This window comes from Squalius cephalus, assembly GCF_949319135.1.
Source record: "Squalius cephalus genome assembly, chromosome: 1".
Taxonomy (NCBI): domain Eukaryota; kingdom Metazoa; phylum Chordata; class Actinopteri; order Cypriniformes; family Leuciscidae; genus Squalius; species Squalius cephalus.
Window position 1 is genome coordinate 45,673,777 of NC_137122.1, and position 52,464 is coordinate 45,726,240.

The 52,464-nt window shown below is 37.5% G+C and overlaps 1 protein-coding gene across 8 annotated transcripts; it reads right to left on the bottom strand.

Moving 5' to 3' along the window:
* Positions 1-3,540: 3,540 nt before the first annotated feature.
* Positions 3,541-52,206, bottom strand: maptb (microtubule-associated protein tau b). Of its 8 annotated transcripts, XM_079871520.1 has the most exons (13): positions 51,931-52,198; positions 50,072-50,169; positions 31,268-31,453; positions 27,784-27,807; positions 25,690-26,865; positions 23,757-23,791; positions 22,989-23,052; positions 21,449-21,499; positions 20,961-21,193; positions 17,877-17,958; positions 17,073-17,179; positions 6,175-6,314; positions 3,541-5,327 (listed from the first exon to the last, which is right to left on the bottom strand). In XM_079871520.1, exons 3-12 carry the CDS (start codon positions 31,434-31,436, stop codon positions 6,189-6,191), a joined length of 2,067 nt encoding a protein of 688 aa, XP_079727646.1. In that variant the 5' UTR covers positions 31,437-31,453; positions 50,072-50,169; positions 51,931-52,198; the 3' UTR covers positions 3,541-5,327; positions 6,175-6,188. The 8 variants fall into 8 exon arrangements, with proteins under 8 accessions (XP_079727646.1, XP_079727647.1, XP_079727644.1 ...); XM_079871521.1 differs by lacking the exon at positions 27,784-27,807 and having other exon boundaries at positions 51,931-52,206; XM_079871518.1 differs by lacking the exon at positions 27,784-27,807 and having other exon boundaries at positions 25,690-26,943.
* Positions 52,207-52,464: the final 258 nt, after the last annotated feature.

The following is a 52,464-nucleotide window of genomic DNA, read 5'->3' on the forward strand; positions in this document are numbered from 1 at the left end:
GCTTGCAGCTCCTTCCTGTTATTTTAACTAATATGAATGTAATAAAGTCTAATAGCGGACACCAGTTACTTAAAAATTTTATAAGTAGCTTCTCTGTATCTGTTGTCACACGAATCTAGCTATTGTAGCCATTTGTTCTTGTTTAAGGGATGTCATGTAAACCAGAAATCCTTAATATATTCCTTTTTTATCTCACTGGAGCATAACAGCATTCATAGTGTCAGAGAAATCTCTTCTTTTGAGGTTGTGTGGCAAATTGTAAGGGGACCATCAACGACTGTCCCATTTCCTGCTGAGAAACCCGCCGCCCCTTTCATTCTTTATCATTAATTATGGTTTTATGTCTCTCTCTGTGGGGGTCTGTGTACTTATCAGGCAAATGTACCATAAGGTTTGACTAGCTTTCAAAAGCCAATATTGTATCGTGTGAGTTATTTTCATACTTTGAATTTCCAATGTGGTGAATGAGGGTTGGGTGAGTCTGGTATATCCTTTAGCATGTAATAGTTTGTACAAAACAACAACAAAAAAAAGTTTATTTTGTACATACCTTGTTTGATTCTTTACTGTGTTTGATGTTCAGGCTGTAGCTGTCCTGATTGTCTAGGGAGAAGACACATGAGAATATTTAACACTTTCTTTATGCAGAGGCAACAAGAAAAAAAAAAAGTTTATGGATGATTGGCCGATCGGACAGACAGGCAACGTTTGTGCTTCTCAAATTAAAAGTGAATTATATTGTACTCAAATGTCTTCTGTCTTTCTGTCGTACTAGTGAAATGTTTTCATCAGGTTAATAAGAAGCAAGATTATTCATTACAGGTCTCTGCTTGGATCGCTAAGGATTTGGATTGGACTTTCCATTTTTTTTTTTTACGTATTTTTATAACGTTAAACTTAACCCAGATTCTGTTACAAATTTTTTCATATATTTTTTTAAGAATGTTCAAGGACAATGGAGACAGTTAGGTTACTCGTGTGCACTGTATTCCACAGATAGCTGGATAAAGGGCCACTCAAGTAAAACTATCAGAAACTGTAGAGAAGGAAGCTAAAGAACACTAATAAATGGGAGGGATAAAAGATTTATTTTTTTTTAATTACTGCAGAAAGTCAATGCACTTTAGCTTCACTGTTTAGCATGATTTAATCTAAAACAACATTTAGATGAAAATGATTTCAGATATTATTGTTGATTTGACTTTTCTGGAACAATTTTGGCAAAATTTGATCTTTGCCCCGTTCAGATAGGTAGTAGGTGTTGTACTTTCATGACTTCATGGACATTGCTGGACCGAGTGAACCGACTTTGAAGGTGCTCAATTGGAAAGGTACATCTAATTATTCATTATACTGACTCCTAGTGGCAATAATGCAGTATCAAGCAAAATCTGTAGCATTTAGTTACAAATAGCTTTAGAATGTATTCTATTCGTCATGAATGCGCTCCTCTCTGAGCTAATAATCGTCTAGTCACGTGAGGCTCAATGAGTTTAACCCCTTCGGACCCTGCGTCCACTGGATGGACATCACGTGTTTTGTGTGTGTGCAAACCTTGGTGCAGGGATGAAGTCGGAGCCCTCGAGATTTTTCTATAGGGGTTTTCCAATTTATTAGTAAAATAAAGCCTGTGGTGAACATAAATTATACACACCCATACTGAAAACAATTATTATTTTTGAAAAAGTATTTCTAATAATTACATGAGAGTAAACATCGGATCAACTTGGATGTTTAAGTCATTTCAACTTAGATTACATTAAACTATCTTTTAAAAAATTAGTTGGATCTTGTGTAACTTTAAAAAGTTAAACTTATTTTGATGAGTTAAAGCAATAAAAAAAAACAATGTCATGACTTATTGATCATGTATTTTTTACAGGGTGTGTATTTATGCATATGTATACACGTGTGTTTGGATTCATTTCTACAGTGAAGAGCAAATATCAAGTAGGTATTTAAAAAAAAAAAAAAAAAAAATCAGGTCTAAGAGGTTATAGTTTTCAAAAATGCTATTTTTATCTCTTTCCCGCCAGCATTTAAGTTGCAGCCACCGCCAGTGTTTCTGATGTTTCACAAAAATGTAATGGGCCCCTAGAATATTTTGTTGTATGAATATATAAACATGTAATATATTAAAAGAACAGCCTTTTTATTCTAGCTTCATGCATGAATGTGGGTAAGTTTCATTAAAACAAAGAGCTAAAAAAAATCACGTTTTTTCAAAGACTACAAAGTGCATAACCAATGCACCCTAACTCTTCCAGAAGATTCGTATTAGCGCCCCCTACCGTATAACAGTAAAAACACGGAAAGCCGGAAAAGTCTGTGGCAGGGAAAGAGTTAATAGGCTATGTTAATCTTTTTAATGAAGAAAAATGAAATTTCCTCCAGAGAAACCCGCCAACCCTTTCATCTCTCTGTGGGGGTCTGTACTTATCAGGCAAGTGTACAATATTTTGACCAGCTTTCAAAAGTCAGTATTGTATCGTGCGAGTTGGCAAGACAAAAAAGAAAAAATGACACACTACCTTTAAACATAGCTATCTAGTGTTCATAGCGCCTCACGTCCATTCAACAATTTTGAGGAAAAAGTAATACAGCCTTATTAAAAAAAAGAAAGAAGAAAGGGCACATAAAGCAGTTTAATACGGACTTTATTTCCAAATTCACGTTTACAGCAAGGAGTATCAGTGTAAACCAATTAATAAAACACATTACGATAAGGACAATCACAACTGTCAAGCTAGAATGAAGAACTGCGATGAGAAGAGCAGAGGCGGGAAATGAAACGGAGGAGAGAGAGAGAGAGAGGCCTCAGAACTGGTTAACAGATTACAGAACCGTTTGAAACACATCTAAAGGGTAGAATTACTAAGAAGGTCTTATCCTGTGCCATTTTTAAACATTTCATCTGATAAGTCTGTTCTTCAGCTTAACCCACACGTCTAAATGCTCAGGTTTATGTTCGCAGCATGCTGTAAAGAGGATGTAGTGTTGGGTTTACAGCAAACAAGCTTCTCACAGGGTCGTGTGGCACTAGGCAAGACTTTTACTTATATTGGATTCTGAATGCAAATTTTACCCTTATTTACCTATTTGTTTTGTTTTTTAAAAAATGCAAGATATACGTCTTAATGAGTAATGTAGTTTGAGGCAGCTCAATATGTCTTGTCAAATCAGTGCATTCACTTTCAAATGAGCATAAAGCTGCAATGCACCGCAGATATTAAATAAAAAGCTTAGTGTCAGATCATCTGAACGCATTCGTACATTTTACATCGTCCACACAACACTATTAGAAAAAAAGAGTGCAACATAAACCTGTATTTTAGCAGGTAGCTTTGTTCCTTTCATCTTCCTCCACTTTTTTTCTTTTTTTTTTTCTTTCTTTCCATGTTTTAAGACTAGTTAAACGCTCTTGAAGTCTAGTAAAGGTAGTTATCTAAACAGCTGGACAGGGATGTGGTGACTGTGGCTACTATATTCAAGACCATGGATGAAGTCTATTGCATGCTGGGAATGTGCAGCGTGTGAGCATTGAAGGCTTTAATACTGAGGGAAGCATGGCTATGTTTTAAATGTCCTGCATCGTATTTCAGACCAAATGAATCAGCTCTGTGCAGCTGTACATGACTGAATCTCTCTTAAACCAAAGAGAATCTTTAAAACATAGCCAGTTTTCTGAAATGTAGCTGATGGACACTGGGAGGCACTGTCAGCTGTCTGTTCTCAATGCCAGATTTCCTGTAATGAATGTTGTTACAGATATTTTATTGAGTGATTTGAAATCCTCTTGGTCCATTCACACATTCTTTGGAACAGCATTTTATACACAGAAGCTGAAATCCATCAATACAAAAGCATCGTTACCATACAGGGAGGATTAGCTCATGAAAAACCGAGTGATTCCAGTTAGATGGTGCTTGTGCAGGGCAAAACTACTTCAGAGCTCAACTATAAGGATGACATGGTTGTCTGTGGCTGGAATTTCAGGAATTGTCACTACATCTTATATTTAGTGTCATATCTTTTTTTATCATAATCATAGTCTTTTCTTTTCTTTTTTTGCCTTTGTAAGAAAAATTGTAAGAATAATGCAATGGTAGATAGAAAGTATCAGTTTTGCATTATAATACCATTGTTTTCCAACAAAAGTTGCATGTAAAACATCAATTATTTGCATTAAATGGTAAAAAAAAAAAAAAAAAGATCATCTCAAATTATCCTTATTGTTGAGCCCTGTACAACAGCTTTAGTTCAACGTTTTGTATGATTTTGTGTTGTTGACATTTGCTTTCTTTTCTGTCAAAAGAGTCACTAGAGGCCAAGCAAGACGATTTCCTTCAGCGATGCAACTTCCTGTGCATTCATCATCAGGACAGATAGGCCTGGAAAATATGCTGAGGTGAAGTATAGATGCAGTTTTGAAGAATAGGCAAAGTCCGGTACCAAAATTTCCAATTCATAATATAAGACTGATCTGAATAATTATGTCTTATTTTGCTTTTATAAAAGGAATTGAACAGCTTTGAATGACTGTAACATGCACTATAATGGCCTCTGACCGATTTTATTTAAATAATTATATAGCATGCCTTAAATTTGTGTCCTTTACAGCCAGATTGCCTCAAGTTTTACCTAAGAGCGTTTGAAATGTTCGCTTCCTGTCAAATTCACAGCCATTTTCATTAACCGCACCCTCCAAAACATGTAGCATGTTTGCCTTCCTTACTGCTGCGAGTGCATAAGTTATGTTAAAGAAAAACATTCACAATAAGGCAACGAAGCAAATACAACTTTGAAAGCAAATGTCATTGTTGTTTCTTTCAAAAAACGGGGCATTAAACGAAACAAATCGGGCTACTCAGTGCTGTAAATTACCATTTGGGTCAATACACCACCAGCTCCTTTCAAATTGTAATTTTTTTTTTTTTTTTGATGACACTAAGCCAATAACATCAATACCCGTCCCTCTGTGCCTAGAGGCAAAAATTATTTCACGAGCAGACAAGCCGCTGGGACAACCTTTAGTTAGGAGAAATCCGACAAGCACCTTATTTGAAAGGACTGAAGGAGGTACATTTTTAAATTGATTTGTCAATCGCCGCTCACAGGCCTTGTTTAGCGAGGGAGGCCGACACCTGATCAGCTAGCGTGGACAGTTGTGGGGAGTCGGTCATGTTGATGCTGCCGGAGGAAGACACATTGCTGAGGCGGCGGGGCGATCCGTCCGTGGAAATGTTGGGGGACTTATACACGATCTCAGCGCCGTGGTCGGTGCGCGCTTTGGCTTGCTCTCGGAAATTTAGCTTGTGGCTCTCAATCTGATGGGAGGAAGGGTAGAATTTGGATTAAGTAGGATGGATATGAACAATTAACAGTTTTTTTAAGATAAAGCATACATAAAATAAAGCTAAAGGTTATGTGAATTGTTTGGGGTCGGTAAAAAAAACTTTTATATTTGAATATATTTATTCATTTATTTGATCAAAAATACAGTAAAAACATTACAATTTAAGATAACTGTTTTCTATTTTAATCATTTATTAAAATGTTATTTATTCCTGTGATGGCAAAGCTGTCATTACTCCTGTCTTCAGAGTCATATGATCTGGTGATTTAGTGCTTAAAATACATTTATTATTAGGATTAGGATTCTTTGATCTTTAAAAACAAAAAAAGAGCATTTATGTGAAATAGAATTTTTTTGTAACATGACAAATATCTTTGTCACATTTGATCAATTTAATGTTTCCTTCCTGAATAAATGTATTCATTTCTTTAAAAGAAAAAAAACTTAAAAGAGAGAAAGGTCTTGTGTCTGTTAATTCATTTGCAGAGACCACTGAAACTGTAAGGCTGCCCTCTAGTGGGCCTCCTGTACATGGACAACTTGATGCAATATGGTAAGATGGGTCTTGTATAATTATTATATTTAATATAAACCTGCAGCACTAGTCTTCTTATAGGGATTAATATATGCCTTTTGCATCCATAACATGATAGGGTATCAGAAATTTACCAAAATATGGTGATTAAGAAGTAAATGCACAATTGAACTGAAACAATACAGTGCTCAAGAAATTATAACTAGCACAGAAGGACATAAAAGCCATGTAATGGTGACATGTCAGTTAAATTGACACTTCATAATTCTAGTAATATACTTACTGAAGCTCTCTGACTTAAACCAGACTGTTCCCTTCAGTGGAGGGAAGGTCAAAGGTCATGCCCACATCATTAGAGTGAACAGCGTCCCCATTAGAGGACTCTTTTGCAGCCTGCGGCTCTGCTTCCTTCCCCTTCTCACTCTACAGTTCACAGAGTTATGGGTAAACAAAACAAATTATTGAGAAGTTGGGTTGGGATGCAAATTATGAAATGAGGTTATGAAGGCAAAAAACACTCACACAAAAAAACAGGGAATGCTGGGAGAAGGGATGAAGCTGTCTTAAAGGATAACTGTCGCCAAAATGCAACCTAGGGTCTTTTTGTTAATCTACCCGAGGTGAACTTTCGTTTAAAAGTATAATTAGAATGGAAACTCCACTTTTAAGTTTGACCGTATTTTCGTTTTCGGTCAAATTGCCTTTTGAATGGGAGTGCTTGGGGCACTTCTATGACAGCATCAAAAATCGCTATTTTTAAAACGCTAAGAAGGCTCGACACAACATGAAACTTTGCTCGAAGTATCACCAGGGGCTCTGCATGAACTCGAGCATTGAGAACATTGTTTGTGTACACAGAGTTTAGTAAAAAGAAAGATTTTGAACAACTCACTCTAGCTGTGTCCGCCGGCATTTTGACAGACAAAAACAGTCGATCTCCGAATGCAACGTAACAGGGAGGAGAGTAAAGATGGAAAGCTCCTAAAGCTTAGTTCCATATAAATTCACGGATAATTTGTTTTGTCGTTAGTGAAAATCAATATTGACCTTGTATTTGAAAAAAGATCCTCATTTAAGAAGCAATCCTAAAATTCAGAGTCAGTTCATTCACATTCGGAGATCGACTATTTTTGACTATCAAAATGCCGGCGTACACAGCTACAGTGAGTTGTTCAAAATCTTTCTTTTTAGTAAACTCTGTGTACTCAAACAATGTTCTCAATGCTCAAGTTCATGTGCAGAGCCCCTGGTGATACTTCGAGCAAAGTTTCATGTTGTGTCGAGCCTTCTTAGTGTTTTAAAAATAGCGATTTTTGATGCTGTCATAGAAGTGCCCCAAGCACTCCCATTCAAGAGGCAATTTGACTCGAAAACGAAAATACAGTCAAACTTAAAAGTGGCGTTTCCATTCTAATTATACTTTAAAACTAAACTTCACCTCGGGTAGATTAACAAAAAGACCCTAGGTTGCATTTTGGCGACAGTTATCCTTTAATACTTATTATTACTTAAATATTTCCAAGTAAGAGTGCTGATCTGCCTTCCGTACAGTATGACATTGTTAAAGGGTTAGTTCACCCAAAAATGTCTGTAATTACTCACCCTCATGTTGTTCCAACCCCGTAAGACTTTCGTTCATCTTCGGAAAACAAATTAAGATATTTTTTATTAAATCTGAGAGCTGTCTCACTCCTCCATAGGCTTCTATGGGATCGAAACTTGACGGCCCAGAAAGTTAGTTAAGACAATGTTTAAAATAGTCCAAGTGACTACAGTGGCTCAACCTTAAGTTTATCAAGTGACGAGAATACTTTTTGTGCGCAAAAAAAACAAACAAAAATAACGACTTTATTCAGCTATTCATTTTCTTCTGTGTGGGACCTCTGAGTGAGTTCACGTAGTCTAACAGAGCAGCGCTTCTGGGTTGTACGTCACCACGGAGGCTCACTATTGGCCGACACTGACTCGTGTGTGATGCGTGTGACGTACAACTAGGGCTGTCACGATGTTAGATTTTTCACACCACGGTTATTGTGGCCAAAAGAATTCACGATATCGATATATCGCGATATCTATAGAATCTATGGGGATGGAGGGGGGTAGTTATCAGTCAAATTAATTTTTACTTTGTTTATATAGTTTTTCTTTTTTACCCAACAAACATAAGGATACTGATAAACACAAAGGCACATGCATTTTTACTTCTTGCATACTCAATCTATGGCAAATTTTTGTGAAGGAAGACAAGCATGTGAAGCTGTAGCGGAGATAGCGTGGGTCCATGGGTGCGGCCGCCCAGGGCCCCGTGCCAATTAGGGGCCCCTCAAACGCCACCGATCTTGCGTCACTGGACAGGAACGGGGCCCTCGCGTGACACATTGCACAGGGCCCTGGAAAAGTAACATATTGCCGACACATTAACTGTAATTATGAGCCCGAGTCCGATTTAGACCCAACCATGTTTAATACGTGGGCCGTTATAACCAGGGGCGGCGCCAGATAATTTTTTAACGTGTGCTAGATATATTATATATAAATACTTTAAATAAATTAGCAAAAATTGGCCACTTAATTTTTAATATTCAATTATTTTAATGATCACAATTAAAGTATTAATTTTATTAAATTGAACAAGCACACATTCGGCATCCAATCAAATATTATTAAAGATTTATTATTAATAATAATGTTATTTCAACACAATATCTCGTTATTTAGACATAATAACTATAACATAACTACAGGCCTATAGCTTTAGCGAGCATATTATCAAAGGTACTAGAAAGAATTCTGTTGGACAGATTAAATGAATTTATTAACACCACAGATAACCAATTTGGATTCAAAGCTAAACATGGCACTGACTTGTGTATATATGCTCTAAAGGAAATTGTGAACAAATATAGAGATAAAAACTCATCAGTTCTTATGTGTTTTATTGATGCTTCTAAAGCATTTGACCGTATAAATCATGGTAAATTGTTTAACAAATTAAGGCAAAGAGGGGTGCCTAAGTATATTGTGAGAATTTTGGCTTACTGGTATGCCCACCAGACTATGCAAGTGAAATGGGGCAATAGTGTCTCTGCTCTATTTGGAGTTGGCAATGGAGTCAGACAAGGAGGTATTTTGTCACCTGCTCTTTTTAATCTCTATATGGATGATCTGTCCAGGCAGCTAAGAACCTGTAATACTGGGTGCATGATTGGTAATTCAATAGTGAACCATATTATGTATGCAGATGACCTTGTGATTTTTAGTCCAAGTAGTGCCGGATTACAGCAGCTTCTTAAAATCTGTTCGGTATATGGTGTGGAACATGATATCAAATATAACGCCAATAAGAGTGTCGTCATGATCAGTAGAACTAAAGATGATAAATGTTTGAACTACCCTGATTTTAAATTGGCTAATAATAAGCTTAGTGTCTGTAATAAGGTGAAATACCTTGGTCATTTTATCACTGATAAAATGACAGATGATGAAGATATTTACAGGCAATGTCGCATGATGTATGCACAAGCCAATATTCTTTTACGTAAATTTAGGGCATGTACGGTTGGTGTGAAGATATCTCTGTTTAAAGCATATTGCACACCGTTCTATACTGCACACTTGTGGTCAAATTATAGAAAGGCAAGTCTTTTAAAATTGAAAGTGGCATATAACGACGCAATGAGAATGTTACTCACAAGACCAAGATGGTGTAGTGCAAGTGAGATGTTTGTGGTTGCAAGAGTAAGGACCTTTCATGCTGTTTTAAGAAACCTAATGTTTAAATTCATGTGCCGGCTTAATGGGTCACAAAATGAAATAATAATGGGCTTAACTAACATACGGCTAAGTACTATACGCTACCAATCCCGTATGTGGAAACACTGGTATAATTGTCTCCTGGTAGAACAATGATCTTCTTTTTAAATTGTTTTATTTATTTTATGTTATTTATATATATATATATATATATATATATATTTTTTTTTTTTTTTTTTTTTTTGTGTGTGTGTATGTAGGTATGTGTGTATGCATGTGTGTTTATGAGCTTGTACTTATGTATTGTTATGGTGAGATGTGGACCTTGAGTCTGTAATAAAGTTTTGATTGATTGATTGATTGATAATATGTGTGCCGAGTGTGCGTGCAACAAGCAAGATGTGTAAATCCGGTGACACGCGTGCACTGATTTTTATTAATAAACTAGTCTTTTCTGTCTGTGTCTGCTGCAAAGATGAAGTTGACGATCGCCATCTCCGTAGTGAACGCGCCTAGAGAGACATGCACCTCTTGGATTACATAATCAGAGAGTAGCCTATTTCTTTTCATTTTGAATTGTTTCGTTTAAAGACATTTAAAGCTTTATTTAGATATATTTTTCATGTCTGAGTTTCGGTTAATTTATGATGAAAAATTGGTTGATGAAAAATGTATTAAAATTAAGATACAATTTATACAAAACGAAATTCACTTTAAATAAAGGCTTTCTACAAAACTTAAAGGGCACCTATTATGCAAAATTCACTTTTACATGGTGTTTGAACATAAATGTGTGTTGGCAGTGTGTGAGCAAAACCACCCTAGAATGATAAAAATCCACCCAGTAGTTTTTTTACTATCTCAATAAATCATAAGCACTGTCTCAGAACACCCTGTTCTAGATTTTCCTCATTGTGACGTAGAAATGAGCTAAGCCCCACCGACGTGATTTGATTGACATCTGGTTTTGGCATAGACCCCGCCCTCGGTGATCTGCATCCTCCATTGTTTTCAACAACAGCCGGTAATGTCTCCTAAGAAGTGTGTTGTGGGATGTAAGAATGGACATACTAGTCTTCACTGACATCAGAGCCACTGAAAACGCAGCGGATGGATTTTATTTATGAAGAAAAGGCACCACTTAAACGTCCTAAATACGAGATTCATTTTCTGACTGACTGTTTAGTGAACGAGGGTCAAAGTTAATCCTAGAGTGTGGATCGTTTCAGTTCGCAATCCAACGTCACCTCCAGAAAAAGTAAGTGTATTTTATGATTTTTGAGCAAATAGTTATTTCAATCGATGTCAGCAAGTTCAACAACAAATGCGTCTAAAGCTATTTATTGTCGTCGTCATAGGATGTCTCAAACAACGTCAGACAGTTTTATGTCACGTAGGCATTTTTTTGCAGCATTTACAAATGTAAATAAATTAAGGTCTGCTCTATCTCCATAGACAGTAGGCTATATTAACGTCTATCTCCCTCCCCTTAAGAAATAAATTAAAAAAAATTCGTTTGTACTTCACAGTAGTGTGTGTGTGTGTGTGTGTGTAGTTTCAAAAAATTGCGCGAACATTATCACAGTTCGTGTGTGTGTTGCACATCCATAATGGCAAAAGGGACGCGATTAAAACTTTGTAAGTACAGAAATGTATCAAATAACCATTCCGAGACGTTTAGTCCATTCTCATTCGTGTTTATTCTGTGCCGGAGTCTCTTCATCATCTAGGTCCAGCAGCAGGGCGGGGATATGCAGCTCATTTACATTTAAAGTGGTACACGACAAAACAGCTCTTTTTAAAACAGGCCCCAAAAATGACATTTTCAAATGGTTATAATAAATTAACTGTGGCGTATTTTGTGCTGAAACTTCACAAATGCATTCTGGGGACACCCAAGACCAATATTACATCTTCTAAAAAGGGGCATAATAGGTGCCCTTTAATGAAGAAAATTAAGTTTAATCATGTCTGACCCATTAACAACATCATGTCTGACCGACTCCATGTCTCCCGATGCATCCTATCATGGTGTTCACTTTTCATAATCAACATAGATGAAAAAAAATAACATTATAATATTTGAACAAATATTAATCTAAATGCTCTATAGTAGGCCTACATACTCTCTATTTGTACAAATTGCTGCAAATTCAAGTTAATTCTCGAATTAATTTTCAAATTATTGAAAACAATAAACATACCACTTAAAAATATATAAATAAAATATATATACAGTTGTACTGCAGGCTACATTATTACATATGCATTCATCAGACGTTTTTTTTAATGGTTTTAATTTTAAAATGACTTGGGCTGAGTTTCCCGATAACATTGTCTCTTAGCGCGCTACGAAGACTCTTCCTAGGTATAACTTAACTGAAGGTATACCATAGGCGAGTCGGGTGTTCCCCAAACCATACCTTAAGAAGCTGCTTAAAGGTGCCCTAGAACGTAAAATTGAATTTATCTTGGCATAGTTAAATAACAAGAGTTCAGTACATGGACATGACATACAGTGAGTCTCAAACACCATAGTTTTCTCTTTCTTATTTAAATCTCGTTTTTGAAAAACACCCCTGAAAAACAGGCGAATCTCCACATAACACCGACTGTGATGCAACAGTTGGGATCATTAATATGTACGCCTCCAAAAATTTGCATATGCCAGCCCATGCTCAGTGCCAGGTGAAACTGCACAGCCGAATCATCAGAAGTTCTGCAGGTGAAGAAACAAGCAGGAGGAGGATCATAGGGAAAATGGCAGATCTATCTATAATCTATCTATAATCGGATACCGCTACAGTTTAATTCAAAGTTGTTAGTTGCTCTGCCCATTTCACCACGGACTGTTTTTCTAACCTGGAACAATATCAAGCAGCCAGGCATCTCTCGGCGTCTCAAACAGACGAAGGGGGCAATTTCAACTAACGTTATATTCCCGCAAGCGGTAAGTAGTGATTTTATTAACGATAATTTACACTGTGTTATCTAGATCCAGCGCGATATTGTTTTTTCCTCGAGAGACATCGTGGCTTGCAAACGAGCGAACGAAGCATGGCAGTTGCTCAGTGTTTGGATGTACAAATGAACACAAAAGTATTTTTTTAGTTCCTTCATCCGAGCCTCTGGAGAACCAGTGGGTTATGTGAATTTCTGATGTGTAATTGTTCGACAGATAATCTTTCTCTCAAAGTCGTTCAACACTGTTTATGCATCAGTAAATCGCGTTGCAGTGATAAGATCTTCATTCACGCGATCAACAGGCTGTCATCTGCTCAATGCTGGAATAAATCTAAATACTTAAAAAACTTCTCATGATTCGTTAATCCCGATAGCTGTAATAGTAAAAACGTATAAAAGCTGTAATAGTAAAAGTTTTCCAGATAGCTCTACATGTAATGCCAGATATTTCATATGCAAGCATGTCAGCCAATCACAGCAGTGGGCAACAACACTGAAGTCTCTCAGCAGACACGCCCCCTCAAACAGAGTGTTCAAATCAATGGATGAAATTAGGCTAGGAAATATGCCTTTTATTTCTAAATTATAACAAATTTTGATCTAAAAAACATACTAACATTATAAGGGCACCCCAGGAAACATTATAAAATAATAAAATAATCCATTCTACGGCACCTTTAAGATATACCTTCTTACGTGCGACGTTACCCGGTGCTGTCCGTGGCGAAGGTGCTGAATCGGTTGATATCGATGACTCGAGAATCAATTATCAATTATATATAATAGTTGAAATTGCATTTATTAGGACTCATGGGATATTATAAAAAAATAATCCAAACTGTAATAGCCTAGCCTACATATTTTAAAATTGTATATTGCTGCTGTGATAACCATTTCAATTTTTTACGTGCTTTCATCTCTTTCCCATTTTTGTTCGCTGAGGTGGAGCTGCGATGAAATCTTGTTCTTGTAAATAATTTCCAGCATTTCAGTAATAAAAGTGTACATCTTACGTACGGTGCTCGGCAGTGATAAAAAAAAATCTCTTCTTGTAAACTCTTGTAAAAGATGTGGATTCAGGCAGCAATTAAATTACCACAAAACCTGTTTGTCAAAAAACAAACATTTTTGCACGGGTTGAGTGAGAAAAAAACACTGATATTATGGATTCGGACGCCACTAAAATCACCGACTTACCCCGTAAATGTGTAAAATACCGGACGAGCCCACAAGAAACAATATTAGCGTCCGAACAGAACTTAACTGACAGTAGCATATGTTTTCGCTGGCATTTAAAAGCGCTCTTTTATTAAATTAATAATATAATATATATAATAATATAATTAAAATTCTAACAACAATCAGTGTAATGACAATTTTATTCTTTGCATGGAAACACTTGAATTAGCCTAATTGAACACTGTATGTGTGTATTAAAACTTCAGAATTATATTCGTATAGACCTGCAACAGTGATATTGGTGAAGCTAAGAGTGGTCCAGACCAGCCTTCCGAACATATGACTTACAGAAAGTATACTTAACTAAGAACGTTTCAGGAAAGGTACATTATAAGGTGTAACTTAAGAACGACGTAGTGTTAAGAAGGTTTCTGGAAACCCAGCCTTGGTAGCAGAGGGCCCCATGATGAAGCTCCGCCCCCACTGTACTGAGAGTCTAGCTCCGCCCCTGATGTGAAGTTTATCTGGTTTCAAACTAAAGCCAAACACTGTCTGAAGGTTTCCTGAAGAACTGAAAAGCTCTTAAACCTATTGCCAATAAAGTCATGCAGATAGCAGATTTGAACAAAAAAATCAAGTGCAAATACAAATACAAAAATAAGATGAGTAAAGAAAACGGGGTTCTTAATTTTAATAATCACCCTTTATTAAATATATGAACACAGAAACCCCGTTAACAGTTAATGTCACGTTTCCCATTCCATGACTAGTAAAATAATAGCCGCAACAACAACTCGAGGTATCGCACACCGGACGCGCACTTTCTCAGTTTATGGCCAGCAATATCATTATGTTTAAGGACATTATAGAATTGAGATAATGTCTCTACTATGTTATTATTATACTGTACAATTAAATACAATAGTTGCTGAGTCTGTGATCTGAACACTTTACTTCAGAGGCAGAGCGTCCGTTAACTGAATGAATTGAGAATATCACCTGAAAATCCGATAACATCAGCAATTTTCATTCAAGCAGCTGATTTCTGTAAATAAATGTAAAATTAAATGTACAGTATATTGCAGCACAGGGTGAAATCATTTAGGATGATTTGAGACAAATATAATGTCAATTTAATTTAAAACTATGTAAATGGCGCTCTGTGTCGCGGCAGGATTTTGAACACGGTCCTGAGCCGTTGCTGGGTGCCGCGGAAGCCGGTGTGTACGTTAGCCTACACTCATACAGAATGTGTTCGAATTTTAAAGTCGTGGCGCTGCGCTATTCGTCCGGTGTGCGACCACCTTTAAGGTGCTGTTTTCTTTGAAGCCAAAGAACTCTGTTCTTATTACTGGTGAGCTTACTTTTTTCGGGTGTGGACAGAGTGTTTCACTCTAGCTCCGCGGGCGCGTACGAGCTCTGCGTTGTCTTCTTATTTGACAGGTGTCCGCGGGTGCGATACTGCCATCTGAGAGGTCAACCAGGTACTGGCGCTGGAGTATTTACGTGTCATGTTATCATAAGAGTCCTATTCATTTTAAACATTGTGGTTATCGCCAATACCGGTATATTGTCACACTCAAAATTAACACGATGTCGATATTTCATACTTTGAATATCACGATTATCGTCAACACCGGTATATTGCAACACCCCTACGTACAACACAGAAGCGCTGCGCTGTTACACTACGTGAACTCACTCAGAGGCCCACACAGAAGAAAATTAATAGTTGAATAAAATCGTTATTTTGGCGTTTTTTTGCACACAAAAAGTATTCTCGTTGCTTGATAAACTTATGAAACTTAATTTTTGGGTGAACTAACCCTTTAAATTTTAGGGGATTTGGTGAATGTCTTTGTGAATTCTCTTTGAGTCATGAAAAAGTTTAATCTGAGATCAGTTCCATGATTTTATATAGGCTTATTAACTTGGTACTTTATTTCGATGGTCCACTTTAGACATTCTACTAACTATAAGTAACTTTGCAACTCCATGTCAACTAACTCTCATTAGAGTATTAGTAGACTCACTGCTTTATATCTGCTAACTCTTTATTGTGATGCTCCTCCAACAAACATTCAACTGAATATAATTAACTTTGCATATATAAGTACATATCAACTTATTCTTAACCTGAACCCTGACCTACTGTAACAGTCTACTAATACTCTAATGAGAGTTAGTTGACATGTAGTTGCAAAGTTACTTATAGTTAGTAGAATGTCTAAAGTGGACCATCGAAATTATAACCATTAACTTTTATCTGCTAGAAATAGTTCTTAGATCAGCACTCCTAAACGATTCCTGAATGTGAACACATGAAAGCAGCACTCAGCCAGCAGTTTTAGGTTATGTGTGATAAAAACAGACACAGAAGCAGAAAATTACTGCAGGGAAAAATAGTTAGCACTAAGAAAGGGAGCATTAGAAAGTGTAGTGATCTTGAAAATTACTGAAAATATGTTCAGTAGAGAGAGAAGATGAAGGAGAGCAAGATGCCCAGATGCTTTTTTATCACTCAGTAGATCCTGTGCTGTACTTTTAATCATCTTGATTCATTGATTATGTAAATATATATGTAATTCATTAGCACCTATATTAATGGAATCGACACCTTTTATAGGCTTTGTTTTTGTGTTGTGATGACTAAATTAATTCAGATTTAATACGTTTTCATAAAGCTGCAACTATTTTCAATTAAGGAGTAGTTCATCATTTACTCACTGTCATATCATATGATTTTCTCTCTTTGGAACACACTGCTTTTGAAGCCCAACAGGCCCCATTCATTTTCATTAATGGAGTAGAGCAGCCAGAACATTCGGATAAATGTCTCCTTTTGTGTTCCACAGAAGACAAAGTCATGCAGGTTTGGAATAACGTGAGGCAAGTAAATGATGACAGAAACATTTAAATAGATAATGGACCATGGGGTAATAAATAACAGTTGCTCTAGATTAGGTGTCCAATTAAAAACAGTAAATCTAAAAGGCAACTCAAAGAAGTTGGTAAAAATCTGTGCAAAAGAAGTACATTGAAGTCTGCCAAGCAGGAGGAAGCATGCTGATCATAGCAAGATCTAACATGAAGGAGATCTTCAACTGAGTAGTGCAGATAAAAGAATAGATAAGTCAAACTGCATCATGAAACATTGTCTTTGTGCATTGTAATATTTTTGTGAATTAATTCTGCATCTATATTACAAATAATTAAACACATTATTGCACATTTGTGACTCCTTTGAGACTTGTGGTGTTGTGCTTAATAAAGTCAAGAACATACCCTTCTCTGTCCACCCCGAGGAACATGTCCAATGTTCTCCAGAGATCCAACCTTTGACTGGGCTTTGAAATCCAACTTCTCAGATTTGATCTCCACATTTCCACCTCCTAAAATACAGATAAAAGTGTAAAACATTTGTAGGAATCTTGGAAAAAATTTAATAAATAATGCTATCAGTCAAATAGAAATTAAAAAGAAATTATATTATTTTATAGTATTATATACAGTGATAAAGGCTATGTCGATTGGCATTGCATTGGCAAGATGTCTTGAAGAACACAGATAAACCATAATATTGTCGCACGGTGTGTAAATTCTCTCTATGTTTAATAAGTCAAAATGTCTCTATCTGTGTTTATTCTGCTACGTCGATCACTGGATATCTTTGTCCACATTATGGATTTCCTGGATCGTCCTACGTTTTATTACTCTTATGGGTCTCACTTGTGGACTTTCTGCGCCCTCCAATGTCGAGTATGATTGACACATAATTACATGTGAGAATTTAGCGCTCCAATAATGCTCACATCGTCCTATTTTGGGTACAAATAGAAAAATATACTGCTCTCTAAAGATATTTGAAGAAAACATACAATAATCCATAAGTTTTTATCTGAATGAGCACACTTTTGGACTAAAAGCCCAGAGGGATGTAAAACACAGAAAGGCGTCAGCAGTTAACATGAAATATAAATACCCATATATTGCGACACAACCGTAATTAACACTATAGTGATATTTTATTTTTTAAATATCATGGTTGTCGTCAATATCACAACAGCCCTAATCTGACTGAAATCTTACCCGGTTTGTGACGAATGTTGTCCTTGGAGCCGCACTTTGCTTGGACGTTGCTTAGGTCGATCTTTTTGTGCACTATCTGAACCTGAAGCACAAGGAACAGATAAGAGTCAGTCATCAACCAGAGGGAATGAATTGCATGCTCAGGCACCTGAGGAGCAGATGATCTGGAGTAGGAAAATGGCCATTAATCACAACAGCAGGGTTCCACTGATAGGCCACCACAAAATGTGGTGATTACTATCTATCTGAATACGTCATAGAGGGCATTTACACTTGGTCTTTTCATGATCAGATGTAAAAATGTGTAAATACCTTCTCAAATAAGATTCAAAACAGAGAAAATTTCCCCTGTCCCAGATCCTGAGTCAGAAAAGAGATTCACTCAATATATGCATCACTCATAGAGTTACAGAGGGAAGAGAATGCAAAAACATCTGATTTACTAAGACAAAATTCAGATATAACTACATTTACATCTGAAGGCAATACCAGTGCTTGTAAGGCAAGAAAACAAAATTTTTGGTCAAATGATCCTGAGAATGAAAAAAGAAAAGAAAAAAATCGCACATCCAAGGATGAAATTATCTAGTCTGGATAGAGTCATTAAGTGTGAGCAGAAATGAGGGATTTGAATATGCTTTGCCAGCACTGTAATAATAACGCACATGCTCAGATTCAAGCAGTCAAGTGAAGATCCATATCCCTTGGAGTTTATTCTGCATATCTGACTACCTGAGACCCCTAACAATCTTCACCATGCATGCAAACTGCACAGCAGCACATCTGCAATGCAGCAACACTAGTCAGCAATCCAGGTGCATCACATGGAGGAACCAAGAAGAACCAAATGCATTGCCTGTGAAGGAATGCTGCAGGCCCTGAACTAGCTAAACCTTCATGAAACTCTGATGGCTTTAGCTATGAATCTGTTCACATTGTAATGTGAATGTTTAGGCTTGGTAGTACATTTTAAAAATAGTATTTTGTCTAATCTCTTAATCTAATTTATTCTTACAGTTTAAAAATAGAAACAATCAACACTGTCTTTTTGACTGTGTGGGTGTTTGGAAGAATACTTGACTTGATGGAGAGCTACTTAAAAGCTTTGACTGGGTAATGGGTATTTGTGTCAGGGTTTCATTCGTTACAAGAGTTGAATATTGACATTGAGTGTACAGAACTGTCTTTGAGAGATTAACATACTTTAAACTGTTAGAAATATACAGCAGTCATTGTCAAAGCTTGAGGTGTTTAAATTGCTAATTTTTGATCATTTCAAAACAGATCAAGTAGAATATCTTATGTAACTTAAACAGCAATGGAGCGATACCCTGAGGGAACTGTTCCAATGCACAAATCATTTTACAGGATATGTCATGTACATTTTGTTTGTGGAGGGGCCTATTTTCAATCAGAAACACAGCTGAAATATAATGCTATATTTGGTTGTTCTTCTCTTTATCATTTTCTACATTATTTTACAACTATATCTAGTGTTAACTGCTTCTAACTACAGTATTTGTCTGAGCGAGTTCTAACCCTACCAGTTACTCGCATTACCACCTCCAGGAATATGTTTGATATTGTCTTTGGATCCACATCTAGACTGAACATTAAACAAGTCAATCTTCTTATGAACAATATCCACATGGAAAAGGACAAGGAGAGTCAAGGGCTATGCCGGTAATCTTGACAACCACACCACCGCGGTGGCCGAGTAGCACCGGCGGTGGTCCACCAAAACAGTTTTTTGTATGTGAATGCTGTTTTACATGAATATTATGACACGAGTGAAGCACAAAGCTTTGTTTACAAAATAAATAAATAGGTTAGCAATTAAATGTTACATTGCAGCCATGGAAACATTTGGATTCATGACGAATGAGAGAGTTGTGCGTGTGCCCATAAATGTAAGCTTTTTAGTCTGTTTTGCGATCTGGTCACCCGATTATCAGATTATTCCACTGGACATGGAATCTCCTGTTTCTTTTCCCAAATCTTCACTCACGTCTCACCCATTTTCTAAGGGGATTATAAACGTTTCTTACTTTGGTTCGCTTTTAAGCAGGCCTATTATATCCACATTCTTTACTGTGGTAAAGTTGAAAAACACTGTAGGAAAGATAGCCTATATTTTTACTTGCACGTCAAATTCTTTTTAACACAGTTTGTGCTAGTTATTAGACATGGTAAGGCACGACAAGTTTATTTGTAAAGCACGTTTCACGCACGCGGTTGATTTTAGTTTCACTTTCTCTGGCAGCACAAAATTAAACATCGCATAAATGTCTTGCCCTTGTGGAAGATAAAATTCGCTCTTCAGACCTTTTACAACAAGTAGAAAACATGAATATATTAGAAAAGAGAATGACTGTCTCTTTCCTGCTCGTGTCCCATATCCCTCTCATAGCGCAGAGCGGTAGGCTATATCACGCGTTTTTGTGTGGAAATATAAAACAAATATTTTTAAAATATTTAACTTTATTATATTATATTATATATAAGTTAATATTATTTACTGTTATTTATTTCAATGCTTTACAGACTTTAGTGTGTTGTTTCATTGACGGAAGCGCTCAAATAAACACGCATGGCTTTTACGAAATGGATGTTTGAGCCTTGTTTATTATTATTTTATTTCAAAATGTATTTAATTGAGGTGTATAGGCCTCTCTCTCTCTCTCTCTCTTATATATATATATATATATATATATATATATATATATATATGTATGTATATACTATATACCTGGTGCTTTGAACTGAACTGCAGATCCCAGGTTCTGCAAAGGGGTTTGTTCTACTGTTAAAGACAGTTTTCTTTTCTGGTGACGTTCTTCCATTTTACAACCAACTTTCCCCAACATGGATAAGCTTGATTATTGGATTTTCTGTCAAGTATCTTCCAGAATCCAAATATCAATTAAACATCTCCACTCAAATATCTATGATGATTGGCCTACTTTCACTTCAGTCTTTTAACTACGCACTAAATCCCAACCAGCTGGTTTTGTTTTCAGACCTTCTAGACGTTTGATTTTACCAGTTGAAAAACATGTTGTCAAACATGCATGACAGAATTACCTTCCCGCCTCCAGGTTGGTGTTTAATGTTCTCAGTGGAGCCGATCTTGGACTTGATGTTCTTCAGGTCAGGCATAGGTGCAACAGGAGCGATCGGGGCACGAGATCTCAATGAACCAGGTGATTTGGGAGGGGTGCGTACCACCGCTACTTTCTTCACCTGCTGTCCAGGGGTGGAGGACCGACTGGCCGGGCTGCTGCAACCACTACGGTCTGGGGTTTTAGGTGAGTCAGCTGACGGTGAAAAACAACAAAAGACCAGAATATTTTCTTCTGTTTTTGCTCTTCTGATTTTCTTTTTACTCTGTAGTTAATTAGCTTAAAGGAAAAGTTTTCACCTTCCAGCCTTTCTTTTGCATGTTAATATGTAACAGCTTTCATTACGTTTTGTGTAGTTTTATTATTTCAGCAGTGTAGATTTTTGGCAGGACCAACAGTATTTTACCGTAAAACTTTTGATTGGCTCCCGCACAAAAGAGGCTTTTTTACCTCTTTCAATGGACCCTGGTCCTGTCTTTCGCTGCTCCATCCGTGAAGCAGCTGTATTTCACAAATCAAAGTGGTACAAATCAGTCACGCAAATTCCCTATAAATAGAGAATCATTCCCTTGGGGGTTTCCAACCCATTTCTAATAGGCAAATATTCTGTACTTCTTGAACACTAGTTAAAGGGTTAGTTCTGTGGTCATTTACTCTCTTATGTTGTTCCAAACCTGTATTAGTTTCTTTTTAGTTTTTTTATCTGTTGAACACAAAAGAAGATATTTTGAAGAATGTTGGTAACCAGACAGTTGATGTAGCCGTTGAATTCCATAGTAGGAAAAAAATACTATGAAAGTCAATGGTTACCGTCAACAGTCTGGTTACCAACATTCTTTCAAATATATTTTTTTGTGTTCAGCAGAAGAAAGAAACTCAAGGGTGAGTAAATGAGGACAGAATTTCCCTTTAAAGGAGAACTCCGGTCAATTTTAACATTGAGCTCATTTTTTTGTACATTTGGAGTGCTGTCAATACAGAGAACAACGACAAACATCGGTGTTGCCTACACCGTGTTATCCTCTTTTTAAAATTTGCACCCTGTTGACTTCAATGGGGCAAGTTTTAAACCTGCTTTTAGCCTCTTAACATCCTTGATGTGTAATTACAAGTGCACAGGTCATGTGAGTGATTCCTTCAGAGTGAACACGGGTCAATCTGACTGCAGTAGATGTGAAAGAAATGGATAAAAATGATGTTATTTAAGCCAGCGCACATACCTGTATTTACATCCTGTTTTCGGTCGAAGTCCAAAGTAATCGATTGTCGAGTTCACGCGCATGATCATAGGTAACTAAACCAATGCGCGTGAACTCGACAATCGATTACTTTGGACTTCGACCGAAAACAGGATGTAAATACAGGTATGAGCGCTGGCTAAATAAATATCATTTTTATCCATTTCTTTCACATCTACTGCAGTCAGATTCACTCGTGTTCACTCTGAAGGAATCACTCACATGACCTGTGCACTTGTAATTACACATCAAGGATGTTAAGAGGCTAAAAGCAGGTTTAAAACTTGCCCCATTGAAGTCAACAGGGTGCAAATTTTAAAAAGAGGATAACACGGTGTAGGCAACACAGATTTTTGTCGTTGTTCTCTGTATTGACAGCACTCCAAATGTACAAAAAAATGATAGGAAGGTGAGCTGACTTTTGCAGTTTACCATGCAGTGAATACACTGAACCACATATACTTGCTTATGAATTTATAATTAGTGCACTTTTGTTTGCATACAGCGATACTGAATGTGGATTGAGTTTATGCTATGGGAGAATGTATTAAAAAAGCTAAATTTGTTATAAATTGTGAAGACTACATTGCCTGAAAGTGCTTGGCTCACATAATAACATTTTTGTTTCCCTCTCAAACTGTCAGAAAGGGAAATTAAATGTTGAGTCACCAAGTACAGTATCCTTCCTTTTCATGGTACTAAATAAAGATTATTGTGGGGACCTTGAAAAGATGCATCTAAAAATCACTTACCAGGCATTTTAGTGCCAACTCCTTGGGGTTTGGCACCCACTGTCTTCGTCTTGGCATCTCCAGCCTAAATATGGACAATTAAAGCAAGAATCAGCTAATAGTATATCTCTTACTTTTTAGAATTATATCACAATTCAAATGCAATAATACACCAAACCATGACAGTAAAATACATTTATTAACTTCTCCTTCTGCTCTAGTAATAAGGATGTTGACGTTGTAAAGTATCTCAGGTGCTGTAAACTGAATCGCCTTCATGTTCATAAACAACCCAACTGACATAGGCTTTTTCTTGCAGAACAAAAGCTCCTGGACTGTTGGGTGTTTTTACAGATTTTGCGGAGCCTGGACTGCTAAAGCAGCACGGTGGAGTTGAGGAGGCTGAGGGCTTTTTGCTGGGGATGCCTGAGACTGAAGACCCTCTTTGGGGGGCAGAAGTCAGTCTAGCTTTTGCATGCAGGGTTGTGGCGGGTATCTTATGTTTTTTGTTTGAGAGGGTGATAGAGATTTAAAAAAAAATAAAAAAAAAATAAAACAAGGGTAAAAAGCAATCGGTAAATTAACTTTAAAAACATGCTAAAATGCGTTTAAAAATAAAACAAAAACACCAAATAAAATGCTAAACTAAAATTGAAGATGATTTAGTTTTTAGAAATGCAAATGAAATTAAGTGTAAACACAAATTAACTTATGAAACAGTGACTCCTCTCAGTAGTGATGTATTTTAACTATTCAGACGAACCATAATATCACCCGTGACAACAGTACCTTTTTTTCAGGAGTTGCCCCAACTCCAGCCTTGGCTGTAAGAAAGGAAGGAACAGTAAGTGCAAGCTCATACATTGATGGTTTTAGTTGCCTGAAATCAAGACTTACATTTATCAAGATGTCGATCTACTTGATTCAAAGAAGGAAAGTTGTTGTTGTGTTTTTACATCAGTACTAAATGTGATACTAAATGTAAAGGTGATCAGATGTGATGTTGAGAGTCCTGTTCCCAGAAGCACAGATTCCTGTTTCAGTTTTTATGTTTGTTTATGATAAACATTCAGAAACAAACATTTATTACAAAATGAAAATTCTGTCATTGTTTACTCACCCTCATGTTGTTCCCAACCTGAAAAAGTTTATTTCTTCTGTAAAACAGGGAAGTACATTCCAAGTTTTCTAAAGCCATTCTAGAACTTTATAGAAACAGACCAAAATATAATTCAAATCTCACATTCTTGGTGGAGTTCATGTGGGAATAATTTTAGTTTTGATCTCTGATTCCTATTTTAAATTAACTGATGAATCCAGTCCACAGAAAAAAATGTAATGATTCATTCATAATGTGAACTTGTCTGGTTCTTGATTTCAGCTCTCACAATTATCTGTTTGCTATGGTTAAACAGTCCATTGGAGATGTGAAGATATTCCTTGAACAGTCACATGGGTTTGGTATAACAGGAGGGTGAGGAAAATGATGACAAAATTACAAGGACCTTTTTGGCATCAGTTGATTTGTACAGGACCTTGTTTTATTATTTTAACCTTGTACAGGGAAACAACAGTAGATTTTCTTTTCTTGGAGAAAATGGGTGTGCTTGCAAGGCAGCAAAAGAGTAGTGTTAAAGTTTTAGCTTAGGGTTTAAGTTATGAAGCTGTCTAAATAAAATGCACAATCAGAGCTGTCATTGTTGTTGACATGATAATGAATGCACATCTTATTTTCTTTTGCCTTTGCACAACACAAATCAACACATAAATTGACACCTTCTTCACAATTTCTCAATCTGATTAAATAACCATTAGTATACAAGTTTATGCAAGTGATGATCAGTTGCAATTCAGAATGCAAATATTAAAATGTCATCATAATATTTAAGAAAAAATATATATATTATTTTGTCTTATTTCTTTATTAATCTCTTACATTTTATGTATTTACTTGTTTATTTATTGGTTTATTTCTAAATTAACAAAGTTTAAAAAAAAGGAAGATGGCTAAAATGAAGACAAAAATTGTGAGAAGTGCAGAATGATTCATGAATATCAATATAGTGTTGCCTTGCATGCACCAAACTTAGATTGTTGAGTGCCAAAAGATTGCCTTAAGATGGTTTGCAACAATAAATGTTTCACATTTTTGAGCTTGTCTGATATTTTTGTAGGAGATGTCCGCACAGCTGTGGGAGACATTTAGAGGACGTTTGTCTTGAACCCAGCAGCAAATGCTGATCTTCTCCTTTCAGTATGTGTTATAGTCAACCCCATCAGCATGGGCCTCTGGGTCCAATTGGTTGTTTAATAAAATGGACATCTTGGAAAGGAGTAGGCCCACAAAGGTAATGCACAGTTCTGTGAGTGATACATTCAACACACATCATGCACAGGTGACATGCAATACAGAGGGACAGGTGAAAACTGTGCCAGCAATAACAGTCAATCAATGCAGTTAGTCACAGACAAAAGCGGAATAACACTGACCACACACAGAGAGGGAATGAGAAGAGATAGACACACAGGGCATAAAGGATCAAGAGAGAGAGAGAGATTTTGTGGCTACAAGCAGCCCATTTCTTCAACCGAACACGTTCTTTACATTGTGTGCGCTTATAAGAAAGGGTGCTGCGTAGTTCTAATCTACTATAAAAAAGAAAAGGAAAGGAGAAATAAAAAGATTTGTGTGGGGTTTGGAGGAACAGAACGGAAAACAGACCTTTGGATGGGACACTTGCTTTTCTGGCCGGAGCAGCATCTTTAGAGGGGGTTTTCTGAAGTTTAGGAGCAGATTTGGGGGAAGGAGTGGCAGCGGCTGTAGTGACTGGTTTCTTAGTTTTTTTGGCAGGAGCTTCTTTGACAGGATCTGCTTTGCTTGGTGCTTTTGTGGGCATTACTTGGGCACTGGGCTTAACAGCATCTTTAGTTTTGGCACCATCAGGTTCAGGTTTGGCAATAGATTGTGGTGAGGCAACAGACTGGACCATATCAATGCGATCATTATTGCTCGTCTCCAAATATGTCTCCTGCTTGATCTCTTTTACTTCTTTAGGTTCTCTATGTTCCTCTGCCTTAGGCTCCATCTTGGGTGCATCTTCTTCTTGGGAAACAGGAGGAATGGTGGTCTCATCTTCTTCATGTTCTGGTTCTGGCAACTCTACTTCCTCTTCTTCTTCCCGAGCATCCGTTTGGAAGTCTGTAAGAGATGATTCCTCTTGGGTAGGGTCGGCGGTAGCACTGGGAGAAAGAGGTGAGCCTGGATCCACCCTGCATGAGTCGGGGCTCTTGCTTTCCGGCGGCGTTTTGTCAGAGCTGCACTCCCAGCCCACAGAACCACTTTGATGACTGGGATCCTGAGGTTCTGTGTAGTCAAACGATAGGCCACGTTTTTTAGCTTCCTCTGGGGTCATGGGAAGATGAGTAGGGATTTCATGTTCATTGTAGTCTTTCTGGGTTGTCAAGTCTGGGGTCACAGAACTGTGCACCAAGGAAACTCCTGTTTCTTCCTCTTCTGTGTCACTATCCTCCTCTTTGTCCTCTTCTTTACCCTCTTTCATGTTGATAGCACTTATAGGTGCTTCTTCCACTCCGAAAGAACCAGAAAATCTCTCAGACTTTTCTTTTTCATTCTCTTCTTTCTCCTCCTCCTCAGAACCACTGGGACTATGATGGTCGGAGATCTTATCCGATGGACTCCTTATCACCTGACTGTCAAAGCCTGTGATTCCTGAACCCAAACCATCAGCAAGGGTTGTTGGCAATGGATGTTGGGACATTGGTGATTCCCGTGGGCTGACAGAGCTCTCTCTTTCCCCATTCTCCTGCTCTCCATCCCCATCCACTGATGCCGCACTGCTCCGGCCACTCTCTGGCGGACTTCCGGGTGTTAACTCTTCTGATGACGTGGAAGGCAGAATGATAGGAACAGCCACAGATAACACTGTAGAATTAGCAACACTCAACCACCCTCTCTCTACAGTCAACATTAGAAGCAGAGAAAGAAAAGGAATCAAGGAACTGAAAGGAACTAAAAGCACAGAACCACATAAGGAGCCCGAACACAACACAAAAGACAAGTTTCTGTTTTCATGACAAAAGTTAAACAGTCCAAAAATCTGATTTTACACACTAAACTTTAAGTTAAAGGCACTTTTACACAATGCTTGCTAATCTAAATTAGCGAGCAGTAGGTTGCAACATGGATTGTACCAAAAAAAATGGGTAACTATATAGTTGGCAAAATGAGGGGTCAATTAGGCTGAAGGGGTTATGGGATCAGTTCTTATAAAAGTGCCTCTTCACTCACTCAATCACAACAAAAACAATCAAAACCAAAAGCATAAATATCAACTGGCCAATCAGACCACAATATTCACAATGACCCACAACATCTCTGTGAGCTTCAGTGTGTAAAGCATTGATGACTGGTAGCAAAATGGCCAATGAAGCAATGAATCAGTGAATTGTCGATTTGCAAGTATCATTTAATACACTGATGGAAACTTTTGCATCTGATCTGAGCAGTAAAAAGCATTGTGCTGTGAATGCATTTAAATACCTTTTAATGCATTCAATTATAGCTGTATTTGAAAGCCTCATTATTTTCAGACTTTTCATTTTCTCAGATACAGTGATGCAATATAGAGCCAATATAAACAGATTTATTTAGAAAGAATATAGAAGTGGTTTCCATTGAGATCTCATATGCAGTGAAAGAATGCATCTGTGGTGGTCATGAGCACATTGTTTGCATGTAAATCCACTGAACTTTTTTACACTGCAGGTGGATAAGGGTGTGGAGAGCCCACCATACCTTCTCCAGCTCCTGCTGTCCCTCCTGAACAGTCAAAATTGTGAAATCACATGGAAGCAAGTTAAAAGAACAGATGAGATATGAAGAACATTAACAGCAGCACTGGGATTCTTTTGTCCAGTTCGGTAGGTTTCCGATTACAAGAAACTCGACAAATATATTGTCTTCTAAACATGCTGAATTGTGAATTGAAGTGGCTGGCAGACAAGCACAATGCTTATCAACCTATAAATCACAGGAAACAACAGCAAAATGTTTTCATTCATTTAAAATGAGTCTATCATATGAAATAAATGGGGGAGAGTCTACATTATATATGACTTGATAGACATTTGATCTCTCTGGCAGTTCAAAAGAAGCATGTTAAGTGAACTTTGTGGCAATTAAAGTTGCAGACCCATTTCAGCAGTACTGCAAACATCAGCAACATGTTCTCTAACCTGAAATATTCATCTGATGGCTAATGGTAGTCTAATCCATTTACATCACTCCCAACTTCATAGAACCATAGCATACAACATACGTGATGCTATCTTAATGCCTTTGTCTCAACTAGACAGCTATTTCTCTGACAAGATCGATGAGTTTTTGGCCTTGGGAGATAAATGATAAATGAAGTCCATTTACTCAGACCTTGAACTTTTGTGAGGTAATTATGTCCTACGTAATGGCAGAAGAAGGTCTTATTGTTTTTCTTGGGACTATTTGGCCAAATGGCATTTTTCTGTAATTCATCTGTAATTTTAACTTTAAAGTCAAACATTGCAATTAAGGAAATTTGAAGCAAATATAGTGTACTATGAAATGCACATATTATGTCTCTCTTTTGTGAGAAGTACTGTTATGTGAGTCCTCCAAATAAACTCAGATGTGTGAAGAACATGCGAACACATCTGTATCGTGAAGTACAGTGCTCTGATTTCACTTTTTTAATATTCACAATTTTAAATATGTTTGGCTGTTACAAGTTGGGTGCCTTAAAACAGCAAATGGCAGTGAAGTGTTTACAACAGAAATATATTAGCACTTCCCAAATGTACAATATTAACAACAATAATTAGAGCTAAAATTACTTACGGTTTAATAATTATTATTATTCCATCCTATATCATGCCCAGGTCATGGCATCAGACAGGTACATGCATCTAAGCCATTAGCGGTTTGAGCGCTTTTCTTATTTACTCATTTAACAAATGGATGTTCTGGGCACTACAATTTAGTGTAGTAGTCGCCCTGCCCAGAACTGACATTATTCTCTTATGCAAAGAGGAAGGGTGAAGTAGACCTGCCTAATTGCTCTTTGACAAATATTCTGGGCTTTTACTGGCCTTGAATCCTTTAAAGAGTTAGTTGTGTTGCTTGGGAACATTACTTCCTGTTGCAGCTGCATTTTACAGCCTTGAAGGCATGCAATTAGCTTTCAGTGAATTTTTTTTTTTTTTTTTTTTTTTTTTTGCTGTGCTGCTTTACATCAGCAAATCACAACATCAGCAAAAAATCAACTCAACTAAGTTTCCAAAAAGCTTCTAAAAGCATAGCAAGGTCATTCCTGAGAGGATCCAGATTTATTGCTGGTCCAAAAAGGCAATGGAATTGTCACTGTTCTGTTGGCAATGCTAATAAGCACTGCTTTTTGGAAAAGCAAAAGCAAGGCATAAATTCTTATGTTAGTGTCAAGGTTCCCACTGTTTTTCCATTACTTTTCCTGTTGTTCATTATGATTACATATGATGTACGTCAGATGCATGTCAGTCTCTAAAAAGACCAAAAAAAAAAAAATGGCCTGAGATTTGAATGTGGCTCAATGGAGGATTTAGCTTTCTGAGCCTCCATTCATGGCATAACCACAGAAATGTATTTTTACTATAGCTAATATCTGTGACATTTGAAGTTTTATTATATGTCCATACCATTTTCAAGCATAGAAATAACTTTCAAATTCTCAGAATTTTCCCAGGTTTTCCATGACTGTGGGAACCTTATAATGCATGGTTCTGCCTGGAAGGGCACTCCATTAGAAATAAAAGCATAGTGAATGGGGAAAAGCAGTAGATGTGGATGATAAATGGCTAAATTTGTATCTAGCACTCTCATTTGTCCACTGTTGAAGGGGAAATATGAGAGGCTGACTTTTATCACCAAAAAAAACATTCATGTGCCAGTTATTAAATTAATAATTTAAATAACAATTATGCAGAATTATTATTATTTTTTTATTAGTACAATATAGTAGTATTTTCAATCTCCTTACGCTCTTCTAGTCTTCTAGGGAAAGAATGACCTTGATGCATCTTAGTATGCTCTTGAGACGAGAGCTATAACTGCAAAAACATATTTTGTAAGGGGCAAACCAACTCTCTAAAAGTCAGTGTTATGTTGTTTTCCAAACTTTATTTTACCGAATTTGTCATTTTTGAAGACATTCTGCTTCACTGACTTCTGCCAGCACAATTGAGCTGGAATTTTAGGTTGCTGGTTGATAAGAAGGTTTCGTTTGTGTTCTGTGAGGGAGCCTGGGGCTTGCTGAAAGCTTGTCAGTTGTGCCAGAACAATCCAAAGCAGGTAAGACAGACTACCCTTTTTTTTATAAACTATGACCTATTTCCTCACATCTGAGCCTCATCAAACTATACATCATAAACTATACATCATAAGAAACATAGAAAGAACTAATCTACGACCAATGTTATATGCACAAATTTATTTGTAAAAAACTATTGTGAACAGACTTCAGGCAGGACACATGTCTTATAGAAGCTATTTGTAGATTAACTTTGTTTTCCAACATTTGAAGACATCTCATCATTTATCCATGTCTTCCATAGTTATCTGATGGTGGCATGGTTTTACACATTTTTAACAAATACATTTCCTTGATTTTTCCATGACTTTTTCAGTCATTCATGATTACAGGATTTTTAAAAATGTATATTTTTAATCATGGCAAAAGCATACACAGAGCATTTTTTGCCAGCAAAATACTTGAGCTTAGCTAGATTATATATTTCTACAATTTTTCCATGTATTTTTAAGATTTTATTTTTCTGACTTTTCCCAGGTCTAGAAATCACATTATTTTTTGTCAGGTTTTCCATTGACAGACTCTGGTTGGTATTCCTTAAAATTGAACACAATCACAGTCTCAATGTAAACTGTCTCTCTAAAGTTGTGATTGTGATCTTTATCATCATTCAACAAATGGAAAATAAAGTCCAACAAATAAATTCTACATGACATTTTGCAATTGACCTGAATGAATGAATATCTTCACAGACATTTGAAACCAACACATTGCTGAGTGGTGTCACTGTCAGCATGTGTCGGGTTTCTCAATATGAGACGAGACATAAGTGAGAAACACACTGTCATGAGTATCACTCAGCTCTTCTGTGCTTTGTGGGGGGAAAAGGGGATTTTCAGACTTTCAGCTTTTTCCTTCTATATAGTACAGTAACTACAGTATTTCTTCCCTCTTTATACAGACCTTTCACTGGACCGTCACCTGGTCCCATATGTGCTGCTGTCCCGTTCTTCATGTCTCGTTGATGTCCGTCATTGATGGTCATGTTGGCCACACCAGATGCTATGTTGTTCCCAGGAGAGTGCTGAGAGTCACCCACCTGTCCAGAATTCATGTGGTCCTGATGGTCCATTTTGAGATGATTTCAGTCTGTAGAGTTAAAACAGAAAAATAAGCATCAGGAGGTTAATGTGTCAAAGAGACAAATGTGCTGCATTGCCTTTTAACCCCCAATATATTATTAGTAGTATGAATGTACATAGACTTGCACAGACGTATATACAGGGGTTGGACAATGAAACTGAAACACTGGCCAATACGCCCATATATGCGCAGCCTGGTGGTTTTACATTCCATCAGTAAGAGCAGTGTTTGAAGGTTGAATTAGCAGAGCAATAGCACAAGACTGTTGTGTTCCCAAAGCATAAAGGTGGATCAGTGATGGTTTGGGCTGCAGTATCATGGCATTCCCTACTGAACTTGATGGGCACGCCACTGCCAAGGATTACTGAACCATTCTGTAGGACCACGTGCACCTAATGGTTTAAACATTGTACCCTGAAGGGGGTGCCATGTATCAGCATGATAATGCACCGATACACACAGCAAGTTGAACATCTCCCATGGCCTGCACAGTCACCAGATCTAAATATATTTCAGCCTCTTATTTTGGATTTTGGAGGAGCAAGTCAGAAAAGCTTTTCCTCCACCAGCATCACATAGTGACATGGCCAATGTTCTGGAAGAGGAATGGCTTAAAATCCCTCTGGCCACTGTGCAGGACTTGTATCTGTCATTCCCAAGACAAATAGATGCTGATTGGCAGCAAAAGGAGGCCCTACACCATAGTAATACATTATTGTGGTTATGGTTGCGCAGTATACCGATACAGGGAAAATAACCGTATATATTTTATTTAAAGTCATATGATATCATGATTTTCGGTACTTGATACGCTGCTGTTCCGAAGTTCACCGCTAGGTAACAGTGTGCTACCCAAACTGCAATGAAACCGTCAAATGTGGCAAAATGGATAAAGCAGGTGAATCTCCCTCAACACACCCAAAACTAATTAATAAAAAGGGCAGTAGAAGTGAAATTTGGAATTATTTTGCGTACAAAACTGTTGAAAAGATGAAACAGACTTTACCACACCAGTCTGCAAGCTTGGCTTGAGAGGCAACACATCAAACCTTGCCAAGCATCTGTCGCTTACCCATCCTGACGTGTACAAGGAGTTAGGAGATCAAAAGGTGAGTGCATCATTGAAACTATCTAATTTAGACTTTTATTTACTTTTAACACTAATCAACGCACATACATAAGAGCGTATCGTATGAATAACATGAAAGCTCCAGCTCATGCATTTTATTTCTCAATTGTTTGTTCACTTAACCGACTTGGTTTATGTGAATACTCACCAAGACAGACATTTTGACAAATTTGTGTGTATTTGACCTTTTAAACACAAGCGGAACTCAATTTGTAATGCGGAAGCTCTTTGAGAGGTGGCTTTATTTGTGCGCACTGTGATTATGAGGGCAAAGAAAACCATCTCTTAAACATCTCTCAAATCTCTAAAGCAAAACCTGCAGAAATTAGTAAAATTATGCTCAATACTTGCAATCCTGCGCAGAAATTCAGACCCTGTATGGTATCGATTTAATATCGATACTACGGTATTTGATTGTGGTACCGTACCGAAGCGAAAATTGTGGTATCGGACCAACACTAATGTGGTCTAAAACCAGATGTTTCAGTTTCATTGTCCAACCCCTGTAGTTGTTAGTTAGTTAATTGTTAGTTAGTAACCTCTATTTAACTACGATAAACTAATGTTTTAGTTAGTTGCTCAGGTAGGAGCGAAGAAAACAACTTGATACAGTATATCATACAAAAGCTTACATAGATTTACTGTATGAGTTAGCTGGTAGGTTGGTTTGTTGTTAGTAACCTTTAACTATGATAAAACTATGATGTTAGTTAGTTAGTCAGGCAGTTAGTTTGTTAGTTAGGCGGGGAAATGTTCACAGACGTGACAGATGGTTGGTTAAATGAATGAGGGATTGATGACACTGGGATTTCCTTTCCTCTTAAAGCATACCCAGAGAAAAGAGTATCCTGTTATTTTACTTATGGTCACTGATGTGCTGTGTCGTGTGTATGAGTGTGTGCTTCCTGTTACAACTAAGAATGTGGTTTTCCTTTTAGCAGTTCTGCTTTATACTTTGAACAAAGTAGATTAAACTTATGTAGTCCCAGCAGAGCTATTTGTAAATCCACACTCGAGACAGTAAAGTGAACACTCTCATCCATCTCCTTCACACAGGACGCCTATAAACATGAATTTTATTATTGTTGAAATGGAATAGATGGCTTACATGCAACATTGTCACATCCCATAAATCCTTTTTGTCAGTGACCCACGTGTATGTAATAAGACACCAGAATGATTTGCTTGTGCTCTGAGATCACACAGCAAGGTCATCTGGATGTGGGGGTCATAATGAAAACCAAGTTGTTTTAGGCAAGAAGTGCTGTGTAGAGCTGAAAAAGTGACAAAGCTGCAGGGTGGATTTACATTTGTCAATTACATCATCTTTAAAGTCAGCAGTGACCAGCAGGAAGGAACAGCACCAGAAGCCAAAATGGCTTTTTAAAGGGACAGTTCATCCAAAAATCTAAAATCTGTTTTCATTTGTAAACCCATATGACTAAGTACGAGTGGAGTAATTTATGTTTTTGTGGCCTTTTTACACTTGGAAGCTTTGGTTCCCATTTGTTGTAAATGCATGGCAAAGAATATGGAAAACAGTTGTCAAATTTACACCTTTCATGTTCCACAGATTCATATGGGTTTGGAACAACATTCATATTTTAGTTGAACTATTCCCTTATGCTTTGAACCTGAAGGTGTTTTGTCCCCAGGCCAGTAGGGATGTGCCCAAAGCCGAAATTGGAAATCGGAAAGGCACGGAAAATGAAAAAGGAATAGATAGTAAGGAGAGGTGACTGACCTGACGATGTTAGAGGATTTGGTACGCAACAGATCCTGACCGTCATTGACAAATATCTTATCTTGTAAAATGCCTGGTCAGTACCACCGCTCGCTAACAGAGTACGCGTGATCATGAATTAGAAAGTGAAAGTAAAATACGAGTGTACATTCAAAAGCGATTACAATACCCTGCATATCGATGGCATAAAAGCAGCCCACAAATCATATACAATACAATTACCAAACGAGGGGTGTAACGATACCCCCATGCTTGCACTCTGTCACTGACTAGATATATTTAAAATAATGTAGGCCACTTTTTACAGGTAACATAAGACATTTGGCATTATCAGGACCCACAAGTATTCCTGCATTGCATTATTATACACTATATTCAACACTATATAGTAAATATATATATATATAGTCTGTAAACTTGAATTTTTTCCCACAGTAATTTTTTTATTTTAGGTGACCTATACACAAAACAGATTGTCACTATCCACGATACATATTGTTGCATTTTTGTATTGCGATATATTGTGACACGATATATTGTTACACCCCTATACCCAACTATATAAATAAAAAAATATGTTTTTTATATATTTCCATCACCATGTCCTTTTAGGAAAGCCGTTTTATTTCCTTTCCGAACATAGAATTCGGCTTCGGGCACATCCCTAGTCCCAGTACCATGACTGTACAAGTGTGTTGAAGATTGGGAAACATCTCTCTCAAAGTAATCCCACAGTGGGAATCTGCCACCTTCATAATAAACTCACACAAGCTGGGTTTCCCTGAGGCAGCAGTGGTGCAAATTCAAGCCTGACTCCCACAGGGTCATCATGCATTATTCAGAACGGGCTGTGATATCAGTAAACAGAGCTTAGAAACCATCTGCAACCACAGTCAATCCAGAACTAGGTAAGCAGTGGAAACCTACGCTACATCAATAGGCACTGATGTATTTACTAAAAAATGTTTGTTGCAAAACACAAACTGGGGAGAAACAGCTGAAATGATCAAAAATGGAAAAAATAAAGGATAGCCCAGCAGCTGGTCCTCAGCAGATGGTGTGTTTAGGATATTGGTATTATGATCAGATGTCTAATTTGGTCCATGCAGGATATTATAAATTATTTATCCTGCTTATTTTTTTTTTTAAATTTGTGTGCCTAGGTAATCTTTCATCAACAATATTATTGTCCTCTCCCCCTCACAATAACATATCTTCTCTGATGACAACCCCTCCCTTTCAGCAACCTGTCATTCACACAATTGCAGCAGTTAGCAAACAAAAACTATCCAATCAGTTCCTCATAGACAAAATCAAGTCCTGCCCTACATTTTTTTTCATTCAAGAAGCTGTTTCACTAGGTTATATGCCACAATAGAGGAGAAAAGATGATTGCAACATCTGTTTCATGCTGACTTTACAAGTTCATTGTGGTTACATGACATCACTATCGCCAAAAGCCTTGTTTTTACATCATTCCACATGATTTTCTATGAATAAAGAATTAAAATTTGTCTGTTCCTCACACCCAACTGAAACAGGCCTATAGCAAACTTGGGACCATATGAATTATTTATTATTTTCATGGTACTCTTAAGAGCAGTGTGAACATTTTTTAAATTGTCTCCTTTTGTGATTCACAGAAGAAAGAAAATCCTGCAAGTTTAGAATGACTCACAAGGGTGAGTAAAACTTTACAAAAATGCTTGTTTTATGTTGAACTTTGCTGTAAATGTCTTGAAGCTTCACTTGCAATGCCATGCTGGTCAACCAGGTTTTGGAGGGAAACAAAAAGGCGGTGCAGCTTCACCAACTTAACCATCACCAAATGGCCATCAACTAGGATAAAATATCCTGAGAGAGCACTTGCTGGTCTGGACAGCAGGAAAGTGTGTTTACTTGATGTGTGTTATTCAGTGTTTGCTAGAAGGCTATGAACCCATGGTTATAAAAAGCATGTCAATTTCCATCAAGTCAACACTTGATCTTATCCATAGGGAATCAACTTTGGAAAGTGGGCACCAGATGGGGCTGAAGAACAAGACAGATTGATGACGTCAACCAAAAAGAAAGTCATTTTGTTGCCGGAGAAAGGTATTACATCTTGATAAAAGATTGCAAAGACAGACATTTTCTTTCTGTTGAATTACATGGACAATGAATAACATATTAAGACCAGGAATGTGTATTAAGAAAGTAAACAGCGCAATTTGAGACTTCATGTTGTTTTCTCTTTTCAGAAGCAGGCCTTTGTCAATTTGCTGGCCGAGTTTTGAGCTCATGCAGTTTGGTCTCCTCTGGCTTTAAGTCAGATTTGCAGCAGTCGCTGTTCACGGTGCTTAGCGGGTGCACTTGATCTGAATGATTGTGATCCCTCCTGGGCAGTGCAGGCAGAATGTCAATGCCCCTTTAAGAGGCCTACGACTTTCTGCCAAATGATGGATGTCTCTCTCTGGTTGAGGGGTTGGCACAGAGCAGAAAGGGCAACGCTGAAATGAGCTGGATGGTAAAGGTGGATTTATTAAGGGTAGACTTGGGAATGCGGGGGGCTCTTAAAAGACAACACATGGCTGGCTACATGTGGCTGATCTGAGTAGGGGGTGGCTCGTACTGAAGTGGGCAGGGGTGAGGCGGAGAATTGTAATGTGAGTTGGCCAGCAGCCAGGGACTGGCAATTCTCACCTCATCAATATTCAGGACACATTACTGCAGAAAGCATGAGAGAATGAGAGAGCAAAAAAGAGAGGATGAAAGGGAAACAAAGACTGAGAGAAAAAAATGGGGGGGGGGGTATTATTGCAAGTTTATTATATTAAAATATACTATTATTATTTATATAAACTTAAATTGTAATAAAATATATGAAAATTAAAATATATTATTTTCATTTGTTTTTATTTTTTTTTATTTATTGTAAAAAATAAATGTTTCATGAAAAATTTGTTTTCTGCCACATATTTTATACTAATTTTATTCTCTATATTTTATACACAAATCTGAATTATTGACCAGCCGGCGAAAGAAAACGTATTGCTGAGCCCTGCTACCCTTTCAACCCCACAGTAAACAGCAAGCAGAAGAAAGCAAGGGATGAGGAAGACAAAACAGAGAGGGAATGTGTGAGGGTTTCTGAGCTGAAAGGACAAGAGCGAGTAGGCGAAAAAGGAGAGAGAAACAAAGACGAAACAAGCAGGAGGAAAGAATTCAACGAGCAAGAAAAAGAGAGGGAGGAGGACAGAGAAAGAGAGCACTTCAGGGATGAAAGGATAATGGAACTGCAGGCAAGAGGAAAGAAAGAGTGACAGACACACACAGACAGAGCCTGCAACTGTATGATACAGCAGATTTCTAGAGGGACTTTCACTGATTTTGCCACAGTGCAATGGGCTGCCATCACATCTAGAGGACTAGAGAATCGTGGGTATTTTCACTGCACTGAGCCCTGTCCTCTCTCATCAGATCACATGTTATTTTGCCTGAGCACACTGTGCTAAATGATCCTGCAGCACGACAGATCTGAAAGGTTTCTTGAGGTCGTGTTCATCGACAAACTGTATCCATGTAGCCACTAGACACACTCACTGACCGTCTGATGACCTTCTGAGTTTGGTTAGCTCTAATCTGATAACGATGAATGATAGCTCTAAACGGACATGGCAATAGTATAAAAAATAGATGGGGGGGGGGGTATTTCAATTATTTAAAAGATTTTAAAAAAAAAAGATTTCGCAAAAACAAAAACTTGTGTTCGCTTGCAAAGCTTTTGTGATGGAAATAGTATATGGTTGGAGGGAAAACTATATTTGAGTGCTTTTGCAAGCAAAAGTTTCTCAGGGGAACACTTTCATTTTGTGAGAGAAAGAAAATGTTTTCTCAGGGGACAGCGATACTTTTGTGGGAGACCACAGAGTGAATACAACTCCCCCCCCCCCCCCCCCCCCCCCCCCCCCCCCCCCCCCCAATCACATATTTTTCCCATCTCCATGTAGATTGGCTGACTTACATTACACAAGTACAATGTCGTAACTCGCTCCTTAATTACCATAGTACGATGCATCGTTGAAGAAATCAACTAGCCCTAAAATCGTTTTGTCGCAAATTTGTCATTCAACCACGTTAGTTAATGATGTCACACAGGTGGTGGAGTAATAACTTTTTTTTTCCAGATTCAATCATAGGCTTGTTCTTGTGTACTAGAGCACTTACGCACACTCATCAAAAATCCTGATTTAAATCTCTTGAGTAACTAAAAGAGGTAAATGACATTTGTATACATTTGAAATTAAATATACAGATTGTACTAAATGTCAGCTGGCTTATTTTGCTCAAGGTAATCATTTATTAGATTTTTAATAAAGTACCCATGTCAAAGAAACAAGAAACTATGCTTCTAAACGCAGGTCAAGAGCTGTCATTCCAACCACACAACGTTGCGATGCTGTTTGTAGTGCTGGGCGGTATGACCAAAAATCCATATCATGGTATTTTTCTAAATTATACCAGTTTCACGGTATCTGACGGTATTTAGTTTTTTTCAAGCATGACTGGGTGTTAACCATATTTTCTACTGATTGAGAGAGGAAATACTGAATTCGGTATGAACCCCTATACCGCCCAGCACTAGCTGTTTGCGAATGTTTGTTGGAACTATGGTTTCGGGAAACCCGACTCGTTGAATTATGCTGATAACGATGCATCTTGAGACCATAGTTGGCTAACAATGCTTTTGGGAAACTCACCCCAGGTTGATACAAGAGGTGAATCTGAGGATGAAATAATCACTGGATATGCCAATATTTTATTGGAAGACCTTTTTTCACATTGGTGGTATAGCCTAGTCAATATTATTCTTATAATGTAATGTGTGATATATATATATTGGCAGCCTTTTCAAATAAGACAGTTGTTTTCTTTTAAAGCTGTACATACTGTAGTTGGACAAGTTTAACACTGTCTTCTTATGATCGAGTGCTAATATGAGGCATAAATGTGACCCTGGATCACAAAACCAGTCATAAGTCGCATGGGTATATTTGTGGCAATAGACAACAATACATTGTATGGGTCAAAATTATCGATTTTTCTTTTATGGCAAAAATCATTAGGATATTAAGTAAAGATCATGTTCCATGAAGATATTTTGTAAATTTCCTACCGTAAATATATAAAACATTTATTTTTGTGAGTGAATGCAGCACAATCGGCAACATAAATGGAGAACTTTAAAGGCGATTTCCTCAATGTTTTGATTTTTTTTTTGCACCCTCAGATTCCAGATTTTCAAATAGCTGTATCTCGACCAAATATTGTCCCATCCTAACAAACCATACATCAATGGAAAGATTATTTACTCAGCTTTCAGATGATGTATAAATCTCAATTTTAAAAAAATTGACCCATGTGACTGGTTTTGTGGTCCAGGGTCACAAATCGTGACAGCATCATATATGGAAGAACCAGTGACCAATTTTCAATATGGCATGGCATTGATCCAGTGACGCGTATTAAACGTGACGCAATGTAACCTGTCAGTGGTCCTGGTGAGTAGGATTGGCCGTTTTTCTGCTAAACTGACTCGACTTTTGCTCATTCAATTGGAAAAATGGCCATCTGTCAAACCCCGCACACCAGATACCAGGAGTTAGGGGTGTGTTTGTGCCTCAACTTGATGGCATGGCGATCCATAACCTTGTGTAATCTCATGTATGTCTGTTTCTATATTTAGGCCCTGTCAGTAAATGTACAGCCCTTAGCAAAGGCAGAAAATGAGGCAAACGTCCTGCTGGCCTAGAGAATGTGTGAAGAAACTGCAGACGTTTACAGATCCCAGCTGATACAATAAAAGGAGAAATCAATAGAGTGGCCATCTTCAAAAACTATATTAAACAACAAACAGAAGAAAACCTGGTGAGATATGAACATCAATAATGCTTTCAAAGACGTTTCTTGCTTCTACGGCAACCAATCCAGCAAGTCAATATGGTGAATACGCAATAAGTCCTGCCATTCAGCAGGTTCAGTCATGGACTAAAGACTCAATTGAAAACCTTAGAGAGAGAGATTGGAATCTGTTTTTTAATGATTTTAATTGTTGCAATGACGATCATGAGTCTTTGAATGACACGATTACCAGTTAGGCTACATTAAATTTTTGTACAGAGGCGGTGGTACAAACAAAAAATGTTAGAATATTCCCAAACAACAAACCCTGGATTAACAAATATCTTAAACAATCTTTAAAAAAAGAAAAAAATTGCTTTTTTTTACGAGGTAAAATAATTAAATAAAGAAATTAAATGTAAGATAAAGGAGGCACAAATACAGTATAAAGGTAAAGTTGAAAATGAATTTAAAACCGGTAATGTCAGAGACGCATGGAGAGGATTAAATACAATGAAGGGCACACAACAGAAACGGGTAGAACTGTTTGATGATGACCCCCATAGCTATGTAAATAATTTAAATGCTTTTTACTCACAATTTAATAATAATGCAGGTGTTGAGTATAATGTTACTCTGACAGAATCTGAACCTATGAGTATAGAGGTAGGGGAGGTTATCAAAGTGCTCCGCAGAATTAAACCAAATAAGGCTACCGGGCCAGATGGCCTTAAGGGTTCTGTTCTAAAAGAGTGTGCAGGACAACTTGGGCATGTACTGTATGTACTAGGCTGTTTCAGGTCTTTTTAGATGATGGTTCTGTGCCAGTAGCATGGAAAAACACTACTGTTATCCCAGTACCTAAAACATCTTATGCCAGAGCTCCTAAAGACCTTCACCCAATTGCCCTTACATCTGTTCTGTGCAAGTGCATGGAGCGTATATTATGCAAGGAACTTTAAGCACAAATTAATGGCTCTGAAGATCCATTGCAATTTGCTTACATGCCCAATCAGAGCACAGTGGATGCCTCCTTGACCTTGCTTCATAAGGCCTAGCACCATTTAGATAAAACAAATGCTCATGTCAGAATGCTTTATGTGGATTTTACATCAGCATTCAATACTGTACAGCCGCAAATCTTAAAATAAAGATTGCGAGATTTAGGTGTACGTAGCTGGCTAATTTTATGGACTGAGACATTTTTAAGTAATAGGCCCCAACGAGTCTGTGTTAATGGAATCTCATCTGATTGTATAGCCTTAAATTCAGAGTTACCACAGGGGATGTGTATTATCCCCATTGCTTTTCTCTGTTTATACTAACAAACTTCAATGTAACAGGGATGATCTCACTTTGATAAAATAAACATATGACTTGGTTTTAATGTCTTGCCAAACAGACAGAAATTGTTCAACCTATTTTGAGTGTATTAAAAGTCTTTTACAATGGTTTGACAACAGTCATCTACAATTAAACATTGATAAGACAAAGGAATTATGCTGAGGGAATCAAATTAGGGAAGGTACAGCTGGCCTCCCATATGAACAAGTTATTATAAAAGGTATAAAGATAACGCAAGTTTCAAATTTTAAATATCTAGGTACAATTATTGATGACAAACTCCCATTCCAGGAAAATGTGTACCATACACATAAGAAAACAAGACGTTTAGGTCTACTCAGGAAGTTAAGAAATTTCGGCATTGATAGGAGGATCCTAACTTTTGTTTACAGATCGATGATCTAAAGTATAATATCATTTCATGGTATGGCAATTTAACAATGAGACAGAAGAATAAATTAATATGAGTAATTAAAGAAGCAAATAAGATTACCGACCAAAAACAGAGGACATTGCAAGAGCTGTTGTCACATTTTATGGAGAAAAAGGCGATAGCAGTATATTCAGACCAGACTCATCCCCTCCACCCCTGCTTTGAGGCACTTCCTTCGGGGCGTAGGCTGCGGATACCGTTTGCTAAAAAGAACATTTATAAAAGATCATTTGTTCCATTGGCGGTGACTTTTTAAAGGGCACCTATTATGCCCCTTTTTAGAAGATGTAATATTGGTCTTGGGTGTCCCCAGAATGCATTTGTGAAGTTTCAGCACAAAATACGCCACAGTTAATTTATTATAACCATTTGAAAATGTCATTTTTGGGGCCTGTTTTAAAAAGAGCTGTTTTGTGTGTACCACTTTAAATGTAAATGAGCTGCATATCCCCGCCCTGCTGCTGGACCTAGATGATGAAGAGAGTCCGGCACAGAATAAACACGAATGAGAATGGACTAAACGTATCGGAATGGTTATTTGATACATTTATGTACTTACAAAGTTTTAATCGCGTCCCTTTTGCCATTATGGATGTGCAACACACACACACACACACACACACACACGAACTGTGATAACGTTCGCGCAATTTTTTTAAACTACACACACACACACTACTGTGAAGTACAAACGAATTTTTTATTTATTTCTTAAGGGGAGGGAGATAGACGTTTATATAGCCTACTGTCTATGGAGATAGAGCAGACCTTAATTTATTTACATTTGTAAATGCTGCAAAAAATGCCTACGTGACATAAAACTGTCTGACGTTGTTTGTTGAGACATCCTATGACGACGACAATAAATAGCTTTAGACGCATTTGTTGTTGAACTTGCTGACATCGATTGAAATGACTATTTGCTCAAAAATCATAAAATACACTTACTTTTTCTGGAGGTGACGTTGGATCGCGAACTGTAGGCAACGATCCACACTCTAGGATTAACTTTGACCCTCGTTCACTAAACAGTCAGTCAGAAAATGAATCTCGTATTTAGGAAGTTTAAGTGGTGCCTTTTCTTCATAAATAAAATCCATCCGCTGCGTTTTCAGTGGCTCTGATGTCAGTGAAGACTAGTATGTCCATTCTTACATCCCACAACACACTTCTTAGGAGACATTACCGGCTGTTGTTGAAAACAATGGAGGATGCAGATCACCGAGGGCGGGGTCTATGCCAAAACCAGATGTCAATCAAATCACGTCGGCGGGGCTTAGCTCATTTCTACGTCACAATGAGGAAAATCTAGAACAGGGTGTTCTGAGACAGTGCTTATGATTTATTGAGATAGTAAAAAAACTACTGGGTGGATTTTTATCATTCTAGGGTGGTTTTGCTCACACACTGCCAACACACATTTATGTTCAAACACCATGTAAAAGTGAATTTTGCATAATAGGTGCCCTTTAAAATCAAATTTTCAATTGAGGTGGTTACTATAGGTGTATGAACATGTGTATGCATAAGCATGTGTGCATGTATTTATGCAGATACATATTGTATCATGCCTGCCCCATGTGTTTTATTATTATGTGGTATACAATGTGGTTGTACAGTGTTGTCTGATGTATCTGTTTTTTATGCCAGTGTTAAAGATGAATTTCTGTCCAGTAAATCTGAACGGATTCAAACAAACAAACAAAGATAAATTCATCATAATTTCCCTAGGTTGGTCCCTCAGAAGGTTTATAATCCATGTACCAGCTTTTCTAGCACTAAGAATCTGGATTTTTTCTGCGTAATAAAGGTTAATGTCTTAATAAGAGGATTAGCCTACTATGTTAGCCCCTTGTGGCTATCAATTTGTAGTCTCCCATTACCAGCCTATATCCAAGCCACTAATACATTGAGGTTTTCCTTAAGGTCAACATAAAATCAAAGCTTTACCCTGTATCATTTCTTTCCTAATAAACATTCCTGGTTTTATTGTGAACTGTTAATCTGGTCATGTTATTCCAAAGGAAAAACCCTTGTAATCTTTTAAAATATAATATCTTGCCTGCCCTGAAGATTTTATGGACTGACGTCCCAAAGCTCTCTTATTTTTCATATCCTTCCCAACAACCTGTCATATAGAGATCACTCATCACTATCCAATCAAGTCTTAATAATAAATTCATAGGGATGCACAATATGTTTGATTTCATTTTACTGCTTTACCGCCATCTAGCAATCACTTAAATGGATACTCTACACAAAAATCTGTCAGGTTTACATCATAATAGCCTAGTTGTTAAGTTCAGGTTAACAGACTGAAGACAAATGGACTATGACTGTCTAGAGTCTAGACGTTGGTGTTATTCCTTAGACCAGTGAATGTGCTTAAATCCACTCACTATGCTAGTTTACTCTGAACGCAGCTCCATATTGGAAGGTCATTGCCCTGTAACTAAAATACTAGCTTGTTTATCATTCATCCCCTTTAACAGCCCAGATAGGCTCTGAGGGTTAAATTAACCAGACTGTCCTCTCCAGCTCAGCATTTCTGTTCTGTTCACTAAATTTACAGGTCTCTCTCTCAGAGTGTTTCAGGCAGACCAATTACGTAAGTGCCCTGTGCGCAGTGTAATTGAAGTGCCCAGGAGATGGTTCTGGAATGCCTCTGCAACAATGCAGTAGCAAAAAAAACAAAGACTGAAGTTAAGGCGACTCAAATGAAACTACTTCCTCAGCATGAAATTGTTGAGCATTTTTACAAGTTGTAGAGAAGTAAATTTTGTGTTTGTGCTTTGGTTGTTGGTCTCTGCTAGCTTCTCTGTCCGTACACAGTTGAGTGCCTCTCTGCCTCTGACCTAGTTTTGTCCATCTCAGCTCGCAGCGCAGATTGCAGCATCACTTCAGAAGTGTGCAGCCATCTCTCCATCTCATGTCTCCACCCTTTAGTCTGTCTCTTTCTCATTTTCTTTCTGTCTCTCTGTCTGTTCCCGCAGAGCTCCAGCACTGTTTCAGCGGGATTAGTGAGGATAATGGATGCATGTCTCCACGTGTCCAAGTGCATGGCAGGTGCGGACTAATCAAGAAAATGTTTAGTATTGCCTCAAGTAATGTAGCATGCTTGCACCAAGCAGCAAGATCAACTGGTAAGTTAATTCTAGTGGTTAAGAGTTTATCACTGTCCCACCCCAAAATCATGCTAATGTGTTTAAAGGAATAGATCACTTAAAAATTAAAATTCTGTCATTAAATGTAATTTCAAACCTGTAAGAGGTTTGTTTCTTCTGTGAAACACAATAGGGGATCTGGCCATTCTTTTTAAAATAATCAAAGTAAATGGGGACTCTCGAGCTACAGAACTGCAGCACCATAAACGTATCAAAAAAGTGGTCCAGACAACTCTTGAACTATATTCCATGTCTTCTTAAGTCAAATGATAGCTTTGTGTGAGAAAAATGGTTATTCACTATTCATTTTCTCTCCAGTGAACTGATATCCAGTGGGAATGGATGATTGAGTTAGTGAGAACTAGATCTGTCCGATTCTTGACCAAATTAATTGAATTACTGAATTTAAAACAATGATTTGTTCACAAATTGTATATCGGTGTCTAACGAACACACCAAGGCTATGGCACAATGAATAATGACTAATTAATAAATAATTAAAAGTTGGTATGTTACTTAGATACTCAGTACAAAAATGGTGTAGAAATTACTTTGAAACAGTTTTCACTCAGATTTTGCTTGTCACAAATAATTACTAAGAAACGGTAAGTATGAAATGAAATTTTAAAGAAGACTGAAATGATGTATTATATACATAATCCAACAATCTTTGTTTTATTTACAACAACAAAAAAGATATTATTATTTTTACAGTGCAGAGTGCAGTTTATGTCTTGAAGATCTGGAATATAGTGCATGAGTCATGATGCTTTTTTGGTGATTCTGGATCTTGATCCGTAACTCACTTTGTGTAACAAAGTAGCCAATATATTCTTCAAAGATTTACATTTCAAGTTCCACAGAAGGTAGAAAGTCATAAAGGTTTGAAATGACATGAGGGTGAGTAGATTATGGGAATTAAAATTTTTGTGTGAACTATCCCTTTAAGAGAAGCATCATACAAGATTTAGCAGATTCTACCAGAGAAAAAGTGCACAGAACGATATTATTAGGACTAATAAAGTCATTCTCAAAGAGAATGTAAATAACATGTATCACTACAAGAATGCATTAAACCTTATTTCTGCATAAACAGAGCTGTGGTGATCACACCCGCTCAAACAGCAGAGATGTCCTTGATCTAACCGAAAGACATAACCTTCCCATCTGCCATGTGGTTTCTGGACCCGCAGCCCAGACTCTCCTCAAGAGTTCAGATCACACCTCACTGAACTGAATCTGGACATTAAATTAACCGACTGGCAGAGCAGTCAGTGTGTGTTTGTGTGTGCCGACTCTGGCCGAATTGAAATAATGGTCATGCTGCCAGACGAAATTGCTCCCGATAACAGCATGATCCACTTAGCATAAGAAAATATTCAGTCCCCAGAAAGGACGGTTGGCATTTACGTGAACATGTGTCGTACAGATGCTGGCATGAAGAGGAAAATGTCAATCTGATGATATACATCCAGCAACAAAATGTGTGCGGATGCAGATAGCTGTGAGGCACAGACATTCTTACTATTCAACTGGCTTCAATATAGAGAATACAAGATGTATTAACTCTATAAAAACAGTGTGTGTGTGTGTGTGTGTGTGTGTGTGCAAGACAGTTTTTTGTGATCTCCAGCCGCTGCACACAGGAAGTTAGTCATCTGTTGCCATGGTGCATCAGGGAGTTCAGGACTGCAGTGCAAACTGCATGGGATCTGGCCTACCAGACCAGAGAGACACTGTCTCACTGTCTTCAAGCAGCAAAAACATGTTGAATCTGGATTGTCATGTAGTCAACAATGAGCAGCTCCGGTAACTCCAGATGCGTATTTTATCCCCGGAAGTTCCTGAGATCTGATTGGGCGATAATGCCTCTTATAATCAAATCAAAGTGGTCCCTAATGCTCACATCCCCCTTGTGGAGACCCTCTAACAAAGTATACTATGAAACATAGTCTATCACATACTCTAATTTAATTCATGTTTTTAGAGGTCAAAACTGATTGACAATATTGATTAAATTACTTATTCTGACCTTTAATGAATGAACTGAGGTAAATTAGGATGCAGTCACTAAAAGAAGCAATATTCAGAAAGATGCAACCTTCATATAGTGACATTTTTATCTTATCTTAAAGGTGCACTATGTAACTTTTTTTTCTTCAAAATTTACTAAATTAAAGTCAATATACCATCAATCCAAACGTATCCAAAACGTGTTTTTGTCTTACCCTGATTCACAATGGTAAGCCCGTTATAAGAGTTTATATTTTAGACAGAGCGGGATGCTTTTTGCTCGAAATTGCATACTTGCGTCACTCCTCCTCTTACGTCTGGTCATATCTGTAAATAGAGAAACGTTGCTCCGGCTACTTTGACTCATGTGGGAGTGGCATAGGTTAGTTTGTGAGAGTCATTTCATGGTTGTTGTAGCTGTGCTGGAAGTACCATGTCTATTAATAGGTAAAGCTACAGTAACGTCTTCAGCTAGTCAGCTTGAGATTCTTTCCAAATAAACTGGTTATATCTCTTAAGAGCAGTAGTGAATGTTTTCTGAGCAGGAGGATAACCATATTCATCCGCAGTCACACAGATGCCGAAGCACAACCAAAACAATGTTCTTCTGCAAAATGCATGCCATTTTGTTTTTTAACCTCTAGAGGGCCACAAGTTGCATACATTTTAATTAAAAGAGAAATACAGTTTGAACTGAGTTCCTCCTCTGTTCTAAAATTATAAAAAAAAGATCAACAGTGTAAAACTGAAGCGAGTAACAGGCGGTTGTCCGGCAGGAGAAACACACACTTCAGTGCATGGTCTGTAAACTGAATCAGATTTACCAAATGTTCCATCTCTCTGTCTCAATAGCTGCCGTCAAAATAATATTATGATGATGTTTGTAGTTGTGGTCTTCAATGGCAAATTTTGCATCTGTATTTTTGTGTGCAAAAGCAACCCCCTCCATCTAGACTTTTAAAAATGTACTTTTTTGCTTTTATTCTACAGACCGCAGACTGCAAATGACATCCTAAATCTAGGACCTGAGGGAGTATTAACTACAAAAAGTGAGTTGACCTAGAATTTGAAAGAATGTTTGTCAGATTTACTGGAATATTGGGTTTTCTACATTTGTTCAAAACTGGTCAGGAGGACCTTTCTTTTAGAGGTAAATATTCTCCTCAATTCTTTTTGCTTATCCCTTGCTGTTCCTTTTTGTTCTGTTTGTCCAACTGAAACTAAAACAACCCCTCTTCCAAGGTTTTTTTTTTTTTTTCTAAAAAAAAAAAAAACATGTCTAGTAAGGTTTAGCTAATTTGTCACATGTTACGATATGCATAATGCACAGACAGGTATACTACATTCGCCGACAAAATACCAACTCCGCTATAAAGCCATGGTGAAATACCATCCGCATATTTCATTTCGTAATCTTTAAATATTAGGATATAAAAATGAAAGCGACAGTGTCGTTGGGCTAAAGACAGCCACGGCGTGTTCAGCAGAGAGATGGGCGTGGGGGAGGAAGTGCTGAAGAAGATGCAGGCGTGAATTTCGACCGCTACGTTCCAAACGCTACAGTAAAGCTTTTCAAAATGATAATGTTTATTTGCAAAAAGAGAGTACTTACGATGCGAACAATGGGCGCGGATGATGAGAGGGTGGCAGAGCAACGACCGTGATGTGATAGAGAGAGAGAAAGGGCGCGAGAGAGAGAGAGCGCGAGCCAGAGAGAGAAAGAGAGAGAGAGAGAGACGGGGAGGGCGGGGGAGCAAGGTGTGTCCGCTGCCTTGAAAATCCTCATCCATCCTCATACAAATTATAAAAATATAAGAAAAAAATGTTTTTATGTTTAATAATTCATTCATTGTGAACTCAAGTAAAACAAAATAGAACAGAGAAAATGTATTATATGTTACGATCCATGTTTCCCATTAGCCTAGAAAAAGTATTTTTGTGTAATGTCACACTATAAAATGTTTTATTATTATTGTTATTATTCGAAAGACTTGTATTTGCAGAGTCGCCCAGACAAAAGCCCCATGTGGTGTTACAGATGTATAAGGTCAGAATCTAATAAGCGGTGTTCCCGTAAAGAAAATGAGGTTCTTTCATAAAGATGCGCTTTAAAATCAGTTTAAATTTACAGATAAGGGATTCTTTCAGATTCTATGGAAACCATGACAAACCATACACATGCAACATCAGCACCATTTTCAACATGGAGCAAACTGCGAAAATCCCTTTACACCGGAGGATCAGCGACACGTCGAGTGCGTTTATCGCTTTCAGGCGGATCAGGTCCGGCCGCAAAAGCTGCAAAACCCCGATTATCGATTTGTCAATGGTTATGGCCACAAAAGATCTCGACAAAACCCTGGCACCTTTCATCCAGACTGACTTAACACACCGGTGTGAGCCACATTATGTTCCATCAATGTCTCATACTTCTAGGTTTTTCCACACCGGCAAACCGCGTGCACGTGAAGCTTTGCATGCGTGAATCGACACAATGCATCGAGATTTCTACGATGCGACGCACGTCATTCAAAAAAGACAAATAAAGTGGAATGTAATATTCTTTAAATTAAAATAAATTATTATTATCCATATTGTGCATCCATGAAAATAACTTGCTACCTGTAGATGCAAATGAATAAAGAAAGCAATCAGATTTATGTGCACTTCCTTATCGATGCAATCTCAGTGAAATTACATGTATAGTGTTTCTTTTTAAAAATCAGTCTATGAAGAAAAGCGGGCCCATAATGTCTGTCACACACCCCAACAGTCGGATTTACTAACATCCTAAGACCAATACACTGGTTGCAGCGATAAAAACTGTGGTAAGGCTTATGAACCTAGTTCATTACTTGATTAATAATGAATCGCTATTAAATACAAGTCTCTGAGTTTGTAAACCGGGTTGACTTACCTCTGTGGCACACTGAGTTATTGTCTGTCCAACTGCAGCAGTCAGCCAGTGAGCAAACCCTGACAAATCCTTCCGCGTCCTGCAAAGGGAGGATGGCGCTAGGGAGCAAGAGCGAGAATGATGTCAGTCAGGATAAACCAGAACTCGGAGCTGACATTTCTATGATATTTACACACAAATGATAAATGATAAATACACGCTGTGTATTTTATTGTATCTTATTTGACAATGTCTGCATTCGAATCGATATTAGAACAGAAATATCTTTCCATTTATGGTTTTTCTTACTGTAAAAGCAAGGGTTTTCAAACCTATTGATGACAAAAACAACTTTTTGAACCTTTATATATGCATGAAGGAGAGAAAAAAATGCTTTTTGGTGGAAGGCAAATGCTCCCTTAACAGCTCCCTGGAAGTTCCCAGACCTCAGTTTACTATCATGATTAAGATTTTGTCCAAAACTTTTTAGTTAAGTTAAAGTTTGCTGATGTGATTACACTTAAACGTGGTCATAAGGCCAGACGAGGCCATTCCAAAGCTCATATTTGAACAAATATGCTGAGTGATCAATATTTGTCTATTTATGTTCTTGGAAAATGCTTTCTTTCCATAGTTCCCTAAAGGATATAAGATAGCTTACAGGATGCAAGCACCTTTGCTAAATCAAGTTATATACAGTAGGCTACTGTGCAAAAGTCTTAAGCACACTAGTAGTTTTGTGTGGTTTTAAGCCAGTTATTTATGGCTTTTGTTGTAGTGTCTCAATAGGAAATGTCAGTTTACATTTCAAAACATTCATTTTTTCCTTTAATTGTAATAATCTAGTGAAATGTTTGTATGCACAAGGAGTCTGACAACAGCCGATGTCCTTCACATGGAGATCTGATCTCACCATCACAGAGTCAATCAGTTATTACATAAAGAAACAGAAAAAAAACGGAGACAGACTAAATCCAGAAGAACTGCAGAAACGTCTCCAAGATGCTTGAAGAAACAAACCTGCAAAGCTGAAAAACTATGAGCAAGTGTACCTGGACAAAATCTGTTTTAAACGCAAAGGGTGGTCACACCAAATATTGATTTGATTTAGTTAATAGAAGTTAATTGATAAATAAAATATATTTATGACATTATTTTTAAAAGCATTCTCACTTTACAGCATTTTACACAAGTGCCTAAAACCTTTCACAGTGCTGTTGCTTTCCAGGAAGGATTCTTCAAGCGTCTTGAAGACATTGCCACAGTTCTTCTGGATTTACTCTGTCTTAGTTTTTGTCTGTTTCTTGATGTAATCCCAGACACTCGATGACGGTGAGATCAGATCACACCAGCTGTTGTCAGACTCCTTGTGCATACACAAATCTCACTGGATTATTGATATTTTCTACTGACACACTACAGAAAAAAAATATAAATGACTGACTTAAAACCATTTTTTATTTGTGAAAATACTAACGTGCCTAAGACTTTTGCACATTAGTGTATATTTAAAATGTTTGTGACTATAGACAAAAAAAATAATAACCATTTTATTTTTTGTCCTGGAATTTGTATAAAACATTAGTTCTTCGGTTATTTTTAACTGTGTCCTCCATTAAACGTTTTGGGTCAGTTTGACTCTGCCAGCACTTTCAGATTCTGGCTTATTCACTGCATAATGCAGCACAATCGTAATATTAATTCAGCACCATTTCTGTTTATAAACAGTATGTTTTATATGAACAAGTCCTATATATTTTCACAGTCTGTTCTTAAACAAACATGCATGACACACACACACACACACACACACACACACACACACACACACTGCACCAGCTGCTCCCCCAAATTCCGCCATATTCTCCAGAGTTACATACCAAGCCAAGTCCTTCACCTGGACACCTTCACATAAACAGTCCTTGTGTCTTTAAGAGATCCTCTGTTTAACCGCTGCACAAGCTGCTGGTGTTTTTCCCCAGAAATTGCTATATCAAATGTATTGTAAATTCTCCTCCTTCCTATTGCTAAGTAATCTTGATCTCTTACTTGCAAAAACAATATCGATTTTTTTAGAATATGAAAAAGAGCAATGCTGTTGATGCTGTCAGTGTCCTTGTGTTCTTCAGATGTGTGAGATGCTCGTCTGAAAGCCAATAGAGCTCTTGGTTGAGGTCGGGCTTGGGTGGGAGTTGCTCAGCAACCAGCCCACTTGAGAATGAGTAAGCATTTTTCTTACATTTTGAGGTGTGTCTATGAGAGAGACAGCCCTAATGGCCTGATAATGTTTGTTGTATTGCCTTGTCTTCCTGTGTTGAATTTTTAAACCTCTCTTTATTTCAATATGCTTTGATACATCAACCTTTAATGTTTCAAATGATGGTTCTTTCCTACAGAAGATAAAGAATGGCTGT

Excerpts from the sequence above, each read along its gene's own strand:
- maptb (XM_079871514.1), bottom strand. The coding sequence starts at position 31,436 with ATGGACCATCAGGACCACATGAATTCTGGACAGGTGGGTGACTCTCAG. Across the intron at positions 21,500-22,988 it reads AGTTGGCACTAAAATGCCTG|CTGCTTCACGGATGGAGCAG; the intron begins GTAAGTGATTTT and ends TGTGAAATACAG. Across the intron at positions 17,959-20,960 it reads ACCAACCTGGAGGCGGGAAG|GTTCAGATAGTGCACAAAAA; the intron begins GTAATTCTGTCA and ends CTTGTGCTTCAG.